The following is a 72,089-nucleotide window of genomic DNA, read 5'->3' as shown; positions in this document are numbered from 1 at the left end:
GACGTCCTCTACTTTGTTGTTGCAAGTTTTTATGTGGCTGCTACGGGCTGAGCAAGAACCGTTCTTACCTATGCATCAAAACCACAATGATAGTTCATCAAGTTAGTGTTGTTTTAACCTTCGCAAGGACCGAGCGTAGCCACACTCGGTTCAACTAAAGTTGGAGAAACTAACACCCGCCAGCCACCTGTGTGCAAAACACGTCGGTAGAACCAGTATCGCGTAAGCGTACGCGTAATGTTGGTCCGGGCCGCTTCATCCAACAATACCACCGAACCAAAGTATGACATGCTGGTAAGCAGTATGACTTGTCTCACCCACAACTCACTTGTGTTCTACTCGTGCATATAACATCTACGCAATAACCTGGCTTGGATGCCGCTGTTGGGGAACGTAGTAATTTCAAAAAAAATCCTACGCACACACAGGATCATGATGATGCATAGCAACAAGATGGGACGTATTGTCCACATACCCTCGTAGACCAAATGCGAAAGTGTTAGCACAACGCGGTTGATGTAGTCATACGTCTTCACGATCTGACCGAACGCACGGCACCTCCGAGTTCTGCACATGTTCAACTCAATGACGTCCTGCGAGCCCAGCAAAGCTTCACAAGAGAGTTTCGTCAGCACGACGGCGTGGTGATGGTGATGATGATGCTACCAACGCAGGGCTTCGCCTAAGCACCGCTATGATATGATCGAGGTGGATTATGGTGGAGGGGGCACCGCACACGGCTAAGAGATCAATGATCAATTGTTGTGTCTATGGGGTGCCCCCTGCCCCCGTATATAAAGGAGCAAGGGGGAGGAGGTGGCCGGCCAAGGAAGGCGCGCCAAGGGGGGAGTCCTACTCCCACTAGGAATAGGACTCCTCCTTTTCCTATTAGGAGTAGGAGAGGGGAAAGGAAAGGGAGAGCAGGAGAAGGAAAGAGGGGGCCGGCCCCCCTTGCCCTAAACCAATTTGATTTGGACCTTGGGGGCGCGCCCCACACTCCCCTTGCTGCCCTCTGTTTCCACTAAGGCCCATGTAGGCCCATTAAGCCCCCGAGGGGTTCCGGTAAACCCTCGGTACTCCGGTATATGTCCAAAACCCTCCGGAACCTTACGGATGTCCGAACATAGTTGTCCAATATATCAATCTTTACATCTCGACCATTTTGAGACTCCTCGTCATGTTCGTGATCATATCCGGGACTCCGAACTACCTTCGGTACATTAACACAAAAACTCATAATACTGATCGTCACCGAACTTTAAGCGTGCGGACCCTACGGGTTCGAGAACTATGTAGACATGACCGAGACACGTCTCCAGTCAATAACCAATAGCGGAACCTGGATGTTCATATTGGCTCCCAGATATTCTACGAAGATCTTTATCGGTCAAACCGCATAACAACATACGTTGTTCCCTTTGTCATCGGTATGTTACTTGTCGGAGATTCGATCGTCGGTATCTCAATACCTAGTTCAATCTCGTTAACGGCAAGTCTCTTTACTCGTTCCGTAATACATCATCCCGCAACTAACTCATTAGTTACAATTCTTGCAAGGCTTATAGTGATGTGCATTACCGAGTGGGCCCAGAGATACTTCTCCAACAATCGGAGTGACAAATCCTAATCTCAAAATACGCCAACTCAACAAGTACCTTCGGAGACACCTGTAGAGCACCTTTATAATCACCCAGTTACATTGTGACATTTGGTAGCACACAAAGTGTTCCTCCGGTAAACGGGAGTTGCATAATCTCATAGTCATAGGAACATGTATAAGTCATGAAGAAAGAAATAGCAACATACTAAACGATCAAGTGCTAAGCTAACGGAATGGGTCAAGTCAATCACATCATTCTCCTAATGATGTGATCCCGTTACTCAAATGACAACTCGTGTTTATGGCTAGGAAACATAACCATCTTTGATCAACGAGCTAGTCAAGTAGAGGCATACTAGTGACACTCTGTTTGTCTATGTATTCACACATGTATAATGTTTCCGGTTAATACAATTCTAGCATGAATAATAAACATTTATCATGTTATAAGGAAATAAATAATAACTTTATTATTGCTTCCAGGGATATTTCCTTCACATAAGCATCGCAACGGGTGAGAAGGTCTTATCGTAGTCAACTCCTTGAACTTGTCGAAAACCTTTCACAACAAGTCGAGCTTTGTAGAGAGTAACATTTCCGTTAGTGTCAGTCTTCTTCTTGAAGATCCATTTATTCTCTGTGGCTTCTCGATCCTCGGGAAAGTCAACCAAAGTCCACACTTTGTTCTCATACATGGATCCCATCTCAGATTTCATGGCCTCAAGCCATTTTGCGGAATCTGGGCGCATCATCGCTTCCTCATAGTTCGTAGGTTCGTCATGGTCAAGTAACATGACCTCTAGAACAGGATTACCGTACCACTCTGGTGCGGATCTTACTCTGGTTGACCTACCAGGTTCGGTAGTAACTTGACCAGAAGTTTCATGATCATGATCATTAGCTTCCTCACTAATGGTGTAGGAATCACTGGAACTGATTTCTGTGATGAACTACTTTCCAATAAGGGAGCAGGTACAGTTACCTCATCAAGTTATACTTTCCCCCCACTCACTTCTTTTGAGAGAAACTCATTCCCTAGAAAGGATCCATTCTTAGCATCGAAAATCTTGCCTTCGGATCTGTGATAGAAGGTGTACCCAATAGTCTCCTTCGGGTATCCTATGAAGACACATTTCTCCGATTTGGGTTTGATCTTATCAGGTTGAAACTTTCTCACATAAGCATCACAGCCACAAACTTTAAGAATCGACAACTTGGGTTTGTTGACAAACCACGGTTCATATGGTGTCGTCTCAACGGATTTCGATGGTGCCCTATTTAACGTGAATGCAGCCGTCTCTAAAGCATAACCCCAAAATGATAGCGGTAAATTGCTACCTCTTGAACTTGCGTTGGATCTCCCCGAAGAGGAAAGGATGATGCAGCAAAGTAGCATAAGTATTTCCCTCAGTTTTTTACAACCAAGGTATCAATCCAGTAGGAGGCCACGCTCAAGTCCCTCGTACCTGCACAAAACGATAGCTACTCGCAACCAACGCGATTAGGGGTTGTCAATCCCTTCAGGTCACTTACGAGAGTGAGATCTGATAGATATAATATGTTTGGTATAGAGATGCAAAGTGAAAAGTAAAAGGCAAAGTAAAAAAGCAAAGCAAGATTAAAGTGATGGAGATTGATATGATGAGAATAGACCCGGGGGCCATAGGTTTCACTAGTGGCTTCTCTCAAGAGCATAAGTATTCTACGGTGGGTGAACAAATTACTGTTGAGCAATTGACAGAATTGAGCATAGTTATGAGAATATCTAGGCATGATCATGTATATAGGCATCACGTCCGTGGCAAGTAGACCGAAACGATTCTGCATCTACTACTATTACTCCACTCATCGCCCGCTATCCAGCATGCATCTAGAGTATTAAGTTAAAAACAGAGTAACGCTTTAAGCAAGATGACATGATGTAGAGAGATAAATTCATGCAATATGAAATAAACCCCATCTTGTTATCCTCGATGGCAACGATGCAATATGTGCCTTGCTGCCCCTTCTGTCACTGGGAAAGGACACCGCAAGATCGAACCCAAAGCTAAGCACTTCTCCCATGGCAAGAAAAACCAATCTAGTAGGCCAAACCAAACTGATAATTTGAAGAGACTTGCAAAGATAACCAATCATACATAAAAGAATTCAGAGAAGATTCAAATATTATTCATAGATAGACTTGATTATAAACCCACAATCATCGGTCTCAACAAACACACCGCAAAAAAGAAGAAGATTACATCGAATAGATATCCACAAGAGAGGGGGAGAACTTTGTATTGAGATCCAAAAAGAGAGAAGAAGCCATCTAGCTAATAACTATGGACCCGAAGGTCTGAGGTAAACTACTCACACATCATCGGAGAGGCTATGATGATGTAGAAGCCCTCCGTGATGATGGCCCTCTCCGGCAGAGCTCCGGAACAGGCCCCAAGATGGGATCTCATGGATACAGAAAGTTGCGGCGGTGGAATTAGGTTTTTGCCTCCGTCTCTGTTCGTTTGGGGGTACGTAGGTATATATAGGAGGAAGAAGTACGTCGGTGGAGCTTCGATGGGCCCATGAGGGTGGGGGCGCGCCTGGGGGCATAGGGCGCGCCCCCCTACCTCATGCCCACCTCGAAGCTTCCTTGGCGTAGGGTCCAAGTCTCCTGGGTCATATTCGGGAAGAAAATCACGTTCCAGAAAGGTTTATTCCGTTTGGACTCCGTTTGATATTCCGTTTCTTTGAAACACTGAAATAGGCAAAAAACAGCAATTCTGGGCTGGGCCTCCGGTTAATAGGTTAGTCCCAGAAGTAATATAAAAGTGGAAAATAAAGCCCAATATAGTCCAAAATAGTAGATAATATAGCATGGAGCAATCAAAAATTATAGATACTGCCGGGGGACTGATCCACGGACACCTATGGGACCGGCGGGCCGAGTCCCTTTCGGTTCGGCGGGGGCGGAGGTCGTGCAAAGAGCAGATCGAGGCGAAACACACGAGCAGTTTACCCAGGTTCGGGCCGCACGGATGCGTAAAACCCTACTCCTGCTTTGTGGTTTGTATTGAGTTCTTGCTCGGGAGCGCGGAGTGCTACAGTACACACCAGCAGCTAACGAGACCGAGCGTGAGTGTTCTGTTTCCCCGAACCCCCCTCTACGTTGCACATGGGCCTCCTTTTATATGCTCAAGGGGTCACCGACAGGTGGCAGCATAGACAGGGGTAAAAATGGAAAGGTGCTGCGGTAGGTACAGCTACCTGCTACAGTGTATCATACCTAACCCTGACGGCAGGGGACAAGGGCCTTAAATGCCCGTCTGCGTCGCCTAAACAGTGCAAAAGGGACCGTCGGGAATGCCACCGCTCGCCACGATGGCAATCTTGTCAGCGCCGCTTGCCACCGCTCACCGCTGGCTGCACAGCCTCCCGCCACGCACGCCTGGAAGGGTCCCAGAGCGACACGTTGGTGGATGCGCTGGAGCGCGGGCACAGAGTGGTGGCTTGTCGCGCCTGGGAGCTTGTCGCTCACCGGGTCTTGCCATGACGCGAGGCGCGTCGCGGCAAGTTCCTTGAGATGCCTTGGTTGGCCTTCCCGGCAAGCTCCTCTTGCCGGGGTCTTGGGATGCCTTGGTTGGCCTTCCCGGCAAGCTCCTCTTGCCGGGGTCTTGTCTCCTTGGCTTGGATACTTTGTTCTTGAATGGCTCCAAAGGAACCACGGAGGACCTTGGCGGTCACCCGGCAAGCCTTGCCGCAGGATGCTGCGACTGCCCGTGCACAAGTTCGGGATACTAGGGTACCCCTACTCTAGTACACCGACAGGAGCCCTCGGGCCTGGGCCATACACGGTGCCGAGCGCTATTGGGCCAGGCCCAAAACAGGGCACGGGCACGCGCGGCCTAGGTTACGCCGTATCTCTCTCCGTATCCACCGCGCCCTCCCCGAACGGCACACGTTGAATGCGGCGTCGTGGGAGAGATCGTGGGTGGTTTCTTTATTCGGAAATGCGGAACGTCCGCCCCCTCCCTCTTTATAAGCAGGGGAAACAGGGGCAGTCCGCCCATTCGCCCGTTGCTGCTTCCAATCTCAGAAATCTCCGCCGCTCCCTCGTCTTCCCAAAGCCGAAAGAGAGCAGCGCTCCGCCCCCCATCGCCACCAGCATCACCAACGCCGTCGACCTCCTCCACTACTTCCGCCATGGCTCCAAAAGCCGACAAGGGGAAGGTTGTGAAGTCGACCGGGGCGCAGCGGCTTGCGGCGCTGCGAAAGGAGCGGGCGGTCTTCCCCCCCAAGCTTGCTGCGAGGGAGCTGAGGGAGAACTACTACCTCTTCTGGTCGGCGGAGACGCGAGCGCATCCGCGCACGAAGGTACTTCCCGCCGCCGCTTGGAAGAAGGCCCCAAATGGATACCCTTTCTTTGCCTTGTTCTTCTACTGCGGGCTCTGCCCGCCTTTCTCTGAATTCTTCTGCGACATCATGAATATCCATGGATTCCACCTCCTTGACTTCACCCCCAATGCCGTTCTGACCATGGCAGTTTACACACATCTCTACGAAAACTTTGTCGGACTCCATCCCAATGTAGCCCTCTTTCACCACTTCTTCATACCCCGAGTACAGAGAGGAGAGCCTCTATCCGGCAGAATCGCCTGGATCTCAAGGGCCGGCAAGAAGGAAACTTATCTGGAGGGAGAATTCCGCGGCAAGTGGGAGGAGTGGAGGGCAGACTGGTGCTGGATTGACGAGGAGAACCCACAGCCATTCACCACCCGGCGCCAAACCCCAGTAGCACGCGGCAGCGATTGGAGTGACGTGGCCCCAGAAGACGACAGGCTGAAGATTGCTGTCACCCGGATCCTGCGCCTCAGGCTTGCCGGGCTCACTGTAGGCGCCGTTGGCGCAGATTTTCTTCGCCGCCGCATTGCCCCCCTGCAGGAACGGGGGAGACCCACTTGGGAGTTCAAGAATGCGGCAGATATCATGAGGCTGCGGCCGGGCCTCAACTACAACTTTACTGTTCTGGAGCTCAACGCGATGCTCCAAGAACTGTTCAAGTATGACCCCCAACATCCCGAAGTGTTCAGGTTGCCGGGGGGTGTCGTTCCGTTGTGCAACAATTCCTCGCTCGACCGCATCCGTGCAATGATGCCGGAGTGCGACTCGCATGGAATTGTGCCAACTTGGCAGGAGCCTACAGACGACGTCGTGCAGCAGTTCTTCGATGACTTGGTAGAAGTGCTGATCCGCTCCGACGAGAAGGATAGCCTCACCCACGACACCACCGATGCGGAGATGGCACTCATCGCCACCAGGCTGGAAGAGGCGGCGGCAGCCGCAGCCGTGGGCGAATTTGGATTCACCGTGGAGGAGGCAGATGCAGCAGAGGCGGCAAGCCGTGCCGAGCGAAGGGAGCCTGCCGGCGAGAAAGAGCTTGCCGGGCAGAACATCGAGTCGAGCGAGCCCGCCAAGGATACGAGCGGCTCGCTGGAGATCAACTCGTCTTCCACTTCATCTTCAGACAGCTCGCCGCAAGCAGAGCCTCCATCCCCACCAAGAAGGCGTCTCCGCAAGGCCAGTGACGTAGCGGAGCAGCAAGCGGGTCAACAGTCGCCGCGCCGCGTGACACGCTCCACCACGGCAAACACCGTTGATGCGGGAGCGCCTCATGCTGCGATGGCAACTGGAGCGGGGTCTAGCCGGACCACCGCTTCAGTTCCTGCCGCTGCCCGCGCCGCGCCGGCAGCCGGAGCGGGGTCGTCTCAGACCGCCGCCACTGCTCCCGCCAAGCGGCCAAGGGAAGCTTCTCCTCTGCCTCCTCACGCCGGGCGCGTGCCGGACTTCGACTTCTCCGCGTTCAGCTCCGACGAGGAAGAAGAAGAAGAGTAAGCTTCTCTTGCTGTACTTGCAGTTCTTCAATTCTTGTTGTTTGTCTTGTATCTCATTTGCTTTGCTCTGAACTTGTTCCTTTTAAGGACTCTGGCCCAGAGAGCAGCAAAGAGAGCCAAGGTCCCGGTGATTGTCATCGAGGACGAACCTACTGCGACAGCGGGGGGTGCGCCCGATACAACCTTGCCGGACCCGACAACTTTTCTCCAGAGCAGTCCCCAGCGTAAGTATATGGTTTGCTTTCCGCTGTGAGGTGCGCATGGATACTCTGTTTTTGCTGATATCTAACTGTTGGTTTGTGTAGGAACAGAGCAGCCTCACCAGGAGCCAAGGGAGAATCCCCCGACAAGAGAGAGCTCTCCGGCAAGGGAGAGTTTTCCGGTAAGGGAGAAGTCTCTGGCAAGGGAGGGTTCTCCGGCAAGGGACAGCACCAGCGGCCCCCCGACGGCGGAGACCACGACTGCAGAACCCGGCACAGGTAATCCTTTCGCTGCAAGGCTTCCCTTGGGTTCTTCTTCTTTTGATCTTCTTGGGTTTTTGCTTGACTCTTCTCCCCTTTCCGGCTGTCAGACCCATCTGCTACAGAGCCGATGGAGACCGAGGTTGCCGCCGAAGAAGCAGCCGGTGCTGGCGATCCCGCCGACGCAGAGGCCGCCAAGGCTACCGCCGCAGCAACTGGCGAGGGGTCCGGCGATCGCACTGACGGCCCTGAGGCCGCAGGAGCGCCAGGCGCTACACCGACCACCGACCCGTCCGCCGCTGCCGCAGCGCCAAGCTCCGAAGAGCCCCAGCCAGGCGTATACTTGAAGGCAGGCGATGACGTCTTCATCAACCTCCCCTGGGCGTCAAGCTCCAGGGCGCCGGTTGAGGGAGAGATCTTCGACGGGGAAGTGCTTGCCTCCGCGGGGCTGACGCTGGTTGACGCGCCGAGCAGCTGCAGCAACAAGCCTGAGGAAGAGCGGCTGCTGCGGAAGTTGTTGTCGCTCTACCGCGCGCGGCAAGCCAAGCTGGAATCCCGCGAGGCGCTTGTCGCAAAGGCGGGAGCAGATATCGAGAAGCGCGCGGAGGAGCTCCGGGGTCTCCACCAGGAAGCTCTCCGGTCCCTGGCGGAGGAGCGAGAGCAACTTGTCGAAGCGCAGAAGGCCTTCCTCCTCGAGAAGGCTGAAGTCGAAGAGCAACAGCGGCTTGCCTCTGTGAAGCTATCCGCGGAGGAGGGCGAGCTGGCGCAGCGGAAGGTCAATCTTGACGCCCACGAGGAGGAGCTTGTCGTGCGCGAGGAAAAACTCGGCGGAGCCCTCAAGCAAGCAGAGGACGCTGCCGCCGCTGCCGTGGCCGCCAAGAAGGAGTTGGAGACAAAGGTGGCGCAGCTAGAGGCCGATCTCGCCGAGAAGGGCAAAGAGCTCAGTGCCGCCAAGGACTCCAACGTGAATCTTGAGTTGAAGCTGACCACTTTGACCAAGACTCTGGACGGCGCCAAGAAGCAGGAGGCGGCCTTGAAAGAAGAGATCAAGGCCGACAAGGCGCTGCTGGAGAGTGTTGCCGCCACCCAGAACGCTTTCAGGGAAAATGTGGAGCACTGGACGGAGAGCCTCGTGAGTGCTGCCGCAGATATTGACAAGGAGCTGGCGCAGCTGGGGATGGAGGACCTCGGGTATCCCTCCGACGAGAACCTCCAACCCAGCGCCAAGCTCGTCTTGTTCTTCAAGGGTGTGGCGACGGCCCTCCGGCGACTCCGGGAGAGGATCCCAAGGCAGCTGGCCGACGAGTCGCGCAAGATCTACGCGGGAGCTCTTCAGAAAGTGTTGGTGAAGGTGGCCTTCCGCAATCCGGGCCTCAACCTCACCAACGTCCTCAAGACCCTGCCGCCGGATGCTGATTTGGAGGCGCTCAAGGCCCTTGTCGCACCCATTGTGGACAAGGTGAGCGGGATCAAGAGGATCGAGGGCGATCGCATATATTAGGCCATCCGTTTCTTCTTTTCTTGTCACTGTTTGTCATGTTACGAAAACAATCTGTTAGAGCTGCGACAAGCTATCTTTGTAATATAACTCTATTCTGGGTAATGATTGCAATGTTACTCCCTTTACTTGATTCCTTCCTTTGTATGTTTTTGCCCTACGCTTTTAGGGAACTTGCCGGTGCAGGCACCCGAGCCGCGAGCGCTGAGTGCGGGACGTCAGCAGCCTGCTGGCGGTGCCGCTACCGACAAGAAACCTTGTTGCAACTAGTTGCAGCTCACTTAAGTTGTTGAGCGGACTCGAAACAAAGTAAGGGCGCAACTAGCTACGAGTTGGTTCCTCCGCGCACAGGTTTTCCATACAAAGTACGGTCGTTCAAGGGAGATAACTTAAAAAAAATTAAAAATCTAATTGCTCAAACTTTGGCAACTTAGCTTTTCTGTTGTTTGCTTCCCGGCAAGGCGAAACTTTCTTGAACGACGCCTGGTCCATACCATTATCTTCTCCTTTCCCCCCCGGCAAACTTGTGGGCGAGGGAACCTTCCTTTCCTTGAGAAAAAGGAAAGAAGAGAAAATAAAGATATGGAGCCTTACGGCTCGTTATTGCTTACCGGGGAGTAGGTGCTGCACAAAGTGTTAGATAACACATGCAAAAAATAGAAAGCATGAAATTGACAAGATGTGCGAAGCACATGAGCTTTACTTATGCACGGGGTCTGCGCCCGGCTTTGTACAAAGGATTACATGCAACAGCGGCAAGACTTGTACAAAAGGTGGTTGCTGGAACAGGTTCCGGCAACTGCGCCTTACGGGTAAAACTTACGAAGATGCTCAATGTTCCAGGAGTTGCTCACCGGAATGCCATCTTCGGTCTCAAGGCGGACAGCGCCAGGCCTAGTGACTCGTTTCACCCGGTAAGGGCCTTCCCACTTCGGCGTCAACTTGTTGGAATTCTTGGCGGACTGAACACGCCGAAGAACAAGGTCGCCTTCCTCGAGACTTCTGGCGTTAACTTTGCGGCTATGGTAGTGGCGCAAAGCTTGCTGGTAGCGAGCAGCTCGCACAGCAGCCTGAAGACGGTCTTCCTCAAGGAACAGCGCGTCATCTTGTCGCAGCTGCTCTTGCTCAAGCTCATCATAAGCGAGCACTCGAGGTGACCCGTATACAAGTTCCGTGGGGATAACTGCCTCTGCTCCATAGACTAGAGCGAAAGGTGTCTGGCCAGTGGCTCGATTTGGTGTCGTCCTGATCGACCAAAGAACCACCGGCAGCTCCTCGATCCAGTTTTTCCCGCACTTGTGCAGTCTGTCGAAAGTCCTGGTCTTGAGCCCGCGCAGCACTTCAGCATTTGCCCTCTCCGCTTGACCGTTGCTTCTTGGGTGAGCAACAGAAGCGAAGCAGACCTTGGCGCCAAGATCTTGGACGTACTGCATGAAGGTGCGGCTCGTGAATTGCGTACCGTTGTCGGTGATTATCCTGTTAGGGATCCCGAAGCGGCAAACAATTGACCTGAAGAACTTGACTGCTGACTGTGCTGTCACCTTCCTCACTGGTTCCACTTCCGGCCACTTTGTGAACTTGTCGATTGCAACGTACAAGTACTCAAAGCCCCCGACTGCTCGGGGAAAGGGGCCGAGGATGTCGAGCCCCCAGACCGAAAATGGCCATGATAAAGGGATTGTCTGGAGAGCTTGAGCTGGTTGGTGTATTTGCTTGGAATGGAACTGGCACGCTTCACATTTGGTTACTTGTGCAGTTGCATCCTGCAGGGCTGTCGGCCAAAAGAAACCTTGCCGGAACGCTTTGCCGACAAGTGCTCTTGCGCCAATGTGGTGACCACATATGCCTCCATGTATCTCTGCCAACAGCTTTTGTCCGTCTTCCCGGTGAATACACTTCAATTTCACACCGTTGAGTCTTCTTCTGTACAGTGTCTTGTCGACAAACTGGTACATACTTGACTGCCGGGCTACTCTTTCCGCTTCTTCTTGCTCCTCGGGAAGTTCTCCTGTCTGAAGGAAACGGACAATCTGGTGCGCCCATGCTGGAGCTTGTGGCTCGACAACAAGGACTAAAGGCAAATCTGCTGCTGCGGGAACATCCGCTTCTACGGCGAGAATCTGCGGCTCTGCCAGAGCTTGAAGTTCCCCGGCAAGCTTGCCGGAGCAAAACTTGTCGGGAGCTTCTGCTTCAACGGAACAAACCCTAGGGCTTGCCGGAGCATATTGCTCCTCAGCACTCTTGGTGTTGATCTCAGCTGCTGCGGGAACATCCGCTTCTACGGCGAGAACCTGCGGCTCTGCCGGAGCTTGACGTTCCCCGACAAGCTTGCCGGAGCAAAACTTATCGGGAGCCTCTGCTTCAACGGAACAAACCCTAGGGCTTGTCGGAGCATATTGCTCCTCAACGCCTTTGGCGTTGATCTTGGGGACCCTCTTGGCGGCGGCTTTAGGAAGCTCTGCCGGAAAATAGTCACCAGAAATCAACTTCCTCTTCTTGCTCTGTCCAGTTGATGGCATTACGGACGGTTGAGTCAGCTTGAGCACAAAGATCCCTGGTTCCGCAGGTAACTTAAGTGCGGCACACTTTGACAGGCCATCGGCAATGGCGTTCTGAGCTCTTGGAACATGCTCCATCTGTAGGCCGTCAAAGTGCTCTTCTAGCTTTCTCACTTCGTCGACGTAGGCTTCCATCAACGGACTCTGATAGTTCTTGTTCACTTGGCGGACGACAAGCTGTGAGTCACCCCTGACAATGAGCTTCTTGATCCCAAGGTCTGCCGCAATCCTGAGACCGGCAAGCAAGCCTTCATACTCTGCAGTATTGTTTGTTGCTTGCTCCTTGGGAAAGTGCATCTGGACTACGTACTTGAGGTGCTCTCCGGTGGGTGCGACAAGCAGCACGCCAGTGCCGGCGCCTTGCAGCGAAAAGGCACCATCAAAGTACATCAGCCACTCTTTGCTTGCTTCCTTGACGGGGATGCTCGTTTCTGGAATTTCTTCATCTGGTGTTGGCGTCCATTCTGCTATGAATTCTGCCAATGCTCTGCTTTGGATAGTTGAAGTACTCTCAAACTTGAGGCCAAAGCTTGACAGTTCCAGTGCCCACTCAACAATCCTGCCTGTCGCTTCTGGATTCTGTAGTATCCTCTTCAGCGGAAAGCGAGTGACAACTGTGACCTCATGTGCTCGGAAGTAATGGCGCAGCTTTCTCGAGGCTATGAGAAAGCCGAAAAGCAATTTCTGCATGCCAGAGTACCTTGACCTAGCCCCCTGCAGAAGGGAACTGACAAAGTAAACTGGGCGCTGCACCATTCTCTTCTGTATCTCCTCGCGCGCCTGCGCAGACCCATCCTTGTCGGGACCAGAGCTTGTCGGGGAAGCCCCCTGCTTGTCGCTGGATGTGCCTGCCGTGGTTGTTGGCTCGTGATCTGCCTCCCTCTCTGCTACTAATGCAGCACTAACCACTTGATTGGTTGCTGCTATATACAGCAGCAACTTCTCTTGCGGTTTAGGTGCGACAAGTATTGGAGGGGAGGACAGGTATCTCTTCAAGTCTTGCAGCGCAGCCTCCGCTTCCGGAGTCCATTTCATTGGACCTGCCTTTTTCAATAATTTGAAAAACGGCAGGGCGCGCTCAGCAGACCTAGAGATAAACCTGCTGAGAGCAGCCACGCAACCGGCAAGTCTTTGTACATCCTTGACGCGCTTTGGTGCTTCAATCTGCTCAATGGCCTTGATCTTGTCGGGATTGGCTTCAATTCCCCGCTGAGACACGAAGAACCCGAGAAGCTTTCCGGAAGGGACTCCAAACACACACTTCTCGGGGTTGAGCTTGAGGCTGATCTTGCGCAGATTTGCAAAGGTCTCGTCTAAATCTTGGACCAGAGTTGCCTTGTCCTTGCTCTTGACCACTATGTCATCCATATAGGCTTCCACATTTCTATGTATTTGTGGCTCAAGAGCGACATGGACTACTCTTGCAAATGTTGAACCAGCATTTTTTAATCCGAAAGGCATCCGTATGAAACAGTACGTGCCACATGGAGTAATAAATGCGGTCTTCTCCTCATCCTCTTCTGCCATGAAGATCTGATGGTATCCTGAGTATGCGTCAAGAAATGAAAGCAAATCACATCCGGCTGTGGAGTCAACAATCTGGTCAATGCGCGGCAAAGGAAATGGGTCTTTGGGACAAGCTTTGTTAACATCGGTAAAATCGATACAAAGTCTCCATTTCCCGTTCGCCTTGCGCACGACTACAGGATTGGCCAACCACGTAGGATGGAGCACTCCTCTGACAAGGCCTGCTGCTTCCAACTTCTTGATCTCTTCTGCAATGAACTCTTGGCGCTCCACTGCTTGCTTCCTGACCTTCTGCTTGACGGGCCGCGCATGAGGACAAACGGCAAGGTGGTGCTCAATTACCTTCCTGGGAACACCGGGGATGTCAGACGGTTGCCATGCAAACACGTCGACATTCGCCCGCAGGAAAGCAATGAGCGCGCTTTCCTATTTAGGGTCGAGAGTGGCACTGATGGTGAAGGTACCACCAGTGCCGTCTTCCTTGGCGGACACCTTCTTGGTCTCTGGCGGAGCTGCCATTGTCTTCTTACACTTGCCGGTGGAGCTCGATGGTGCGTCCTCGACGGCAGCGCAGCACTCCGAAGAGGTGCGCTTGCCGGAGTGGGCATCAGAACTCTTGCCGGACTTGGTCTTCTTCTTCCCCCCGGGAGCTTCAGCGGCAAGTGACTTGCGGTCCGTTGCGGCTGCGGCTTCCCGGTAGATCTTGTTGGCGCAGATAAGAGCATCCTTCTTGTCGCCGGGGACAGAGATGACGCTTATCGGACCTGGCATCTTCAGCATGTGAGAGGCTGCCATGAACTTGGCGAGTGCTGGATGGCCAAGTATCCCATTGTAAGGCAATGGAATATCGGCAACGTCAAAAGTGACCCTCTCAGTCCTGAAGTTTAGCTCGCTGCCAAATGTTACTGGCAACGTGACCTTCCCCTTCGGCTTGCTCCTTCCCGGGTTGATTCCTTGGAATGTGCCGGTCTCTTCGAGCTCGCTGTCAGGGATCTGGAGTTTCTGGAGTACAGCGGAGGAGATCAGGTTCAAGCCGGCCCCGCCATCAACTAACATCTTAGTGACCTTGAGGTTGCGGATAGTTGGTGAAACCAACATCGGCAAGCACCCGACCGCAGTTGTGCGGTCAGGGTGGTCCTCAATATCAAAGATGATAGGCGTGCTGGACCATTTCAGAAGCTTGCGTGACTCGACAGGTGGTTCTGCTGCATTGACTTCCCGCACCCACTGCTTGAGTTGGCGGTGCAAAGTATGCAGAGAAGCACCGCCGTCAATGCACAAGACTTTTGTGGCTTTCTGGAACTCCTGTTCGCTGGTCTCAACATCATCCATGTCTTCGTCATCGTCGTCGTCTTCATCCTTGTCGCGGCCGCGGGGAGGTTCTCCTTGCCGTTGCTTGGCCTTGCCGCGGCGTCCTCCCCGGCCGGCGCGCTTCTTGCCGGATTCTCCAGCGCTTCCTTGGGCCCTCTCCTTGTCGCATCGCTCGTACTCAGCCCTTTGTTGCTGGACAAGCTGCTCGACCTTCTTGCAGCTCTGGAGGTCATGGCCCTTAGTGCGGTGAATCTTGCAGTACTGCTTGTCGGTGTCGTCCTGCTTGTCGGCGACTGCCACAGCCTGGCAGTTGGTGCATGCGGCAATCTCCTTGTCGGAGCTACCAACTTTGGCTTTCTGGGCGCCACCTTCTTTGCCGGACTGCTCAACGACTAGCACATCTTTGCCTTTCTTCTTCCTGTTCCGCCGCCGGTTTTTCTTTGCCGGGGCAGCATCCTCACTGTCAGATCATCCTGCTCCTATATTCTCTCCGGGGAGTTTCCTCCCTTCTTCAGCACGTGCACACTTGTCGGCCAGGGCATACAGCTCACTGACGTCACTGATCTTGCACATCGCCATCTCCTCCCTCATCCTGCGGTTACGCATGTTCTGATGGAACGCGCTGATGACCGCGGCAGGGTGGACATCTGGGATGTTGTGCTGTACACGGCTGAATCTCTGAATATACTTGCGCAGGGGCTCTCCTTCCTTCTGGGCGAGCAGATGAAGGTCACTCTCTTGGCCATGAGGTTTGTGGCCGCCTGTAAAGGCACCGGCAAACTGATGGCATAGGTCTGCCCAGGAGGATATGGAGTTGTCCGGCAAGTGCATGAGCCAGGACCTGACGTTGGGTTTGAGCACCAGCGGGAAGTAGTTGGCAAGGATCTTGTCGTCCCGTCCCCCGGCAGCATGCACCGCGATGGTGTAGATGTTGAGGGACTCCGACGGATGCGACTTGCCGTCATACTTCTCTGGTACGTCTGGCTTGAAATTCTTCATGCTGGGCCACTGGACTTGCCGCAGCTCACGAGTGAACGCAGGGCAACCTACCGCGTACGGCAAGTCGCCTGGTTCCCCTGGCACATGCATGTCGACAGAGGGCCCAGCGCGCTGGTCTGATTGACGTCACGCTTCTCTTCGATGCTCGATGCGAGTACGAGCGTCTTCTTGCTGTCGTTCGTGAAGAACTTGGCGCTGATCTCGACGAGCTCGTGGATCTGATGACGCGGTGGAGTCGCTGTCGAGGTGGATCCGGCAAGTCGGCGATCTTGGCCTTCGGGGCGAAGAGTGCACAGTGGTTGCACCCCCACCGGTCTTGTCGCCACCGGCTCGTGCCTGGCTGACTTGCCGCGGCTGCGACGTGCTCGGCTGCCGCTGAGTGTCGCCGTTGGCGAAGCCGATGAGATTCTGAATGGTGGCCCTCCAATCGTCGATCTTGTCTGCCGTCGGAGGGTAGTCCAGGAGTAGTTGAGCTCGCGCCAAAGCTTCTGCCGCAGTGGCGGGTGGTGGTGGCGAACGGTGCGAGGAGCGGGATATGCTCGGACTTCTAACTATGTTAGAAGGAGCAGTATCCCGTCCAGGCGACCGTGCCTCGCTCGTGCCAGCATGTTGGTGTGCATGCTGGTCTGGAGCACTCTGAGACCCACCAGCTCGATCTTGGTCCAGCAAACGCATGGTACCGTGAGTACCATGACACTGCCGGTCCCGCGCCTCCTGAGGTGGGCGCGGTGCATGTACGGACGCCGAGGTCTTGGAGTGCGCCCGGTCGTTGTGGGAGCCGACTACGCCGCCGATGTGCAGCGCGGCCTTGTCCTTGGACCTGGCAGCACCGTGAGCTCCCTCGTCGACGCCCGTTCTTCCGCCGGCGTCCGCCCCATCAGCCGTTTGCTCCGGTGATAGCGGGGCGGACGGAGAAGCCGCCTCCGAAGCCTTCTTCTTCGGCGGCATGTCAATGAAGATGATGGATATCTAGCTCGTGTGAACGCCGGATCTGGTTCACACAACCTCGACGCCCCCTACCTGGCGCGCCAAAGATGCCGGGGGACTGATCCACGGACACCTATGGGACTGGCGGGCCGAGTCCCTTTCGGTTCGGCGGGGGCGGAGGTCGCGCAAAGAGCAGATCGAGGCGAAACACACGAGCAGTTTACCCAGGTTCGGGCCGCACAAATGCGTAAAACCCTACTCCTGCTTTGTGGTTTGTATTGAGTTCTTGCTCGGGAGCGCGGAGTGCTACAGTACACACCAGCAGCTAACGATACCGAGCGTGAGTGTTCTGTTTCCCCGAACCCCCCTCTACGTTGCGCATGGGCCTCTTTTATATGCTCAAGGGGTCACCGACAGGTGGCAGCGTAGACAGGGGTAAAAATGGAAAGGTGCTGCGGTAGGTACAGCTACTTGCTATAGTGTATCATACCTAACCCTGACGGCAGGGGACAAGGGCCTTAAATGCCCGTCTGCGTCGCCTAAACAGTGCAAAAGGGACCGTCAGGAACGCCACCGCTCGCCACGATGGCAATCTTGTCAGCGCCGCTTGCCACCGCTCACCGCTGGCTGCACAGCCTCCCGCCACGCATGCCTGGAAGGGTCCCAGAGCGACACGTTGGTGGATGCGCTGGAGCGCGGGCACAGAGTGGTGGCTTGTCGCGCCTGGGAGCTTGTCGCTCACCGGGTCTTGCCGTGACGCGAGGCGCGTCGCGGCAAGTTCCTTGAGATGCCTTGGTTGGCCTTCCCGGCAAGCTCCTCTTGCCGGGGTCTTGGGATGCCTTGGTTGGCCTTCCCGGCAAGCTCCCCTTGCTGGGGTCTTATCTCCTTGGCTTGGATACTTTGTTCTTGAATGGCTCCAAAGGAACCACGGAGGACCTTGGCGGTCACCCGGCAAGCCTTGCCGCGGGATGCTGCGACTGCCCGTGCACAAGTTCGGGATACTAGGGTACCCCTACTCTAGTACACCGACAGATACGTTGGAGACGTATCAGGCATCCGCAAGCTTAATTCCTGCTCGTCCTCGAGTAGGTAAATGATAAAAAGAGAATTTTTGATGCGGAGTGCTAGGCATAATTTCAATGCAAATCTTCTTAATTGTGGTATGAATATTCAGATTAGGAAGATTCAAGACAAAAGTTCATATTGACATAGAGAATAATAATACTTCAAGCAAACCAACAAAGCAATTATGTTTTCTTAAAGTAACATGGCCAAAGAAAGTTCATCCCTACAAAATCATATAGTTTAGTCATGCTCCATTTTCGTCACACAAGAATGCTCTCATCATGCACAACCCCGATGACAAGCCAAGCAATTGTTTCATACCTTAATAATTTCAAACTCATAAACTTTCACGCAATACATGAGCATGAGCCATGGATATAGCACTATGGGTGGAATAGAATATAATGATGGGGGTTATGTGGAGAAGACAAAAAGGAGAAAGTCTCACATCAACGAGGCTAATCAATGGGCTATGGAGATGCCCATCGATTGATGTTAATGCAAGGAGTAGGGATTGCCATGCAACAGATGCACTAGAGCTACAAATGTATGAAAGCTCAACAAAAGAAACTAAGTGGGTGTGCATACAACTTGCTTGCTCACGAAGACCTAGGGCACTTGAGGAGGCCCATTGTTGGAATATACAAGACAAGTTCTATAATGAAAATTCCCACTAGTATATGAAAGTGATAACTCAAGAGACTCTCTATATGAAGAACATGGTGCTACTTTGAAGCACAAGTGTGGAAAAAAGGATAGTAGCATTGCCCCTTTTTATTTATTTTCTCCCTTTTTTGGGCCTTCTTTTTTTTCTTTGGCCTTTCTCTCTTTTTTTTCTTTTTTTGGGACAATGCTCTATTGAATGATGATCATCACACTTCTATTTATTTACAACTCAATGATAACTCGATACTAGAACAAAGTATGACTCTATATGGATGCCTCCGGCGGTGTACCGGGATATGCAATGAATCAAGAGTGACAAGTATGAAAAAATTATGAACGGTGGCTTTGCCACAAATACTGTGTCAACTACATGATCATGCTAAGCAATATGACAATGATGAATGTGTCATGATAAACTGGATGGTGGAAAGTTGCATGGCAATATATCTCGAAATGGCTATGGAAATGCCATAATAGGTAGGTATGGTGGCTGTTTTGAGGAAGATATAAGGAGGTTTATGTGTGAAAGAGCGTATCATATCACGGGGTTTGGATGCACCGGCGAAGTTTGCACCAACTCTCGATGTGAGAAAGGGAAATGCACGGTACCATAGAGGCTAGCAATGATGGAAGGGTGAGAGTGCATATAATCCATGGACTCAACATTAGTCATAAAGAACTCATATACTTATTGCAAAAATCTACAAACCATCAAAAACCAAAGTATTACGCGCATGCTCCCAGGGGGATAGATTGGTAGGAAAAGACCATCGCTCGTCCCCGACCGCCACTCATAAGGAGGACAATCAAATAACACCTCATGTTTCAAATTTGTTGCATAACGTTTACCATACGTGCATGCTACGGGACTTGCAAACTTTAACTCAAGCACTTCTCAAATTCACAATTACTCTACTAGCATGACTTTGATATTACTACCTCCATATCTCAAAACAATTATCAAGCATCCAACTTTTCTTAGTATTCAACACACTCAAAAGAAAGTTTCACAAATCTTGAATACCAAGCATGTTACTATTAAGAAAATTACCATGCTATTAAGATTCTCAAAATAATTTAAGTGAGCCATGAGAGATCAATAGTTTCTTTAAAACAAATCCACCACTGTGCTCTAAAATATCTAAGTGAAGCACATAAAGCAAAATTATAGCGCTCAAAAGATATAAGTGAAGCACATAGAGCAAAACTACTTAGCTCAAAAAGATATAAGTGAAGCACATAGAGTATTCTATCAAATTCTAATTCATGTATGGCTCTCTCAAAAGGTGTGTACAGCAAGGATGATTGTGGCACACTAACAACCAAAGACACAAATAATACAAGATGCTCCAAGCAAAACACATATCATGTTGGTGAATAAAAATATAGCTCCAAGTAAATTACCGATGGAAGTGGACGAAAGAGGGGATGCCTTCCGGGGCATCCCCAAGCTTTGACTTTTTGGTGTCCTTGGATTATCTTTGGGGTGCCATGGGCATCCCCAAGCTTAGGCTCTTGCCACTCCTTGTTCCATAATCCATCACAAGAATTCACCCAAAACTTGAGAACTTCACAACACAAAACTCAATAGAAATCTCGTGAGCTCCGTTAGAGAAAGAAAACAAAAGAACACTTCAAGGTACTGTAATGAACTCATTATTTATTTATATTGGAGTTAAACCTACTGTATTCCAACTTCTCTATGGATTATAAACTATTTTACTAATCATAGATTCATCAAAATAAGCAAACAACACACGAAAAACAGAATCTGTCAAAAACAGAACAGTCTGTAGTAATCTGTAGCTAGCGCAAGATATGGAACCCCAAAAATTCTAAAATAAATTGCTGGACGTGATTAATTTATATATTAATCATATTCAAAAAGAATTAACTAAATATCACTTTCCAAATAAAAATGACATCAGTTCTCGTGAGCGCTAAAGTTTCTGTTTTTTACAGCAAGTTCAACAAGACTTGCCCCAAGTCTTCCCAACGGTTCTACTTGGCACAAACACTAATTAAACACAAAAAACACAACCAAAACAGAGGCTAAATAATTTCTTTATTGAATAACAGCAAGGAAAAATATTGGGTTGTCTCCCAACAAGCGCTTTTCTTTTAAAGCCTGATAGCTAGGTATTGATAATTTTAATGATGCTCACATGAAAGACAAGAATTGAAGCACAAAGAGAGCATCATAAAACATGTGACAAACACATCTAAGTCTAACATACTTCCTATGCATAGGCATCTTATAGGCAAACAAATTATCAAGGCAAGCAAAAACTAGCATATGCAAGGAAGCGGAACGAAACAATAGCAATCTCAACATAACGAGAGGTAATTTAGTAACATGAAAATTTCTACCACTATATTTTCCTCTCTCATAATAATTACATGTAGGATCATAAGAAAATTCAACAAAATAGCTATCACATAAAATATTTTCAACACGGTCCACATGCATGCAAAGTTGATACTCTTCCAAAATAGTGGGATTAACATTAACTAAAGTCATGACTTCTGCAAACCCACTTTTATCAATATTGCAAACATTATTATCAATCTCATATTCATCATGGGGCTTAAATAAATTTTCAAGATCAAAAGAAGAATCACCCCAATCATGATCGTTGCAACAAGTAGTAGACATAGCAAAACTAGCATCCCCAAGCTTAGGGTTTTGTATATTATGAGCACAATTGACATTCATAGAATTTATACTATCATCATTGCAATCATGCTTTTTATTAAAAGATCTATCGTGAATCGCTTCATAAAGCAATTGATCACACTTTTCAGATTCACGAATTTCAGGCAAAACCTCATAAAGATAATCTAGTGCACAAAACTCACTAGCAATTGATTCATCATAATTGGATCTCTTAAAAAGATTAGCAAGTGGATGAGGATCCATAGATCTTAGGTTCTCTGTTTAGTAATAAATAAACAACAATTCCAACCATATGAGCAAACAAGAAACGGGCAAAATGAGGCCAATAGAGAAAGAGAGGGGGGATAGAGAGAGAGAGAGGGCGAATAAAACGGCAAGGGTGAATTGGGGGGAGAGGAAAATGAGAGGCAAATGGCAACTAATGTAGTGCGAGAGATAGGGATTGTGATGGGTACTTGGTATGTTGACTTTTTGCGTAGACTCCCCGGCAACGGTGCCAGAAATTCTTCTTGCTACCTCTTGAGCTTGCGTTGGATTTCCCCGAAGAGGAAAGGATGATGCAGCAGAGTAGCGTAAGTATTTCCCTCAGTTTTTGAGAACCAAGGTATCAATCCAGTAGGAGGCCACGCTCAAGTCCCTCGTACCTGCACAAAACGATAGCTACTCGCAACCAACGCGATTAGGGGTTGTCAATCCCTTCACATTCACTTACGAGAGTGAGATCTGATAGATATAATATTTTTGGTATAGAGATGCAAAGTGAAAAGTAAAAGGCAAAGTAGAAAAGCAAAGCAAGATTAAAGTGATGGAGATTGATATGATGAGAATAGACCCAGGGTCCATAGGTTTCACTAGTGGCTTCTCTCAAGAGCATAAGTATTCTACGGTGGGTGAACAAATTACTGTTGAGCAATTGACAGAATTGAGCATAGTTATGAGAATATCTGGGCATGATCATGTATATAGGCATCACGTCCGTGACAAGTAGACCGAAATGATTCTGCATCTACTACTATTACTCCACTCATCGACCGCTATCCAGCATTCATCTAGAGTATTAAGTTAAAAACAGAGTAACGCTTTAAGCAAGATGACATGATGTAGAGAGATACTTGTTATCCTCAATGGCAACGATGCAATACGTGCCTTGCTGCCCCTTCTGTCACTGGGAAAGGACACCGCAAGATCGAACCCAAAGCTAAGCACTTCTCCCATGGCAAGAAAAACCAATCTAGTAGGCCAAACCAAACTGATAATTCGAAGAGACTTGCAAAGATAACCAATCATACATAAAAGAATTCAGAGAAGATTCAAATATTATTCATAGATAGACTTGATCATAAACCCACAATTCATCGGTCTCAACAAACACACCGCAAAAAAGAAGAAGATTAAATCGAATAGATCTCCACAAGAGAGGGGGAGAACTTTGTATTGAGATCCAAAAAGAGAGAAGAAGCCATCTAGCTAATAACTATGGACCCGAAGGTCTGAGGTAAACTACTCACACTTCATCGGAGAGGCTATGATGATGTAGAAGCCCTCCGTGATGACGGCCCTCTCCGGCGGAGCTCCGGAATAGGCCCCAAGATGGGATCTCATGGGTACAGAAAGTTGCGGCGGTGGAATTAGGTTTTTGGCTCTGTCTCTGTTCGTTTGGGGGTACGTAGGTATATATAGGAGGAAGAAGTACGTCGGTGGAGCTTCGATGGGCCCACGAGGGTGGGGGCGCGCCTGGGGGTATAGGGCGCGCCCCCTACCTCGTGCCCACCTCGAAGCTTCCTTGACGTAGGGTCCAAGTCTCCTGGGTCATATTCGGGAAGAAAATCACATTCCAGAAAGGTTTATTCCGTTTGGACTCCGTTTGATATTCCGTTTCTTTGAAACACTGAAATATGCAAAAAACAGCAATTCTGGGCTGGGCCTCCGGTTAATAGGTTAGTCCCAAAAATAATATAAAAGTGGAAAATAAAGCCCAATATAGTCCAAAACAGTAGATAATATAGCATGGAGCAATCAAAAATTATAGATACGTTGGAGACGTATCATAAATGATTGAAGAACTCTGTCAATGACACTATCAATCGGAAGATTAACTGCCAGCTGAGTCAAGTGATTGTGGTACCTAGACATTCTAAGTATGTGTTCATTGACAGAACTATTCTCCTCCATTTTGCAGCTGTAGAACTTATTGGAGACTTCATATCTCTCAATCCGGGCATTTGCTTGAAATATTAACTTCAACTCCTGGAACATCTCATATGCTCCATGACATTCAAACCATCGTTGAAGTCCCGGTTATAAGCCGTAAAGCTTGGCACACTGAACTATCGAGTAGTCATCAGCTTTGCTCTGCCAGGTGTTCATAACATCTGGAGTTGCTCCTGCGGCGGGTATGGCACCTAGCGGTGCTTCCAGGACGTAGTTCTTCTGTGCAGCAATGATGATAATCCTCAAGTTACGGACCCAGTCCATATAGTTGCTACCATCATCTAACTTAGCTTTCTCTAGGAACGCATTAAAATTCAACGGAACAACAGCACGGGCAATTTATCTACAACAACATAGACATGCAAAATACTATCGGGTACTAAGTTCATGATAAATTAAAGTTCAATTAATCATATTACTTAAGAACTCCCACTTAGATAGACATCCCTCTAATCATCTAAGTTATCACGTGATCCATATCAACTAAACCATGTCCGATCATCACGTGACATGGAGTAGTTTTCAATGGTGAACATCACCATGTTGATCATATCTACCATATGATTCACGCTCGATCTTTCGGTCTCAGTGTTACGATGCCATATCTGCATATGCTAGGCTCGTCAAGTTTAACCTGAGTATTCTGCTTGTGCAAAACTGGCTTGCACCTGTTGTATGTGAACGTAGAGCTTATCACACCCGATCATCACGTGGTGTCTCGGCACGACGAACTGTAGCAATAGTGCATACTCAGGGGGAACACTTATACCTTGAAATTTAGTGAAAGATCATCTTATAATGCTACCACTATACTAAGCAAAATAAGATGCATAAAGGATAAACATCACATGCAATCAATATAAGTGATACGATATGGCCATCATCATCTTGTGCCTTTGATCTCCATCTCCAAAGCACCGTCATGACCACCATCGTCACCGGCTTGACACCTTCATCTCCATCATAGCATCATTGTCTTCTCGCCAACTATTGCTTCTACGACTATCACTACCACTTAGTGATAAAGTAAAGTAATTAAATGGCGATTGCATTTCATACAATAAAGCGACAACCATATGGCTCCTACCAGTTTCTGATAACTGTGTTACAAAACATGATCATCTCATACAACAATTTATATAATCACGTCTTGACCATATCACATCACAACATGCCCTGCAAAAACAAGTTAGATGTCCTCTACTTTGTTGTTGCAAGTTCTATGTGGCTGCTACGGGCTTAGCAAGAACCGTTCTTACCTACGCATCAAAAACCACAACGCAGTATAGTGATTGCTTTTTGATCTTCAGAAAGAACCCTGTTCATTAAATCCAATTCAACTAAAGTTGGAGAAACTGACACCTGCCAGCCACCTGTGTGCAAAGCACGTCGGTAGAACCAGTCTCATGAACGCGGTCATGTAATGTCGGTCCGGGCCGCTTCATCCAACAATACCGCCGAATCAAGAAACAACTAGTGACGGCAAGAAATATGTATATACCCACGCCCACAACTCCTTTGTGTTATACTCGTGCATATAACATCTACGCATAAACCTGGCTCAGATGCCACTGTTGGGGAAAATGCCCGAACCTATCTGAAACCTTTCTGGTGTCCAAACATAGCCTTCCAATATATCAATCTTTATGTCTCGACCATTTCGAGACTCCTCGTCATGTCCGTGATCACATCCGGGACTCCGAACTATCTTCGGTACATCAAATCACATAACTCATAATGCATATCATCATCGAACGTTAAGCGTGCGGACCCTAAGGGTTCGAGAACTATGTAGACATGACCGAGACTCATCTTCGGTCAATAACCAATAGTGGAACCTGGATGATCATATTGGTTCCTACATATTCTACGAAGATCTTTATCGGTCAAACCGCATAACAACATACATTTGTTCCTTTTGTCATAGATATGTAACTTGCCCGAGATTCGATTGTCGGTATCATCATACCTAGTTCAATCTCATTACCGGCAAGTCTCTTTACTCATTTCGTAATGCAACGTCCCGCAACTAACTCATTAGTCACATTGCTTGCAAGGCTTATAGTGATGTGCATTACCAAGAGGGCCCAGAGATACCTCTCCGATACACGGAGTGACAAATCCTAATCTCGATCTATGCCAACTCAACAAACATCATCGGAGACACCTGTAGAGCATCTTTATAGTCACCTAGTTACGTTGTAACGTTTGATAGCACACTAAGTGTTCCTCTAGTATTCGGGAGTTGCATAATATCATAGGCATAGGAACATGTATAAGGTATGAAGAAAGCAATAGCAACAAACTAAACGATCATCATGCTAAGCTAACAGATGGGTCAAGTCAATCACATCATTCTCTAATGATGTGATCCCATTAATCAAATGAGAACTCATGTCTATGGTTAGGAAACTTAACCATCTTTGATTAATGAGCTAGTCAAGTAGAGGCATACTAGTGACACTCAGTTTGTCTATGTATATACACATGTACTAAGTTTCCGGTTAATAAATTCTAGCATCAATAATAAACATTTATCATAGTATAAGGAAATATAAATAACAACTTAAATATTGCCTCTAGGGCATATTTCCTTCAGCCTATATAATGATCATTGCCTGGATGTCGTCATGAGTATTTGAAGTTCTATCAATTGCCCAACAGTAATTTGTTCACCCACCATTTGCTATTTTTCTCAAGAGAAGCCACTAGTGAAACCTAGGGCCCCCGGGTCTCTTTCTCATATTATTTTCCTTTGCGATCTACTTTTATTTGCTTTTATTTTCAGATCTATTAATCCAAAAACCCAAAAATACTTTATTTGTGATCTATTTATTCAATCTATTACAACTTTCTCCCGTCACGCACCAATTTCTGGCACCGTTACCCGAAAGGGATTGACAACCCCTTTAACACGTCGGGTTGCGAGGATTTGTTATCTGTGTGCAGGGGCTATTTATCTTGTGTTGCTTGGTTCTCCTACTGGTTCGATAACCTTGGTTTCATATCTGAGGGAAATACATACCGCTGTTGTGCTGCATCATCCCTTCCTCTTTGGGGAAATACCGACGTAGCTTCAAGCGACATCAAAAGGAATTTCTGGCGCCATTGACGGGGAGGATCTTCAACATATACCAGGTTCCTAATCACAAATCTTGTCTCCTCGCAATTTACATTATTTGCCATTTGCCTCTCATTTTCCTCTCCCCCACTTCACAAAAATTTGCTGTTTTATTCGCCCCTCTTTTCCGTTTGCCGTTCTCTTGTCGGATCTGTTTTTGAGTGCAATCTTGTTGTGTGGTCATCATGACTCAAGAGAACACCAAGTTATATGATTTCTCAAATACCAACAACAATGATTTTATCAGCACTCAGCTTGCTCCTCCCGCCGCTAGTGCAGAGACTTGTGATATTGCTACTGCTTTGTTGAATCTTGTTATGAAAGATGAATTTTCCCGTACTCCTAATGCGGATGCCGCGTCCCATCTTAATACCTTCGCGGAATTATGCGATATGCAAAAGAAAAAGGATGTGTATAATTATGTGATCAATATGAAATTATTTCCATTTTCTTTGCGTGATTCTGCAAAAAATTGGTTCTCTTCTTTGCCTCGCAATAGTATCAATTCTTGGAATAAGGGCAAAGATGCTTTTATCACTAAGTATTTTCCGCCCGCAAAAAATATTTCCCTTAGAACCCACATCATGAATTTCAAGCAACTTGAACATGAGCATGTTGCACAATCTTGGGAAAGGATGAAAATGATGCTAAGGAATTTCCCAACTCATGGGTTAAATCTTTGGATGATCATACAAAAAATTTACGCGGGATTGAATTTTGTTTCTCGTAATCTTTTAGATTTCGCCGTGGGTGGTACTTTTATGGAAATTACTTTGGGTGAGGCCACCAAATTGCTTGATAATATTATGGCATATTATTCGCAATGGCATACCGAAAGAGCTCCTACTAGTAAAAAAGTTAATTCGGTTGAAGAAATGTCTTCTTTGAGTGAAAAAGTTGATGCCCTTGTGAAATTGGTTGCTATTAGAAGTGCTCCTATTGATCTTAATGATATGCCTTTGTCTACTTTGATTGAGAAAAATAGTGACGCCATAGATGTGAATTTTATCTCTTGAAATAATTTCATCAACAATGCTTATAGAGGTAATTTTAATACTAGGCCTTTTCCTAGTAATTCCCATAATAATTATGGTAATTCCTATGGAAATCAATCTTATAATAATAATAGTAACACCTCTGATCTTGAGAATAATATTAAATAATTTATCAATACGCAAAAAGTTTTCAACACTTCCATAGAAGAAAAGTTGAGTAAGATTGATGATTTGTCTAGAAGTGTTGATAGAATTGCTCATGATGTGGAAAATCTCAAGATGAAAATTTGTGTGCCTAAAGTTGATGAATCAATTAAAGCTATTTATGTTTCTATGGATGAAAGTAAGAAAAGAACCGCTATGCTTAGAGCAAAAAGAGAATTTTTAGAAAAAGCATTTCTAGTGATTTCTTTCATAAAAGTGATGAAGATCTTAAAATGATTGGTGTTTCTTATATTGATTCCTTGTTTAGTAAAGTTAATATTGGTGAAAAAGGGACTGGAGAAGAGTCAACTTTAGCTAGAAGGCGTCCCAATATTTCGAAGGGTGAAAATCTTGTTGAGAAAATTGATAAAATTGGGTTTGAAGAGGTCAAAACTTTAGCTAGTGATGTGCCCACAATTTTGGATTACAAAGACTTTAATTATGATAGTTGCTCTTTGATTGATTGTATTTCTTTGTTGCAATCCATGATAAATTCACTCCGTGCTTATGAACAAAATAAAGCTTTTACTAAACATATTGTTGATGCTATGATGCTTTTGAAGAAAAAATGGAATTAGAAGTTTCAATTCCTAGAAAATTGCATGATGAATGGGAACCTGCTATCAAAGTCAAGATTAAAAATTATGAGTGTTTTGCTTTGTGTGACTTGGGTGCTAGTGTTTCTACTATTCCGAAATCTTTATGTGATGTGCTTGGTCTTACCGATCTTAAAGAGTGTTCTTTGAATTTGCACTTGGCGGATTCCACAATTGAAAATCCTATGGGAAGAATTAATGGTGTTCTTATTCTTGCAAATAGGAATTATGTGCCCATAGATTTTATTGTTCTTGATATTGATTGCAATCCTTCTTGTCCAATTATTCTTGGTAGACCGTTTTTACGCACTATTGGTGCCGTGATTGATATGAAAGAAGGCAATCTTAAGTTCCAATTTCCTTTGAGGAAGGGTATGGAACACTTTCCTAGAACAAGAATTAGGCCACCATATGAATCAATCATGAGGGCATCTTATGGATCTCGAACCAAAGATGACAATACTTAGATCCTTGCTTTATGCCTAGCTAAGTGTGTAAAACTATAGCACTTGTTGGGAGACAACCCAAGGAATAAATTTATTTTGCTTTTTTCTTTCTGTTATTGAGTGTTAGCACAATTGAGTGTTAACCCAATGAATAGCAGCCGATGCCGAAGGCTGATCAGTCGACACAGGATCAGCAAAAGAAACAGAAGTCCGAATGGGATCTCCGGATTGCTGAACGACTGGTCCTGGTGCTGAAGTCGAGTGAGACACTTTACTGGCAGGCACCTTCTAGCTCGAAGTCCTGCCCCTTCTCCCCATGTTCTTCTGTGGCGCGTCTTCGTGGTCATCATCGTCTGGAAGTTCGATAACATTTGGTGGCGCTACAAAACACTCGGCCGTAAGAATTCAGTCGACTGACAGGACAATTGGCAAAGTAAGAGCATGGTTGTGGAGCTGTACCTACTCGAGAAGTGGCAGCATCTGCAGTTTCCTCGTCATCTTGATCTTGTCGATATCCATGGACGTCCCAGAAGTAGCAGCACTGAAAGTTCCAAAACTCACTCGGTCAAGCTAGCGGATGAGTCGACAATAACATAGAAGTCAAAGAGAAGAAACAAACACTTACGCAGAAGCAACAGGGCCATCCACCTTGATCTTGGGCAGGGCCTTCCGAGTCTTCGGTGGGACAACCTTGGGCTGCTTAGCGGCCTTCTCGGACGGTTCTGGAGATGAAGTCCGAGCGCGCTTTGGCACTTGCGTGCTTGGTGGATCTACTTTGCCATGCCCACCTGCAGGATCTTGGGATTGTTTGGATGGACGCTCTGAGCGGGGCGGCGAGTCGACCTCTTCGCTGCTGCACGAGTCGTCACTGTTGTCGTCACTGTCATCTCTGGATTGCCAGTCGACGCTTTCATCTGCGCTCTCCTCTCCCTCCTGGAGTTGTTCCCCGTTTGGCATCGAGTACATCTTGGTGTAAATCTGCAAGGCGCAAGTCATCAAGAGTCAATCAGATTCAAGGACAATTGCAGATCGGAAGGAAAAAGCACTTGGTATTTTGAGCCTGACCTCTTTCAACTCGCGGTTGGTGTCGAATGGCTGAACTCTCCTGGACCCCCTGGGGTTATCCTTGTTTCCGGTGATGCTTCGCAGCCACTAAGCCACCATCTCCTTGGCTACCTCCTCTGGGTGGACCCGAGCGGTGTCTTCAGGGCCTGAGTACATCCACATCGGGTGGTCTCAGGCTTGGAGAGGCTGGATGCGTCGACTGAGGAACGCCTCCAACATATCCATGCCAGTCACCCCCTCCCGGACTAAGTTAACAACCTAGTCGACTAAAAGATTCACCTCGCCTCTCTCCTCTGGGGTCACAGTCAATGAAGAAGGTTGGCGGAGTCACTCCATAGTGAAATGAGGAGACCAGTCGACTGGCCAGGAATCGGAACGTCCTTGTAGTAGAATCAGGTCGACTGCCATCCTTGAACTGTGGGGAGGGTAATGGAAGGAAAGGTGCTCCTACCCCTAGTTTGAATTCCTAGACCCCCGCACATATGGATCACATGCGTCTTCTCATCAGTTGGATGTGCTTTCTTCACCGACTGAGAGTGGCAAGTGAATATGTGATTGAACAAACCCCAGTGTGGTTGACAGCCCAAGAAATTTTCACACAACGAGATGAAAGCAGCAAGATACGTGATTGCATTTGGGGGGAAATGATGAATCTGAGCACCGAAAAAGTTCAGGAAACCCCTAAAGAACGGATGTGAAGGAAGAGAAAGACCTTGGTCGACATGAGTAGTGAGGAGGACACGCTCACCCTCGCGCGGCTGCGGCTCGCTTTCCCCCTCCAGCAATCTCCAAGACTAGTCAGCAATCAGGCCGTCCTCAGCAAGCCTCTCCAGGTCATCCCGCTCCATGGCGGAGCGGATCCAATCTCCTTGGATCCAGCCCGGCGGCAGACCGAACCGCGACGACGTCCCTCGAGCCATTTTCTTGCCCTTCGATGTCACCGTCACCTTCTTTGCGCGCTCCAAGGCTGCCGTCTTGTCCTTCACCATTGCGGCGGAGTGCGCACGGGCCGAACGGGGGCGTCGAGAGCGGGGGAGGGCACGGTGGAGAAGGAGAGGAAGGAGAGAGAGAATGAGGCACACTATGCATTGCATCGGCTTCGACACCTTTTATGGGCCTGCTTCCGAGTGGTTGACCCGTGGGCCCGAGCAATCCTGTCATATCCTGCAACAGTCATTCACCCGATACGTGGCGAAAAAGGTGGTGCGGGGATCGAGGTACCCCTGTCTACCCGCTCTGATTACCGCGGCATGCTCCGTCCCGCGTGCTTCTCCAAAATTTCGAATCCCGCGATATCCGAGAACCGCAGAGCAACCAATCGCACCGAAGATTTTGCACCAGAACAACACTTGAGGATTATCAACACAATTCACTCGATGACCTCTGAATTGATCAAGGTGACTGAAACAAGGTTGAAGCTTCAGCACGATTTTCAGACTCCATTGAAATGCCTCCAAAGCGTGCAATCGAGTCAGAACCAACTTCAACCCTTTTTCACTCGGACCTCAATCCATTCGGGGGCTAATGATGATATCATGTACCTAGGGTAGGGTCATAGGCCTGACCTAGACGCCCTACCCAAGGACATTACCCTAGAGTCAAAGACATTCAAAGTACAACCAAAGATACCGACTGAAATCACATTGGAGTGCAATCCACTCGACCAGATATACCACTCGGATATCCCAATTCCACTCGACCAAGATACAGCCATTCGACCATACGAAGGATCACTCGGAATATAGAAGATCTAAAGCCATCCAGGATCGCAACGGTCAGGCATCCACTCTGTAGTCTTAAAGGTCATTTATAGTCCTTTATAGCTAGCATTACTAGTAACGCCCCTGCCTTAATGTACATTGAACCCTGTGTAACTAAGGGCCGGAGGGGTCTGGCGCACTCTTTATAAGCCACCCCCTCCTCTGGCACAAGGGTTCGCACCCCCTGTAACTTTCACGCATAATCCAGTCGACCAAGCCTCCGGGCACCGAGACATAGGGCTATTACTTCTTCTGAGAAGGGCCTGAACTCGTAAATCTTGCATGCACAACCTTGCCATAGCTAGGACCTTGCCTCCTCCTACGTACCCCCTACTCTTACTGTCAGACTTACTCCCACGACACCTTCCTCCTCCACTGCCCCCACATACAAGTCGGAGATCCGAATAGGAGGAGGAGGAGGAGGAGCAACCGCAACTGCCCCTCCCCACGAAAGACGTTGTGCCGGATCAAAAGTACCAGGTGCACCTAGAGCTCCTCCTCGAGATGTCACTATGTGATCGCGGTCAAGCGCCTCCCTAGCCGCCTCTCCGCCATGTCAAGGAGAAGCCAGCCTCGCCACCGCGTTAATGAGAAGCCAGCCTCACTTCCGCGTCTACTAGGATCTCACCCCCCCCCCCCACGCCTGGTCAAGAAGGAGTCGTTGCACAATAGCTGGGCTAGTTCGATCGGTCGGTGTCACTGTCATCTCGCCTCTGGCGTGGCAAGGAGAGGACACTGACATCACCGCCACATCGGGGCCAGGTCACCATGAAGGGGCCTTCCTTGGCGCCTCGAATGCCCACGAGCGCCTCCTGCATTACTTAGGTTGTGGTCCTACTCACGCGTCGCCAGGACTAGGTCCTCACGCTAACAGAGGCCTGGGCCCTTGACCGGTTCAGGACCACCGTGAAGATGTCCGAGCAGCACGTGCGTCGCCTCAGCGACCAGCTCACTCAGAACGGATGCTCTTAAATCAGTACACAATTGTTTTTGCAGCTACTTAATGGTTATAAATGGTCATTTAATCAGTAAATATATTTTCTCTTCTGATGCGCAACGCGCATCACCGACCAGCATTCGCTGCATAACACGTCGCCCCAGACTGGGTCCTCGTGGACCCTCGCTCGCGGAGGCCTGGGACCTCTACCGATTCAGGACCACCGCGAAGACGTCCGTCATAGGGCGTCGCCTCAACGACCAGCTCACAAAGATCGGCGATGGAGATGCTCTTACACCACATCCACAGTTGATTTTGCAGCTAGACATTGGACATATATACACGGGCATTTATTTACAACAAGACTCTTATTGTGGGTGATATATTTTCTCTTGTTTCGCGTATGTAAAGTTTTAGTTTCGTATATGATTTGTTTCTTGCCTAAATATCATATCGAGGTGAAAATTAGGAGAAGATGGAATGGCTACACGACATGAGCGGAGTGGGGTCCGAAGACAGGTCGTTTGTTACGCCAGGCCCCACCTGTCTGTCTCCCTGTTAGCTGGCGAGTGAGACAGACGCGAGTAAATCAGCATCTCGGCGACATACGCACACACGCCAGGCCACGCGGTGTCTCCTCGCCGCCGCTCGCTATAAAACGAGCGCCTCTCCCGCAGCCCAGCCGACCCATCCGTGCTCTCGCTCGCCATCTTTCCCTCTCCTCCCTCATGGCGCCCACGCCCAACTTCCTCTTTGGCGCCGCCCCGGAGGACACGTCGGCCCATGCCGTCGTGCCGGACCTCTCCGACGCGCTGGCGCAGGCGCGGCTGCGCCGGCAGGCGGCGTCCGGACCGGGGAGGCGGCAGGCGGCCTCCCGCGGCGGCGGTAGCGGGGCGCTGCCCAGGAAGACCCCGCAGCGCGGCCTCGGTGTGGCGGAGCTCGAGCGCCTGCGCTGTGGCGGCGGGGCGCCGCCCAGGATAACCCCGCAGCGCGGCCTCAGCATGGCGGAGCTCGAGCGCCTGCGCTGCGGCAGCGTCGACCCGCTGCACGACCCCAACGCCGCCGCCACGGCCGCCATGCTGGAGGCCGCCGCCGCCAACCTGCAGGCGCAAGGCAACTCCGTCGTCGTGCAGCAGGTACTCCGCGGCCCGTCTAGTCCACTGCAAATATTCATTTTGTTGTGCCAATTAACCAATCTTGTCTTCTTTCCTGCGCGCCCGTGTTGATCTTCTCGATCTCTCCTACAAAGACGATGGTGGGCTTGGCAGATAGAGGAACACAGGCCCCTCCTGCCGCCAACGCCACCAACGCGTCATACTACTCAATCCACTATGTCGCCTCCGCCATCACCATGACCGCCGCTCGTAAGGTACGTGCATTGGTTAGAGGCGTTTGCAAAGCTCGGCATCATTCATCTAGAATTAATCGGCAGAACTAACTGGTGAGTGATGACTGTGTTGCAACAACGGATCTATATGCAGGAGACGGCCGGAGAAGGGTTCTCGGTGGCACCGGAGGGGAGGAAGGAGATGCGGGAGATCGAGTTCTTCCCGACGAGGATCAGCAGCCTCGGCGGCGGTCCCGACGAGTCCGAGCTGCGCAGGACGCCGCCCTTGTCCTCCTCGCCGCCCGGCGGCGTCGATGGCTCCCTGGACCTGTCCCTCAAGCTCTAGCTAGGGTTTCGACTTCCGATCAGTATCCGGTCGTAGATCCATGAACGAGTTGTTGGATTGTTTTTAATTAATTAATGCTTGTCATTTCTGGAGCTAATTACAGTTTGCCAAACATGCATGTATCGGATGAGAACGATTGAGATGAATGCCCCCCTGGCTAGTGCCGCTTTAAGTAGAGTAACTAATTTTCGTGATCTGTGAGATGATAGACGAGGATTCGTATCATGTCAAACGCCAGCCGATTAATGTTTCCAATGTTTATGCATGCATGCTACTGTATTCGCGTTTCTTTCCTTTTGTATTTTTGTAATTATCGTAGCAATGCCTGCTGCATATGACCTCACTCACCCACGCAAATCCTTGAAGGTGATTAACTTTGATGAGGAGGAGTGTGTGTGAATTTACAGCGAGATTAATTGCCTCGTCGATCCGGGACAGCAGCATCATTTTTGTCAGCATACAACTGTCCACTGCAATGTTTAAAATGATTAACTAATACTCCCTCTGTTTCAAAATAGATGACCCTATAGTTAGTACAAAGTTGAGTCATCTATTTTGGAACGGAGAAAATAAGTGCCAGCATACCACTGTCCACTGCTGCTCTGTCCACTCCAAGCAAGTGAACAGCACGGATACGTACAGTACAGCGCGGGATAAGTGAGGGTGTATATACACTGGACGCATACATACATACAATAAGGTTTTTTTTATTTCGGAAACAAAATAATTTCGGACCTCATTGAAATATGCGAAATTTCAAAAATTATTTTGGATTTTGAGATTTAAAATTCCACTTAATTTCAATGAAATCTAACACAATTTACATTTATGTTGAAATCAGTTTGAATCTGCCTCTAAATTTCGGGGTTAAAAATATTTCGAACCTTACTGAAATATGCGAAATTTCAGAAATTTCACTGAAATTTCGTTGAAATTTTTAACCCTTACATTCATTGACAGCACTCCATGCATGCGATCGATCAGCTGATGCAAGGGCACTTACGGTTGACAATGCTGGTGCTCTCAATCGTCAAGTTCTTCAGCACTAGTTACATGTACAGCAATGCATGTTTTCTCAAGGAGACGCAGAGCAAAAAACAAGACCAGATGCATTGCCAGGAGCAAGTGGTTGCATCCTTGCACGGAAGCCATGATCCGTTGCAGTTGCACCAAGTCATCGACAGAGACACCACTAGCTGCTCAGACTCCAGCAAACTCACCTGCAGAAAGGCCGACTCCAGTCCGAACTCTCAACATGTTTCTGAGATCATGAATGTCCCAACAAACGACCACGAGCAAGATACATTATCAAGCAAGGAGGCAAAGCATAAACGTCCATCACCTAAGCAGCAGCTTCATACATTCAGGATCCGACTATCGGAGTACTTCACCCAACAGCGAAAATATGCCTGGAAGCATGGCGACGAAGGTCCGTCCACTTCTTACAAGCAGAGTTATGCAAACGCAGAGACGGTGAAGCTATCGGAACTGTCAAGCCCGACGATGAGGAAAACGCCGGTGTACAAAACCCAGGGAGTGTTGGTCCACTTATCTCTTTGCTGCTGCTGGTCTCTTGGGAAATTTGGAAGGAACGAAACGCCCGGGTTTTTCGTACCACCGCGGTTCCGGTGGGAGTGTTGGTCGCCAAAATAAAGGAGGAATGTTCACTTTGGAGCCTGGCGGGCGCAAAACATTTGTGTAATATAATGACGCGAGAGTAGCGTCTTGTAATTTGGCCTTGGGCCACGAACTTTAAACTCCCCTCTTAATCAATGAAAATGGCAATTTTGCCTAGTTTTTTTTTTAAACCCCGGGGAGCTAAGCAGAAACATTCAAACAACAGCCACCATCTACAGGATTACATTCACTAGTGGCTGGCAGGCATACATTGCACGCATACATACATACATATACATACATACATACGAAACATGGAAATTGGTTGGTGATGATAAGATTGATGATCTGGTAAAGCGAGAAAACGGCCCAGTGAGAGACGCGAGCATGGACGCTCAAATTTACTCCTACAATACCGGTGCCGCGTGCTCTCTTCATCATTGGTTACATGTACAGCATTGCCGTTTTCTCATGGAGACGCAGAGCGAAAACTAGACCAGATGCATTGCCATGAGCAAGTGTTTGCACGGAGGCCGGAAGCCATGATCCGTTGCAGTTGCACCAAATCATCGACAGAGTCTACAGCAAACTCACCTGCAGAAACGGCAACTCCGACCTCCCAACATGCTTCTGAGACCATGACCGTCCAAACGAACCACTACGAGCAAAGAAACATACTCCCTCCGTTTCTAAATATAAGTCTTTTTAGAGATTTCAACTGGACTACCACATACGGATGTATATAGACATATTTTAAAGCCTAGATTCACTCATTTTGCTTCGTATGTAGTCATCTATTGAAATCTCTAGAAAGACCTATATTTAGGAACGGGGGAAGTACATGGCAAAGTATTCAGTGAGAACTGAAATTCAGTTTAAACCTCAAAACTTCATTCAGGGGCAGTTGGATCAACAGCGAACAGCACAGACCACAGGTGGGAGTGCCAACCAACAACTTAACTCAAGTTTTCACCCCGCCGGCCTGGGCAATGGCCCGATGCGACGACGACGAAGTTTGTCCTTCGAAACTACTCTATTCGTCTGCAGCGGAATGAGTTGTGCAATGTGGCAATGCTGCCGTTTCAAGTGCAGGCAATTTTGCCGGTTTCCAGTTGCATTGCACTGGTTAGCTGTCGTTCGTTTTCAGTTCCTTAGCTGCTGGGTGTAGTTCCTGATGTCCAAGTCTGCAATCTTTTTTATGTTTGTTTCCTTTGGTCATTGCAACTCTGTGCAGGGCCTTTCCGTATTCTCTCCTTCCAATATATTCACCTGCAACCCTTCTAATTTCTGATGTAATCCATGGATGTATGATAATGCTCAGTACTCAATCTGTATCTGATTCTGATTCTGTTGTGAATTAGTTGCAGAAATCTAACGAATACTCCATACCACCCATAAGATGATGGCTTAGAGAAACAAATAAGCATTACAGTATAATGCCACTCCCTCCGTTGCATAATCACTGTCGTGGTTTTGGTTTGAACCGAAACCACGACAATAATCATGGAACGGAGGGAGTAAATCAGTAATTCCGGAAGACATGATTTAGGCATACACTTGTCTCAATGCTTCCTCTCATCACACAAATATATTAATATGCATGTCACCATCTAAACAGCAAAAATATCTCACTACTTCATCATCCAAGCAGCAGCTTATGTAATTCAGGATCGGAGTACTTCATCCCAACAGCAAAAATATCTCAGGAACCAAGATTCGTCCACTTCTTACAAGCAGAGTTATGCAAAAGCCCAGACGACGAAGCTATCGGAACTGTCAAGCCTGGCGATGAGAAACACTCACGAAACCCAGGGGGGAACAAAGCAGAAACATTTAAACAACAACTCCAATCTGCAGAGACAAATTATTCTCAGGAAGTGCAACAGCAAGAGCAGGTCCACGATCTACACAGCTCAGATACAAACTCCAGTGCAGAGCAGGGTGGGAAGACCATTCAGTTACAGCTCTTTTTTTTTGCGAGAGGTTGGCATCAAGCAACACTTGCCCTCTCTCTCCTCGTGATCTGGCTGCTTGGTGCTCACTATTACCTCCTCAGTTTTCTGTCAACACGAGGAAAATCACGATCTTCTTATTCATGATATGAGCACATAAAACAACTTGCAAATAGATTGCTACAGGATAACATAGGCAATGCAACAAAATAGCATACAGGCTGTGGGTGGAAAGCAGGTATCACTCAAGCAATGTCGATGTTAAGCTGAGCATGTTATGATGGGATGCAGAATATGAAGGCCAACAGATGGTATGTTCAGAGCTGGTTTCGATTTCTGATGTTCAACCAAAAGATAATCATCAGAGAAGACAGTGCCTCAGGGTGTGTATGCCCACGACTAGTAGGTTTCAAGTCTGAGCATCTTACTAGGACTTGTGTGGAAAACAATACTGCTCAAGGCAACAAGTTCCGCTTTCTCAATGATGCCGCCTGGATATGTGCATGCATCTTATATTGCGCAAATATCGGTGTGGATGGAACTACAAGTTGAAATTGTTCAAGACATCACTCCCCCATGGGATGATAAGCTGTTTGACAAGATTCAGAGAACAATTCAAAATAAGTATGCAGTCTACCTACAGGTAACTGAAAGAACTTTTTTTGTGGATGAACAGGGTAGAACCACCACAGCTCCATTTTATAGAATGAAACCAAGGAAGGAGTCATACAGCGCTAACAGGTTCAAATCATTCGCAAACTCAGCGTTACATAGCTTCGAAAAAATGCAGGTTTGAGAGGTGAACAGCATGCGCATGCTTACGATTACCTCAACAGGGGTGTTGGCATCACTCCTCCAGTAGATGTGCACTGAGGCAGTAGTGGATCTGTGCCGGCTGGGCGGCAGGTTTCCTTGGCAGATTCGGCACCAGCCCCCTCTTCAACTCCGAAGTGGAGTTCTCAGGTTCTCCATTAACCGGGCTACGAAGCCGTCTAAGTCCAGCGCCTCTGCATCTTTGAACGGCACTTTCCACTCCCACACTGACGTGAGGTTGTGCCTCCACACCTGTTTCATATTCAACCAGATCTTCTGGTTAATTATCATATTCAACCAGAGCCCCCACATGATTCACGAAGTGATGATATTAAAGATTTTAAATCTCTTTCCACTAAGCCAACAGCTAGCAAGGGATTCAAAGTCAGTAACATTTCTATCAAACATATCAAGCACCTCTTTGATTCTTCCTCCACTCATGCTCGTGAAATCAGTTTCCATTGCCCAAAGAAAAACCATCATGATTTTCTTAGGGATATATAAATGATCAAGCATAACAGTGACTAGTAAGGTATTTTTCTCGAATCCACACCCCAATGAATCTCTGACTATAACGTCTGCAAATGGTGAGCAGGTAAAATTCACTAGATATACAATACAGAATACAGTTTACTTACTTGGGGCAATCCTCCAGTTTTATCGTATATAAGAACACAACTTTAGTGCATCTGAACATACAAAAGAGAATTCAAAGCCCCATCATGCAATAGTCAAAATATCTTTAATTCCGTTCATATATGAACTGCGTTCTGCGTATCAGTTTGGTATGCATAGACTAATAATAATATCAAATGCTTAGAACAGTGTACATGTCAAAATTTGACTCAGTCAGAGCAGAATGGCAGTACAATGTCCTATGTCCGTATGACTGATTTGCTAATTCACAGTTCTAGAGGCAACCAGTGCCCTGTTTTGGTATTTTTACTGGGCTATGGATTTCCAGATTGCACTACTGTATGCATTCCCAAGGTTAGTTATCACTTCATTAATTTTCTTGAACTATATTGCCCACTCAATAATCAAATAATGCATTAAGAGGACAGCACTCAGAAAGGGCCTAAATCTTAGTGCTGGTAACAGTCGAGTACATTATCACAACCAAAGTAAACACTTATTGACCGGACTAGTGCACTTAGTTAGTTATAGTGCAATGCAGTCATTTTACTAATACCAAATATTCCCTCTGTAAACTAATATAAGAGCGTTTAGATCACTACTTTAGTATTCTAAACGCTCTTATATTAGTTTACGGAGGGAGTACTTTTCATCCCGGTTGTCCTTGACATTGATACTGAAAACATTCAAATCCAGTGTCCAATTTTTTGTTTTCATAATAGTTGACCACCCTGAATCCGTGTTGGATCGGATCCCGTTATAGTAACACAGTACATTTCATTACCTACTCCACGACAAACTGTGCAACGGAAAGTATAAGCTGAAGCAAAGGAACTGACCTTTCTGCCACTCTGGCTTGTATGGCTTGCCCTTGTCGTTGAATGGTTTCCTCTTGTATTTGCTCTTCTCCTTCTCTACTTTCCTGTCCTCCTTCTTAGGACAATCAGCAATGAAATGATTGGGATCACCACATTGATAGCAATACCTCTTTGATTTCCTCATTTTGGACTTGTCAGAGAAATTGCTTCTTGCTTCATAGCCATTTTTTCCATGCAATGCTCCATATTTCTTCCCCAAGAGAGACATTTCTTGCATTCCTTGTTGAATTTACCCTCGGCTTGATCATGGTCGTTTTCATCATCGCTTGATTCCTCCACCTGGACTTGCTTGGCCTTCAAGGCAGCATTGACCTTTTTGCCTGAGCATGGCAAAGCATACCCACTCATGATTTTGGATTCTTTCTGCTCCATGTCGTAGAGGAGGAATGTTGCAAGCACATCCAGAGGGGTGAGTAGTTCAAAGTTAGGCTTCTCGCGGATGAGGAAAACCAAGTTTGCGTTCGTTGGAGCCATGGCACGAAGCATCCTCCTCACAACATAGGAATCAGTCATCTCTTCGCACCCAAGACCCTTCATCTCATTGACCAAATTGTTAAGCCTTGCATGCATGTCACTGGGGGACTCATGTTTTCCTAAGGTGAACCTGTCCATATCTATCGTCAAATAGCCGAGCTTTGACTCACGAACTGCTTTATTAAATTTTCGGAGAGCATTCCAAATCTCCTTAGCACTCTCATAGTAGCAAATCCTCATGAATTGATCATGACTTAAGGCATTACCTAAGGCCCATATAGCTACGGAATTGTACTGTCGATTTCTCTTTTCAAGAGCCGTTGGATTTGCTTCATCCACACAAGAGAAACCAGTCTCCACAATTCTCCACAGAAGAGGGTGAATGCTAAGCAAATGGAATTTCATCCTACGCTGCCATGATAGATAGTGTGTGCCGTCGAAGCAAGGGACTTCTCCGGAGCAACGTTCATCGTGGGCGGGCGCCCTCCGCATGACAGCGTCCACCTTTGGCTCGTACCCGCGGATGATTCTGGACTCTTCTTGCCACATGTCATACTCGACGAAACTACGGAGCACATCCAGAGGGGTGAGTTCTTCAAAGTTAGGCCCCTCGCGGATGATGGTCACAAAGATTGAGCTCCTTGGTGTCATGGCACGAAGCATCTTCCTGACAACATAAGAATCTGTCACCTCTTCGCATCCAAGGCTCTTCATCTTGGTGACCAAAGTCTGGAGCCTCCCAAACATGTCATGGGGGGATTCGTGCTTCCTCCATGCAAACAACCTCATCTTCTCCCTCAACTGTTTGACCTTTAACTCATGAACGATTGGGGTGTCTTCATGCATAACCTGGAGAGCGTCCCAGACCTTATTAGCACTCTCGTACTGCCAGATCCGGTAGAGCTGATCATCACTCAGGGCACAGTATATGGCGTTCATGGCTTGGGCGTTGTAGTGGATGTTCCTCAACTCGAGAGCCGTTGGGTTTGCTTCATCCACACAAGAGAATCCGGCTTCCACGATGCTCCACACAAGAGGGTGAAAGAGCCGCAAGCGGACCTTCATCCGAGCCTGCCATCTTTCAAAGTCTTTGCCGTCGAAGCGAGGCGCTCCTACCGCGGCGGACTCCCCCCGCATCAGGAGCGTCTCCAACATCGCGTACTCGCCGTCTCCCCCTGCACCGCAACACAAAATCGGTGGCCATGAGGCGGAATCGGCCGAATACTGGAACGGAATCGAGAGGAGGATAAAAACAGGGAAGTGGACGGAAAGGGGGAGGTAGGGAGGCGGACGGACCTGTGCCGAGGAGGTCCGGCTGCTGCATTGTGGCGCGTGGTCCCCGGATCCCGGCCTCCAGCGTCGCTTTGGTTCGCCTCGCGGCGGCGGCGGGGCGAGGGGGGAGAGGCGCGCCGGCCGCCGGCGGAGATGAGCACGGTGGAGGAGCAAAGCCGAGCGCTTTGGAATCAATTTTTTTTTCTGTGTGTAGGAGGGAGCAGGCAAGCCCACTCGAGTTGGGTGCTTCGAATTCCTAACGTCGGCCTGTGGACACAAAAAAGGGGGAGAAAGAAATGGGCCGTTGCTCAAACTAAGGAATGGAATAACAAACCCTCAGTTACTCAAAAAAAAAAGTTAATCAAGAAACCTCAAAAAAAACTCTCAAAATGGTTCTAAAAAACAAACGCTCAAAATGGGAAGAAAAACTAAAAAACTTTCAAAAATTCTAAAGTCATTTGTATTTTTCACAACATAACAGAATGTGCATGATTTTTACGTTGTACCGGTAATAACTCATAAGTACTCCCTCCGTCCAAAGTTGGTACTAAGTTGAGACACTTATTTTGAGACGGAGGGAGTAGCAAGCTTTGCTGCTCGTTTTAAATATTGTATCATAAATCATCATATGCAGTATGCGAGCCTCAAATGTTATGCTACCATGAAAAGAGTTGTCTTCTACATTTCTTTGTCATTAATATGTCAAAACTCACATGTATTTATTGTCTAAAATTTATGTAAATTACAAATACGAAGATATAATGATTAATTGAACATGTAAAATGTGTTAATAAAACAATTACTTCCTTCGTCCCATAATGTAAGACGCTTTTTGACAGTTATCAAATTACGTATATGAAAAAATATTAATCATGTTATTAAAAAATGTTAAACGTGTATAAAAAATGTTATTAGTGTATAAAAAATGTACAAGGTGTACGGAAAAATTAGACATCATAAAATATGTTTTGAAAATGTTAATCATATATTGAAAAAAATGTTAAACATGCATAATTTTCTTATATGTATATAAAAATGTATGAAAAAGGTTGGCATCAAAACATGAATTTTTAAAAAAATGTTAATCATATTTTGGAGAAACGCTAAACATGCATAAGAATTGTTTATGTATATAAAAATTGTACAATGTGTATAAAAGGATATACATCAAAACATGTATTTAAAGAATGTTAATCATGTCTTTTAAAAATGTTAAACTTTAAACGTATATTAAAAAATGTTCCTGATGAAGACAAGAAATGTGAAAAGGTGTATGGAAAAAAGTAGGCATCAAAAAATAAGTTTTGAAAAATGTTAATAATACATATTGGAACAATATGAACATATATAAAAATGTTTATATGTATATAAAAATTGTACAATGTGTATGAAAAAATAGACATCAAATGATCCAAACATGTACTCCCTCCGTCCCATAATGTAAGACGTTTTTTGACACTACATTAGTGTCAAAAAGCGTCTTACATTATGGGACGGAGGGAGTATTTTTTTAAAAACAATCATCTATTGAAAATGTTAAACATGTATAAAAAATGTTTATGTATATAAATATATGCAAAGTGTATGAAAAAGATAGACATCAGAACATGTAGCTGTTTGTTAAAAAGACTCCTGTAGATATATTAGTAAACATTCTCAAATGACACTGCATGCACATATCTCGAGATGACGTCTGATGGCAGATAGGAGTGGAGCTACAGTTCCATGGTTGTCCTAAATATTATTCCCCGGCAGTATCTGAACGGTTTTCCTTATCCCAGCTAAGTATGACGAATGGTTGGATCCACAGATGCCTCAAACAGAGGATGACTTGATGGTCTTGCCATTGTGCACAATTTGGGGATGTAGCATGTAAACCCACCGTTCTGTGCATTAGTTTGAGGATTAATTCCATCGTTCTTAATCATTTGCTTACCTTATTTTTAGTCTTCGGCTTATGATCGCCCAGTACGTCGCATACAAGGACGGCTGGCATCTGGTTCATTGCATCCCTTGGATTAGTTATGCAAAATTAGTGCTTGGAGTCAGGTTTACTTTATTTACACTTGGTGCTGTGGCAATTTCGCAGCCATTCTTTGTTCTTAGCTATTGTTGTGAACTGGTTGCTTAAAAAGTACCTGGAGTATTGATTGATCAACCTTTAGTTTAATCTTTCTGAAACCTCGACACTCCACACAAACGTTGTACCTGAAGCCTTTCGTTTATTTTCAATCATTTTTGCTCCGGACAAAAGCAGCTTCTTGGCGTCGTCTTGAAGTCGAATTGCCATCAGATGTCAACCTTAAGAGAGCCGAGCTAACCCGCTGACTTCCTTTCCCATGCTCTCTTCTATATAAAGTGTGATGGATCAGCCTTGAGAGGCATTCCTCCACACACAAACACACCCTTGAGCAGTTGAGCTCCCTTGATTAAGAGCCACAAACCAATAAGCCAAGCACCTGCATTACTTCTCCTTGTCTCCACAACCACAATGGCGAGCGCCGCCCTGCCTCTCCTCATCATGGTGCTGGCCACTGCCAGTGCCCTTGTTCCAGCCACGGCAGGCACCAGCGCCCTTGTTCCAGCCACGGCAGGCACCAGCGCAAGCCCCTGGCCCCCGGCAAGGAGGAGCCGTTTCCTGCTTGTTGCCGGCGCCGTCCACCCGCCCCTGCCAGCGTACGATTGCTCCAAGAAGTCGGCCGAAGCATGCCTTGCGACGGGCACGGCGTGCTGCAGCGGCCAGTGTGTGGACACTGTCGCCAGCGTCCAACACTGCGGCGGCTGCAGCAAAGCGTGCAAGCTTGGCCGGACGTGCTGCGGTGGACGCTGCGTGGATCTTCTCTCCGACAAGAAGAACTGTGGCACCTGCTCTAACAAGTGCATCAAGAAGTGCAGCTATGGATTCTGTGACTACGCGCAGTAATTAACCTATAGATTATAATTAATGACTGCCCGTCTAGTATGGCAGGAAATTGTTGTGACTGATATTGTGGCCGTTGAAGATACCAAAAACTTGGTGTTGTGGCAATGATTTCTGCTAGTGATGTTGTTGATTAAATAAAAAACTGTCATCTCAATTTTTCTACCCGTAAATCAGAACAAGATGGTGAGTCTGAACTGTTGAAATTTTGCTAGTAGACCTTTGGCCCAAAGCCCAACTAAAATTCTGAAATTCTCTTGGCCCATTCATGCACACATGTGAGTGGAGTGAGTGAGGCTAAAGTTTAGTCCCATCCCGAAAGTTGAGAGAGAGTTGCACCTTTTTATAAGGTGAGCTCTTCTACCACTTGTATGAGCATGAGAAGAGAAGACCTACACGCGCGCTTCTCCTCCTCGCGGAGAGGGGCGATCAGGTTTTTGGGGAGCGCACTCGCGCGACTGCTGGCAGCGACGACTTCTTCACCGATCTCGGCAACCTCGTCCTCGACGACATGGGTGATAATGTCAATGCCGGCGGTGTTGCTCCCGCTGCACCGTATGTGATTCTATCATTCCTGTTCGAGATCATGGTAGAATTCATGTTTCTAGTATGTGCCCTAGATGTGATCTGTTCATCTGCTATGCTAGTTCACATGATTAGTTTAATCTCTGTTGCTGTAGTCATGATTTATCTTCTGTTTATTCGGATTAAATCTCGTAGTAATTTGCTCATATTTCCAACATGAACTGTTCAAATTGTTGTAAAAAATAGACATGAGAATAGACATAAGATATGTGGAATGAGCTTTCACTTTATTATTCAGATCTTCAGATAGAATAGATGAAAACTTGTAATGATCGAGGTGAAACCGAGTGCTGCATAATTTCTAGCATCTAACATCGTAGCCTTTTTCAAATAATGCGTCTTTATTGGTTATCAATAGCCTTTTTCAAATAATGTGTCTTTATTGATCGAGGTAAACGTTAGTTCTGTAACTCTGAGTGAAGGGTAGGTTCACAATTATCAAATCTCTATTTTGCAATTTAATATTTGCAGTTGCAGAGGACTCATTTGGTATTTATGCTGCGAGATGATTCTACCCCATGACCATGCTCGCTAAATTGAATTGTGTGAAGGTGTACAAGAAAGGTGTATTTGTCTCCGTGTATATGTGGCTTCACCTTTTGTAAATGTCAACAGATAACAGTAGGTTTAACTGTGATTTGAGTCTCAACTAAATTCAAGTGTTTACTAACGATCTGATTTGGACCAGCACTCTGCATCACCGATCAAGTTATGGTTGTGTTTTAAAATTATTGTCTCAAATTATGATATTATATAACCTTTTTGGTCTGTCAGCTGTTAGGTGCCTTGAAATGCCAACATGGCAAACTTCTCATTTGTTTAAAGTTTGGATAGTTAAGGATAATATGGATAACATTTTTCCAGTGGGTTATTGAAACTGCTAAGACCCTCGATTTCTTATAATTGTGTTTAAGATAGAGGTAGGAGTTAGAGATAGAATAGGTTTAACATGTACGACTTGCCCTCTACTCTAAGTCTCTCTCCCTCACAATGTATTCTATATATACCCCATATGAGGGTCGGATCAATACAACAGAAACAACACAATATTTAGTCATTCTACAGTTTTCTACATGGTATCAGAGCCAAGAGGTTTGAGTTCAAGTCCCGGCTGGCGCAATTAAATTGCAGCCCACTTTTGGTCCACGTTTAGGCCTGAGGGAGCCACACGTGAGGAAGAGTGTTGGCGTATAATGTGTTGCCTAGTCTCTTTCATCAGATCGGTCTGATGGATGAACTGGTTAGGTGCATAGACTTACAACCAAGAGGTTCAGGGTTTAAAACCCAGTAAACGCAATAAAAACGTGAGAGGGGGTGTTGGAGTAGATCAATGTCTATAGGTTTTAATTTTCGAATTTCTTAGATCCATTCACTAGATTGATCATATTAGCCACCAAATAAATCTCTGAATACCCCAATCCCGACGAGAAAAAGTAAGATCGGTGCAGCAATCTTTATCCCAGACGGTGGCCAAATCACTCGACCCGACGTGCATCCTTGACCCCTATGCTCCAACAGGCGATGGTACGGTGGACGGACTTCTGCATCGGTCGCGCGCCCGCCTCTACATCAACCAACTCCGTCGGCCTGAACACGCACCGAACACCAGGGCTGGAGCACGGGAGGGACTACCCGGCGAGCCACATGCAACAAAATTGCCTCCAAGGACAGGTGTGCTTGTTCAGCAATTATTATTGGCTACTTCCTTACGTGAACATGCATCGGGCCAGGGCAAGATGGGATGTGGGATACATCCACGATCCTAGATCGATTCCACCCGGTGAACACGATGGCCTCCATCGTCAAAGCTGCGGCCTCGCCACGGGACTCCACGCTGTAGCGCCAACCGCCAATCAGCCGTCGTCGTCGTACGTCGCGCACCAGCGCAGACTTCGAGTCGCTCACGTACGAGCCGAACCGGCCAAACAAGGCCAGCGATTTCACCGAGCAATCGCATCGAGCGATCTCCACCGGTTCCGCGCCGCCACATCGAGCGCTGCACCTGTAGGCTGCAGCTACCTACATCGACTTCCATCGCCCGTGCGCATGTAGATCTCGGACGAGACGCTCGCCGCCGGAGCCAGCAGCGCTTCCAGGAGCTCCATCACAAACAACGCGGTGGCGGCGCTCACGGCCTCGCACGTCACGGTGTCGCATCTTCAGCTCCAACGCGACGCATCTGCAGCCTCATGAGTCCATGCAGGCACAGAAGCTTGAAGAACACGCGGCAACATACTCTGACTCCCTCCCGTCACATCCATACATCGATGGCTTGGCCTTCAGTTACGGATGCATACGAGTGCATGGCCTGGCCATTCGCTAGAGATCCAGCTGCATCGCCATATCTGCGACCCCCTCTACCGAGCCGAACATCTCGTTGTACGACTACGCCAGGCTACGAGCCAACATACTTCTTCGACACGATACGGCATCGACACCCCGTCGCCACAAAGGACGGCTCCAAGCGACGAATCATCATCAACACGCTGCTGCAGTGTCAACGCCGACACTTCATCGTTAAGGTCTTCATCAACATGGTCTTCACCAACATCATCGTCGACACACCGCTGCCGCCTCGTCCACAAGATGGACACCTAGCATCCTCTGACAGACTTTTCTGCAAGACGCGACCTCGACAACAGCAATGACCGCGTCAAGGCGATGGCATCGACAGCGTCATCCACGACGTCACGACTGCATCGACACTGTGTCACTACAGTGACGACCCTACACGGCCACACGGTTATGGCAAAACCGATGTGTGCTCGATGGGTTTCCTTTGGTCTTGGCAAAACCGATGGACTCATCGCCAACGGCACCCTCTGACATCCTCAAGGTGCATCGTCCATGTCAGTAGCTCCGTTATAGCGCATTTTTTTGCGCCTCCGGCTTTATGCGGCTTCATCATCCACGACGACTACACCATCGACCACGGCTACATCATCATGATTGGCTACCTCAACATCGACATTAATGGCTATGTCTACAGCAACTCATTAGCGACAACTCCAGTCAACAGCGTCTGCGTCATCACTAGCGTCCACGCGACTCCCGCTGTGACTGCGAGAGGGAATATGAGAGAGACAAGGAAGACACCAGAAGGGACGCAATTACCGCCCTAGGTGTCGATCCATCAGAGACGTAGTTGATGATGGCGCAGTGGAGAAGACGACGAAAGCGCAAGACTACAAATTCAGTCACAATTGTCCGCTTCACTCCCGCTACGACTGAGGAGGAATGTTAGAATATAATTGTGTTTAAGATAGAGGTAGGAGTTAGAGATAGGATAGGTTTAACATGTACGACTTGCCCTCTACTCTAAGTCTTTCTTCCTCACAATGTATTCTATATATACCCCATATGAAGGTCGGATCAATACAACAGAAACAACACAATATTCAGTCATCCTACAATTTTCTACACTTAGGAGTTCAATTAGTACATAATCAGCCACTTCAGATGCCCCATGTTCTTTTTTTTCATCTGATGGAACTTCTGTTCAGTTTGTTGTTTGAAGGGTAACTCCAGCTATCATCTAGTTACTGTCATTGAGCACCTTGGTCTCGACTTGAACGGCAGGTGGCAAGCAGCAGAGCAGTGGCTCTTTTCCTTCTGGCAATGTGCTGACAATCCCCACGTCCAAGAAATATCTGTAGATCTGAACTAAAACCACGACGAATAATTTCAAACGAAGAGAGTAGAAATTCTTATGGGTGTGAGGCGTACATTTTTTTTCTATGAAAGGATGGATGCCTGAGGCATGTCTGGCATTCTACAGACAAACTGAACACAAGGGCAGTGACGAAGGAAACTGAAAGGTGATATTAGCAAGGATGGCCAAGTGTTGCTTGGCCGAGTCGTTGCAGGATTTTGCAGCATGTAGGATACTCGACCGAAGAAATCACTCATAACCATTAGGTGTACACTATCGTTGTCATGTGGGGCCAGCCCTATACACGCAAGGGACCTGCGCGGGCCGGCCCTATACCTGCTTAAAGATATGTCCAAGTTTAATTATAGTCTTTTTAGATTAGGAGTCTGGGTATTAGTTGCAAAAGGTTTAGTCCCGAAGAAGGTTACCCTGCCAACACCCAATTGTAATAGAAGTCTTAGTTTGGTCTTATAATTAAGTTATATATAGCCAGCCCTTGGATCAATAAACGCAAGCAGAGAATATCCTACAACCTCTCCTCCCTTGCTCCTGCGCCATGGCGCCCCTCCTCACCCCTTCTCCAACCATAGGCAAGCGAGGGCCTTGCCCTCGTCCTCCTACCAACCACGACTACAACCTGTGCGGCAATCAGCCGGGCCGTGACAACTTGGTATCAGCTTTCTCGTCGATCCCAACAGCCATGTCTCCGCCGTCGGCGCCCCTACCGCAAACACCCTAGCAGACCTCGCGACCAAACAACACGAGGATCATGAGTCCGTGGTCGCCACTTTGAACAGCCTCTCGGAGGAGAACCACACTGCTCGGACAGAGCGCGCCGAGGACCGCGCCACCCTCCAGCCCGTCGCCGCGACACTCAAAACCCTCTAGGACCAGCTGGCGGACACGTCACAGCAGCAGCACGCGCAGAACCTGGCCCTCCTTCGGCTGGAAGGCAAGGGCACGCCTCAATTGGGTGGTACCGGGCTCCTACGGCCCCCGGATGCGCCATCCCACACCGGGGGCCCGGCCGATCCAGGGGATAGGGCTCCACGCCTCTACAAGATTGATTTTCCCCTCTTTGACCGGGCCAGCGATCCACGGCCGTGGCTGACACTTTGCAATCTTTTATTCCTCAGGCAGCGAACGCCGGAGTCGGATAAGGCTTGGCTAGCCTCATACCACCTCACTGATGTCACTGCATTATGGTATGGCCACCTTGAGACTAAGATGGGCCAGCGGCCGTCCTGGACCGAGTTTCAAAAACTGATCGCCAACCACTTCAGACCGCCGACCCGCGCCAACCCCTTTGGCGAGCTGATCTCCACTCGCCGCTCCGGCACCGTGGCAGAATACTCCAAGCACTTTCTAGAGAATCTCTCTCGGGTGCGCCTCATTGCTGACGACGATGGGCGGGATATCTTCACCAACAACTTGGGCGAGCCTATGAAAACTCATGTCGAGATGCTGAAACCGGTGACTTTGGATGCAGCTATGGACTTAGCAATCTCCATTGAGCACCTCAACACTGTCACCAACACCGCGACCACTCCGGGCCGGCCCAGCCGTCAACTCCGCCCCATGGCTGCACCTACTCCGGCCTTGCCGGACTCCTCCAACCCCACGCCCGCGCTCGTCTTTAAAAGACTCACGCCCGCCGAGATGGATGAACGGCGCGCTAAGGGTCTCTGCTTCAATTGTGACAAGAAGTTTGCGCGGGGCCATCGCTGCAAACGACTGTTCTACATTCAATCCGCCGACGCCGAAGAGGAGCAGTTTGAGGATTTCCAGGAAGCACAAATCTCACTCTTGGCTATTACCGGAATTCCCACCAGCGACACAATGCAGGTCACTCTTCGCATCGGGGACCGTGACTTGGTCGCCTTGCTTGATTCAGGCAGCACTCATAACTTCATCCACGAAGAGCTGGCCACCATCGTCGGGTTGCCTTTCTCCTCCAATCATCGTTTGGGAGTCACGGTCGCTAATGGCGATAAGGTGACCTGTCGGGGACTCCTTCAGCAGGCTGCGATCACCATTGACAAGGAGCGTTTCGTTGTGGATCTGCATGCCATTCAATTGGGCGGTTTCGACATCGTCCTCTGTACACGATTCCTCAAAACTCTTGGGCCAATTCTCTGGGATTTCATTACACAGTGGATGTCGTTTTGGCACTCGGATCACCGTGTGGAGTGGTCGGGCCTCGGATCCCTCGGACATCCTGCCCACCTACATGTGTGCGAAGGCAAGGAACTTCTAGATAGCCTGGTGGCCACTTTCACCGATGTTTTCGCCGACCCACATGGCCTACCGCCGCAGCGCCCACATGACCATCATATTCATCTTATTCCCGGGACACCGCCGGTTGCTGTCCGTCCCTACCGCTACCCAACTATTCAAAAAGATGAACTGGAGCGCCAATGTTCAGAGATACTGGATCGCGGTCTGACCTGTCCTAGTTCTTCTACATTTTCATCCCCGTTCTACTCGTCAGAAAGGTCGACAGGACTTGGCGTTTCTGTATCGACTACCGTGGTCTCAACCTTGTCACCATCAAGGACAAGTTTCCAATTCCCGTTGTCGATGAACTTCTGGATGAACTCAAGGGCGCCCGCTTTTTCACCAAACTGGATCTCTGGTCGGGTTACCACCAGGTTTGGATGGCCCCTGAGGATATCCATAAGACGGCATTCCGCACACATGAGGGCCTCTTTGAGTTTGTAGTGATGGCCTTTGGTTTGACAAATGCCCCAGCGATGTTCCAAGCACTCATGAACGACGTCCTCCGTCCCTACCTTCGTCGGTTTGTGCTTGTGTTCTTCGATGATATCTTGATCTACAACTCGTCCTGGTCGGATCACCTACGTCATGTCAAGCTCGTTTTGGAGGCTATGCGCACACATCAACAGTTTCTCAAGCGCTCCAAGTGTTCCTTTGGGGAGGAAACCATGGCTTATCTGGGACACGTCATCTCCGCTATAGGAGTTGCCATGGACATCGACAAGTTTCTTGTCGTGGTAGACTGGTCGGTTCCGCGCACCGTCCGCGTTGTGCGTGGTTTCTTAGGACTGGTAGGGCACTAGCGCAAGTTCATCCGGTATTTTGGCACCATTGCAGCTCCCCTCACGACACTCATCAAGAAAGACAGATTTCTTTGGACGCCTGCAGCGACTATTGCCTTTGAAGCCCTCAAGAAAGCTCTTACCACAACCCCTGTGCTTCAGCTGCCGGATTTTGTTGTTTCATTCATCTGTGGAGTGTGATGCATCTGGATCTGGTTTCGGGGCAGTCATGCATCAAGGTGGCGGCCCCATTGCCTATTTCAGCAAAACCATCGCTCCGCGTCATGCTTCTCTTGTCGCTTATGAACGGGAGCTCATTGGTCTGGTGCACGCCGTGCGCCACTGGCGGCCCTATCTTTGGGGACGTGCGTTCATTGTCAAAACTGACCACTACAGCCTGAAGTTTTTGCTGGACCAACGCCTCGCTACCATTCCACAAACATCATTGGGTGGGCAAACTATTGGGGTTTGACTTCACGGTGGAATATAAACCGGGTCGCCAAAACATCGTCACCGATGCTCTTTCTCGCCGTGATGCTCCTGTCGGCCAGGCACTCGCCATATCCGGGCCTTCTTTTGATCTATTTGAAGCTCTCCGTCAGGCTACACACACGGACCCGGCGCTTGTCACTTTCCGGGAACAACTAGAATCTGGTGAGTTAGGACAGCCTTGGGCTCTCGTTGATGGTGTTGTTACCTTCCAACAGCGGGCTTATGTGCCACCGGCATCGTCGCTGCTCGGGGAGGTCCTGGCTGCAGCCCATGATGCGGGCCATGAAGGTATCCAGAAGTCACTTCATCGTCTTTGTCGGGATTTCCATCTGCCGCAAGCAAGGGCCGCACTTCAGCAGTATATTCGTGCTTGTCAGGTTTGTTAACGCAACAAGACGGAGCAGCTTCATCTAGCCGGCTTATTGCAGCCCCTGACAGTGCCCTCTCGTGTCTGGGAAGACATCTCCATGGATTTCATTGAGGCACTTCCGAAGGTGGGCGGCAAAAGTGTGATACTGACCGTTGTGGACCGTTTCTCCAAGTATGCGCATTTCATCCCCTTGGCGCATTCGTACACTGCGGAGTCTGTTGCTAAAGCCTTCTTCTCCAACATTGTCCGACTTCATGGGTTTCCCACATCCTCGGACAGGGATGTGGTTTTCACTTCGGGCTTTTGGAAGGCTCTGTTTGCCGCCACGGGGAAACGCTTGCACATGAGTTTGGCCTTCCATCCGCAGTCTGATGGGCAATCTGAGGCCGTCAATCGCGTCATCACCATGTAGCTTCGTTGCATAACTGGGGATCGCCCACGGCAGTGGCTCCAATGGTTGCCTTGGGTGGAGTACTGCTATAACACTTCGTACCACTCAGCGTTGAAGGGCACGCCTTTCAGGGTGGTTTATGGACGGGACCCTCCCTCATTCTGGGACTATACGCCGGGCGAGATTCGCAATCAAGCGGTGGAATGGTAGATCGTCGACCGTGATCAGTTCTTACACGATATCCGTGAGTGTCTCCTTCAGGCAGCACAACAATACAAGCATTACTATGATGATAAGCATCGGGCCCTTTCTTTTGATGTTGGAGAGTGGGTTTGGCTCCGTCTTCAGCACCGGCCGGCGGCATTCCTTGGAGTAGGCCCAAAAGGGGAATTAGCTCCCAAATATTATGGGCCTTTCAAAGTCCTTGCAAAAATCGATACAGTTGCTTACCGTTTGGAGCTGCCCCCACGCGCCCGCATTCACAATGTTTTCCATGTCGGGGTCTTGAAGAAGTACCATGGTCCACCGCCGGAAGTTCCGCCGATGCTTCCACCTCTGTTTCAGGGTCGAGTACATCCAACCCATGTCCAAGCATTGCGTGCTCGTATTGCCCGCGGTATCCAGCAGGTGCTCATTCACTGGGAGGGCCAGCCGGCGTCTGCTGCTTCATGGGAGGATGTTACAACCTTCCGCGAACGTTATCCAAGCTTCCAGCTCGAGGACGAGCTATTTCAGAATGGAGGGGGAGATGTCATGTGGGGCCAGCCCTATAGGCGCAAGGGACCTGCGCGGGCCGGCCCTGCACCTGTCTAAAGATATGTCCTAGTTTAATTATAGTCTTTTTATATTAGGAGTTTGGGTATTAATTGGAAAGGTTTAGTCCCAAAGAAGGTTACCCTGCCAACACCCAATTGTAATAGGAGTCTTAGTCTGGTCTTGTAATTAGGCTATATATAGCCAGCCCTTGGATCAATAAACGCAAGCAAAGAATATCCTACAACCTCTCCTCCCTTGCTCCTGCGCCACGGCGCCCCTCCTCACCCCCTTCTCCAACCATAGGCAAGCGAGGGCCTCACCCTCATCCTCCTACCAACCACGACTACAACCTGCGCGGCAATCAGCCGGGCCATGACAATCGTAGTATGTTTTCTTTTTTTGTCGTGCAGAAAAAAATGCACTACAGTTAGACCCTAGATTATCGCATGTTTTTATTTATTTAGGGATAGACAATTGTATGGTTTATTTTGTTAGAACGAGACTAAATGTGTAGACCATTGGAAAGCACCTGTGTATTGTTGTGATGGGGAGCGTTCGCCAAATAAGATACACCTTCAGTTTCAGATAACAGTTGATACTTTCAACCTCTGTTTCTTTTCTTCTTCTTTTTTCCTTTTTGATGCCTGCTATCAATATTATAACATCATTCACCAGAGGGAGTCCATTCTTACCATATGATATATTTTATCTTTATTTTATGTAGTTCACATGAAGTCATATCTTGTTATGAATTTGCACAGATTCACATTATGGCATCATGGCTTACAATTTCTCAATTTTTACAAACTAAAAAAAGTGAAAATACAGGAGAGATAATATGGGTTGCATAGATAACTAGATGCTAAAAAGGATTTCCACGCTTGTGCCATCTTGTTTGGTCCCTGCCTTTACTTAGACTAGATGTTTCTTATGGACTAAAATAGATTGGTGGTCGACTTATTCACTTTGGTCACTGAACTCCGTTACTCCAAAGTATGTGAAATGTGAACACTAGGTTTATCTTTCGAAAAGACCACCTCCCCAATAATTTATAAACTTTGCTTGGTTATATAAATAAGCATAGTAGTATAATGGAAATAAGTGATCTAAGTTGTGTATTCAAGACATCTAAAACCATAGTTCAAGTAAAAGTAATACAGAGAGCGTATACAAGAAACTAAGCAAAGCCCTTAATTATCACATCTCGAAGTCGTCAAAATCAGGCATGTGAAAATGAAGAACATCAACTATCCCCGTGAGCTGCTCCAGCTGATTGCCAGAGACATGCATGGATGAAAAGGCGCGCACCTTGCCACTAATCTTCTTCACCGATTTGACCAAATTTGTTGGGTCACGTGGTACGCCACTCTAGTGTCAAATAAAAAATTTCCTACCACGCAACCAAGATCAAACTGTTGAGGATAGATCATGGGATCAGATCTACCACTAGAAGCGCGGTCACCACAGCGAAAGTAGAGTTGGTGATGCATGTAGCCGATAGCAGAGTCGTTTCCTCCTCGTGCAGCTGATCTCCCACGAACGGTTCCTCGCGAATCCCTTGAACAACTCCTTGCAGTTCCCTTGAGCGGTTCGTCCAAGCTATGTAAATGTGATGCCTCCGAGGTATCCACACGTACACGAAGCAGCATCGGACGGGGGACTGCTAGGTTTGGTCGCGCGGGATGGGTGCGTGGGGAATGGCGGTGTCGGCTGTGTAGGGAGGAAAAAGATCACCCCTAAGAGGTGCGTCCACTCCCCTTTATATATAGACCTCCGAGGTGGGCTCAACACTTAAAGGCCTACTAGGGGTCCATACCCATTTCCCACTTGGATCAATATGAATTGGCACCACTAAGCTTTAATAGTTGACTGCTTAACTCTGACATTTGACCATTGGCCATGAAATATTGGTCATTAATTGTTGACTTTAAAAAACCGATGAGTTTCTTTAACAAACATGGATTTATAAAAAAAGTTTGTGAATTTAATTTTTTTTATGATTTTTAAAAAATAACGAAGTTGAAAAAATACTCACACATTTGAAAAGTTCATGAATTTGAAAAGGTATTCATGGATTTAAAAAATTAAGGAAGTTGAAAAAAGTTCATGGATTTGAAAAGAAATCATGAATTTGAAAAGATGTTTGTAGATTTGAAAATGTTTACTTATTTTTCAGAAAGTTCATGGATTTGAAAGAAAACACAAAGTGGAAAAAAAGAAATCATGGGTATGAAAATTATTAATGAATTTGGAAAAAGTTTGCGGCTTGAAATTGTTCAAAGTAAGTTCATGATTTCTAAAAAAAAGTTCATGAAAAATGAAAACAAATCATGAAACAAAGAAAAATAAAAAAATAAAAAAATGAAACAGAAAAAGAAATGAAAAAAGAACTAAAACCTAACTGGAAAAACCACTGGAACCCACCCCAGGAAACCGGTAGAGAAGTTTCACAAAACCAGTGAAAAAAGGATCTACGTGGGCCGCCCCATATAGGAACTACACGTATGTGGGATGTGAGCACGTTGTATGGTTAACGGGGAGCTCCTTCTTCTAAAAAAACGGGGAGTTCCTATACGCCGCTTATTGCGGCAAGTAGTTGCAGTTTCGCACATGAAACGGCTCACCTGGCCGGCCCATTCTGGGATGAAAATATCGCAAAAATAAGAAGCGCTGGGGAATCCAACCCACGGCCTGCTACATAGGCTTGCTATACGCTAGCCACTGCGATAGGCGACCAATTGCGAAAGATATGCAGCGCAAATGTAAAAGAAACTACCAACAGCAGCAAAAATTCCAAAAAAACATGTTGGCAAAGGATCAAACACAAGACCACACGACCGGTAACCACGTCCATAACCATTGTACTAAGTAAGGTTACATGTCTAACAGAGGCAGCCAGGTACATATGATCTTTATATGCGGCAGATTAAAACTTTTGAAGAAAATTCAACTGTGATTTTCAAAAAGGAAAAACTTTTTGAAACGCAAACATTATTTGGGAAAATAAAATTGAATATGAGAACATTTTTCAAAATTATGAACTACTTCTTGTAAACGCAAAACATTTTTGAAAAACAATAACAAAATTGAAAAAGTAAATATTTTTAAAAATTACAAACTATTTTTTACAGAACTCAAGAATTTTTTGAATTTTCCAATTAATTAGGAAAACATGGATATTTTTCAAATTTATGAACAAAATTTGAAAATTCTAGCATTTTTTTGAATACGTGAAATTTTTTGAAAACAGCAATATTTTCTGAAATACGCAGACATTTATTAATTATTGAACAAAAACTAAACATTCGGACATTTTTTGAATTTTTAAAAGAAATTTTGAAACATGAATATTTTTTTAATATGCAAATTTTTAAAAGGAAAATACTTTTTGAGTTCGTGAACATAATTTGTAAACAGGAATATTTTTCTAAATTCCCAAACATATTCCAATTTGGAAATGTGAACTTTTTTCGAAATAATTTCTTTTGGTTCTTGCACAAAAAATTCCAAACGTGATTTTTCAGACTTTTGTGTAAACATGGGCACTTTCTAAATTTGTGAACAAAAATTTAAAGTAAAGAACATATTCTGAATTCTTAGAACAAATTTCGAAATGGAGAACAATTCTAGAAATCACAAACAATTTTTTTGAATTTGCAAACAAAAAATGAAAACATGAACAATTTTGAATTTTTGAACTTAAACTAAAGTACCAACATTTTCTGCATTTGCGAATAAATTTTCAAAACAGGAACACTTTTTTAAATGACGTATATATTTTTAATTCTAGAACACAATTTTAAAATCCAAATAAATTTGTAAACACGAACAATTTTTGAATGCGTGAACAAGAATATGAAAACAAGAACCTTTTGAAGTTCCAAACAATTTTTGAAAAATGTGAACATTTTTTGAATTTACAAAGAATTTTTGGAAAACGACCATTTTTTGAAATTTCAATCATTTTTCAAAAGAAATAACATTTTTCGAAATTTAAGAACAACTTCCAAGCATGAACTTAGTTTAAAAAAGATAAAATAACCTTAACATAAAAAAGGAAAAAGAAACAGAAAATAAAGAAAAAGAAACATAAACATAAATAAAAAAACAAAAAAAGAAACAAAAAACCGGAAAAAGAACCAGCAAACCGGATCAGGGAACCTTAACCTTCTAGAAGGTTCCCAAAACCAGTTGGCAAGTTTTTTTTTTGAGGGGTCACCACACTTTATTTATACTTCAATGATGTTTGGTACAAATAAAACAGTAGGGAAAGTGGATAACCAAAGGTGTCGTCCAGTGGCAAGAGAGGCTGAAGCCTTAGCCAAAGCATGAGCTTCAAAATTGCATGCTCTAGCTTCATGCACCACTTCAGACTCATTGACTTGCCTCATTCTCAGTTTTATATCCCTGATAATAGTCGACTTGCTGTGAGGCACTCGCCCTAGTAACAGACCCGCAATTGAGAAAGGTGAAAGTTGCAACCGGCTGGCAAGTTGTTGTGGTTGTACGTGCACGGTCTACCTAACTGGGCGGACCATTGCGTCGCTGCTCAGTCAATCGCCTGTGCGAAGCGCCGGCAGTTTGACGCAAAGCGTGGCAAATATGTTATTACCGGTTAACGTGCTAACTTGCGCATCAAGCGCTAGATAGGAATTGGCTAGAGAATTGCTTAGAATTGATTATAATTGCGCATCAAGCGTGAAGTTTGGGGGTGTACCCCCTCCATTTTTATTTACTCTGCATATTATCATTGATCTAAGTCAAACTTATAAAGTTTGACCAACTTTATCGAAAACAATCTAAACTTTCGCAATAACAAATATATATGACATGAAAATATATTGAATGATGATTCTAATGGTATTGATTTGGTATTGTGGATGTTATAATATTTTGCAACAACATGGTCAAAGTTTACAAGTTTGACTCGAGAGAAAGCTAATATGCGAAGTAAATAAATATGGAGGGAGTAACTTATAGCAACTTTATATAAAAAATTTAAAATTGTCAATCACTTTATATAAAATTTTCACTTTTATATCTATTATAAAAATCACTTTATATAAAAAATTAAAAATTGTTAATCACGCATTTGAGAAATGATAAACATGTGTTGAAAAAAACTAATGTATACGAAAATTATACAATTTATATAGAAACATACACATCAAAAGAAATATATGAAACAATGTTAGTCATGTAGTTAAAAATGTTAAACATGTCTTTAAAAATGTCCCTGATGTGTGAAAAAATGTACTATCTGTTTGGAAAAAGTAGATTAAAAATATGTGTTTTCAGTAATGTTAATCATGTATTTGTAATATGTTAAACCTGGATTTGAAAATGTTCATAATGTATGAAAAAATATAATGAAAAATAGTGGACATAAAAAATATAAATTTTATATAAATATTAATCGTGGACGTGGAAATTTTTAAATATAAATATAAAATATTCCTGCTGTACACAAAAAATGTAGAATGTATATGATTTTTTTAACTCAAAATATATGTTTTGGAAAAAACTAATCATGTATTATAAGAAATATTCAACTTGTACAAAGAAAAGTCTCAGATGTACACAAATAATAATTCATGTATTTGAAAAAATATTAAACATGTATTAAAAAATGTTCTATTCTATTCAAAAAGGGAAAGAATAAACCAATAAAAAACAACAATGAAAAAGAAAGAAAACCAGTGCAAAATAATGAAAATAATCAAAAAGGTAAAGAAAGAACGAAAGTGGAGAAAATGGGTGAAAACCAAGAAAGAAACAAAGAAAACAGAAGAAATATAGGAAAGAAAAGAAAAAACTTAGTGAAAATGGAAAAACCAGAAGGAAACCAATAATAACGAAAGAAAGAATAGTTAAACCAAGACAGAATACAAAAAACAGTGGAAAACAAAGAAAACATAGAACCAAAGAAAGCCGAAAAAATGAAAAACAAGAGAAAAAATAGAAGAAAACCAGATGGAGACTAGCGAACAATACATGATCGAGCGACGAGAAGTATGCAACAAAACTAAAAAGAAAAGACAAGTTGCACAAAAATCTGTCAAATCAGACCAATAAGTATGCAACAAAAGGGACTATTTATGCAACTCACAAAATTCCAATTCTTTTATCATAGATACTAGACATATGTGGTTCTGTTGTGGTTCTCACAAAGTTTTACAAAAACAACAAACGATTGAAAACAGAACAACACATAATCACTTTTACTATGTCAAGTTTCACTATCGATTATATCACTCTCGAAGATAGTGGGATCAACACTAATGCCTAAAGTTTGACCTCCTCCAACCCACTTTTAATAATTGTGTAGTCCACATGATCAATTGTGTCACCCTCCAAAATAGCGGGATCAATAATATCTAAAGTTGGCCTCTTGAAATCCACTTTCTACAATATTTTCATACATACTCTAAAAAATATAGGTGAAGTGCAAAGAGCATTATATAAATTTAATAACCAAGGACTATAAAGAATCATCCCAAACCAGCATAGTGTTTTCTTATTTAGCACTACGTTGTTGCAACACATCAGTTTCAACAAAAGACTTAACACAATCATACTCAAAATTTATACCTGATTCTTTACCTTTGTCAACCTTCCAATCTTGAGCATTGCGTTGAATTCTTTCAATAAGGTCCCATTTATAATCAATATGTTTACTTGTAAAAAAATCAATAGAAGAGTGCGGCGTTTATGCTCCCGAGCTCATCTGCACCCCCTCTGACGAAAAAAATCAAAACAAATATTAAAAAATTCAAAACATTCCAGTTTTTTTGTGTGGTAGATAAGTTTACGCGTGAGGTGCACTCCAAGTTTCAACTCATTTGGACATTTGAGCAACTCTCAGCAAAAAAGACAAATTCAGGGTATGTAAAAAAGTTTATTATTCACACACTGTTTTGATCCGATTTTTTTTTGCTGAGAGCTGCTCAGATGTCCAAATAAGTTGAAATTTAGAGCCAACCTCACGCATAAAATTGTCTATCGCACACAAATAATTTGGATTTTTTTGAATTTTTAGTATTTGTTTTGATTTTTTTTCTGACCAGGTGCAGATGAGCCTGGGCACCGAATTGGGTTTTCGAAGTATCAATCATTTCTTTATTGCGAAGAGAAAGTGTTGCATGAAATTTTTTAGCAATACTATCTTTAGAGAGCTAATGATTGGGGCATTTGAAAATTAATGACTTAGAGCATCTCTAGCAGACCCTCTATTCTGTGAAACTGTAAACATAATTTGCAGTTCGCGCGGGGGCGTCTATACGGGCTCAAAATCACCGCGGCAGATCAGAAACTATATCCAAAATCGCAGAATTTTAAAAAAACATATTTCATGTGAGAAATTTAAACAAAAGCCCGCCAGATCATAGATCATTCTTCTTCACATAAGGGCAGATCGTTCGTACACAGCATAAATATATTACATAAAATCTCGCCGGAGCTACACCCGACCTACGCTACCGTAGCCCTAGACAAAATTGATCTCACCGGAGCTCGTGCGGTAGCTGACCGGCGGCGGCGCTCAATCGGAGTCGGAGGAGTCGAGGTCAATGAAGAACTTTGCCTGCTCCGCCTTCATGAAGCGCAAGTCCGCCTCCTTGGACGTGTGCTCTTGTGACGCCGCAACGCCCGTCCGGACGAAGATGTGCTCGTACTCGAGCTCGCGGCGGCGGCGCTCTTTGGCCTCCTCCTGCTCCCTGGTCGACTGCTCCAGGACGACACGCTCGAGGAGCTCCTCCTGCCCCGGGGGGAGGTAGTCCTCGGGCCCGATCACGCCTCGACACGGCGGCATGTTGGCCTCGAGCTTGACGGCGCGTGGCCCGAGCTCCTTTGGCTCTCTCTTCACCGTAGTGATGCACGAGCTCGAGGCGTCCTCGGACGAGCTCCCCACGACAGAGGAGCCGGAGGAGGCGTGGCCGAACCCGTATACTCACCGGAATTATATGGGTTCGACCCTTTTATGGGTTCTGCTAGAGATGTTGTTAAGCCTCCCCAAGTCTAAGCAATATTTTGTTTCTCACGAGACCAAAATATATAGATATAATTTCAATCACAATGAACCAAGTGCGTAGGATAAATTTTTAAATGAAAAGTAGATTTTAGCTGCTTCCAGTCCCATGAGTACGGATTATCGAATAGCCTAAACCATGCCAACGCATTTCCCTCCAAAGATAAAGGGAATAACTTCTTAACTCTTCCCCTTGGCAAACCTGAAAGCTTAAATAGAACACATAATTCTTTTATTACGATCAAGTACATACCAGGATGAACAGTTCTAACACCAGCATAATGGTTATCTCTTACTTGCTCGAGGATGCCAAGAGGTATTTCATAATAAATATTTCCAGTAGGTGAAGGTTCTCTCCTAACCAATTGTGCAGTTGGGAGGGCCCCTCCAAACAAATTTCCAACAGTACATGTTTCCATAATGAAGCAATAGAACAAACAAAAATAAAAAACAACAAGTATGATAAATGTTTTTCTTACCAAATTTCACTTACCAAGAGGGCTACACTCCCCAACGACGACACCATAATAGATTCTTGATGACCCACAAGTATAGGGAACTACCATAGCCTTTTTGATAAGTAAGGGCGTCAAACCCAACGAGGAGCAGAAGTAATTGACAAATAATTTTCAGCAAGGTTTCATTGTAGAAGTTGTATCCATAATTTTATAGCAAGATAAATTATAAAGAGGTAAATAGTAACAAAAGTAGTATAGTGCTACAAGTAGTCTGCTAAGGACAATCCAGTTGTGTTTATTATAGTGACTAAAACGCTCTTGAGGACATACATGAATTTCATCAAGTTGCTTTCACCAAGTTTCATTAGGTTACTCTTCATTGATTTGATAAGTGTCGTGTGGGTGGACCAATGGTAAGGTACTATCTTTACTAGAACAAATAAGTACTTACCATTATACCCTTCATGCAAGCATCCACAAATACAAGATAAATAATTAAGATAATCTAACCATTAAACCTTGCGATCCAAAACAGACCCCCCCCCTGCAAAACAATTCATCATCTACAAACTAATTCCATATTGTCTTCCCCAAGGCCCAAAGATGATGAAGTGTCATGTAGTTGATAACCCACAAGTATAGGGGATCGCAACAGTTTTCGAGGATAGAGTATTCAACCCAAATTTATTGATTCGACACAAGGGGAGCCAAAGAATATCAAGTATTAGCAGCTGAGTTGTCAATTCAACCATACTTGGAAACTTAATATTTGCAGCAAGGTATTTAGTAGCAAAGTAATATGATAGTAGTTGTAACGGTAGCAAAAGTAATATTTTTGGTTTTATAGTGATTGTAACAGTAGCAATGGAAAAGTAAATAAGCGAAGAACAATATATGAAAAGCTCGTAGGCAATGGATCAGTGATGGATAATTATGTCGGATGCGATCAATCATGCAACAGTTATAACATAGGATGACACAGAACTAGCTCCAGTTCATCAATGTAATGTAGGCATGTATTCCAAATATAGTCATACATGCTTATGGAAAAGAACTTGCATGCCATCTTTTGTCCTACCCTCTCGTGGCAGCGGGGTCCTATTGGAAACTAAGGGATATTAAGGCCTCCTTTTAATAGAATATTAGACCAAAGCATTAACACATAGTGAATACATGAACTCCTGAAACTACGGTCATCACCGGTAAGTATCCTGATTATTGTCACTTCGGGGTTAACATATCATAACACATAATAGGTGACTATAAACTTGCAAGATAGGATCAATAACTCACATATATTCATGAAAACATAATTGGTTCAGATCTGAAATCATGCCACCCGGGCCCTAGTGACAAGCATTAAGCATAGCAAAATCATAGCAACATCAATCTCAGAACATAGTGGATACTAGGGATCAAACCCTATCAAAACTAACTCGATTACATGATAAATCTCATCCAACCCATCACCGTCCAGCAAGCCTACAATGAAATTACTCACGCACGACAGTGAGCATCATGAAATTGCTGATGGAGGAAGGTTGATGATGATGATGGCGACGGATTCCCCTCTCCAGAGCCCCGAACGGACTCTAGATCAGCCCTCCCGAGAGAGTTTAGGGCTTGGCGGCGGCTCCGTATCGTAAAACACGATGAATCCTTCTCCTTGATTTTTTTCTCCCCGAAAGTGAATATATGGAGTCAAGATGGATGTCGATGGAGCATCAGGGGGCCCATGAGGCAGGGGGCGCGCCCAGGGGGTAGGCGCACCCCCACCCTCGTGGACAGGGTGTGGGCCCCCTGACGTGGATTCTTCTTCCAGTATTTTTTATATATTCCAAAAATAATCTCCATTGACTTTCAGGTCATTCCGAGAACTTTTATTTCTGCACAAAAATAACACCATGGCAATTCTGCTAAAAACAGCGTATGTCCGGGTTAGTTCCATTCAAATCATGCAAGTTAGAGTCCAAAACAAGGGCAAAAGTGTTTGGAAAAGTAGATACAACGGAGACGTATCAGTAGTCAATGTTCACATTGCACCAGTAGAGAAAGAACAACACAACATAACATCAAAATATTAAATAATATTCAACTTCACATGATTATTAGCAACAAGACTTCACCCATGTCCTCAAGAAATAAAGGATCTACTCACAAGACATCATATGGATCATGATCAGTGGGTATAAATAATTGATAAACAATTTGAACATAACAATCTTCCACCAGTAAATCTCCTAAGCATCAACTACAAGGTGTAATCAACACATAAAAGTACTCCCATCAATCAATTTGAGGTTTGATAGAAAGATTGAGAAGATGGATGAACTAGGGTTGGAGATGAAACGGTGCTGGTCAAGATGTTGATGAAGATGATGATCCCAATCATGAACAGAGTGTTGGTGATGACGATGACTTCGATTTCCTCTTCCCAGAGGGAAGTTTTCCTGGCAGAATCGCTCCGCCAGAAAGTGAAAGTGCTCTGCCTCGCAGACGGCAGCGGAAAGTCCTAAGATTTTTCTATGAATTTTCCTAGGCCGAGATAGAATTTATGGCCAATGGGCGTTGGGAGGGGAGTTGCTAGGGCCCACCCGTGTGGCCATGTCGCGTGTGGCCCTGGTGGCCCCCTTGGCCCATCTCGGTGTCCGCTCTTCATATTTTCTAGAAATAATGTAAAATCCTTGGATTTTTTAGAGCTAAGAAAATTTCCATTTTCTTCTATTGTAAATTAGGTCCAAATTTCCACCTATTCAGCAATTCCCCTCTCTATGTTTACCTCTCATTTTATGATAAAAAATATATTAAATTGCATCATAATGTGAAATACATCATAGAAATAGGATAAATTATAATAGGACATAGTGATGCAAAATGGACGTATCAATCCCGCACAAAAATAACAAGGAAAAATGCAAAAAAAACTCCAAGGAAAGATTTTGATCCTAAAGACTAGCCTAAAATAAGATTTTGAGTCTCACGTGCTACTACATTGATGTTTTTTTTACAAAGTGGTCAAAGTTCCCTAAAAAAGGACATATCGAGCACCTGAAATTTGCCGGAACAGAAATTAATAAACACTCTGGCAAAACATAGGCCACTCGGAGGTGTTCCCTGCAAATATAGGCCACTTGGGCAAGCACATGTCCTATTTGAGAAACACTAGATATACATGTTTATATCCGTCGGTGTCAAAACCGGCGGATCTCGGGTAGGGGGTCCCGAACTGCGCGTCTAGGCCGGATGGTAACAGGAGGCAGGGGACACGATGTTTTACCCAGGTTCGGGCCCTCTTGATGGAGGTAAAACCCTACGTCCTGCTTGATTAATATTGATGATATGGGTAGTACAAGAGTAGATCTACCACGAGATCGAGGAGGCTAAACCCTAGAAGCTAGCCTATGGTATGATTGTATGTTATGGTTGTTGTTCTACGGACTAAAACCCTTCGGTTTATATAGACACCGGAGAGGGTTAGGGTTACACAAGGTCGGTTACAAAGGAGGAGATATCGATATCCGTATTGCCTAGCTTGTCTTCCACGCCAAGTAGTGTCCCATCCGGACATGAGACAAAGTCTTCAATCTTGTATCTTCATAGTCCAACAGTCCGGCCAATGGAGATAGTCCAGCTGTCCGGAGACCCTCCAATCCAGGACTCCCTCAGTAGCCCCTGAACTAGGCTTCAATGACGATGAGTCCGGCGCGCAGTATTGTCTTCGGCATTGCAAGGCGGGTTCCTTCTCCGAATACATCACAGAAGAATTTGAATACGAGGATAGTGTCCGACCGTGCAAAATAAGTTCCACATACCGCCGTAGAGAGAATAATATTTTCGCAAATCCAACTTGCTGACTTGTTTTGGCAACATGACGTTATGTCATGGCCCGGTGATTATTCGAACCGTTTCCTTCAACCAGCCCTGCACATAACGCGGGGCAGTTTTTCGACACATCTTGTCAAAGCAGAGATCGTGTCCCCTTATTTCGGGATTCTCATCAATACGGGCGTGGGTAACCCAACCGCGCCATCAATTACGACGCTTGGGGGATAAGCGAGTTTTATCAGGCAAGTGGGGACGCTTAGTTTCGTCCACCCATATAAAGGGATAGGGATTCATCTTTCTATCCACGCCTTCTTCCTCCTTCGCTCATCCGTTTTCGCACACTCGAGCTCTAGCACCCAAGTCCGCACTTCCCACCTCAACCTTCTCCAATCATGTCCGGAGCGGGAGGCAGGTGGATGGTCTCCTCCATCACGGAGGGAGACATCAAGAAGCTGCGTGGAGCCGGATACTTAGCCGCGAACATCGCGCATCGGCTGCCCGCTGCGGGGCAGATCGTCCCTACCCCGGAACCTCACGAGAGGGTAGTTTTCCTTCACCACTTCCTCCGCGGACTAGGGTTTCCCCTCCATCCATTCATCTGTGGTCTCATGTTCTACTACGGGCTGGACTTTCATAATCTGGCCCCGAACTTCATCCTCAACATTTCAGCATTCATCGTCGTGTGTGGGGCTTTCCTACGCATCCGACCCCACTTCGGCCTGTGGTTAAAGACCTTCAATATCAAGCCGAAGGTGGTACGAGGCCAACAAGCAGAATGCGGCGGAGCCATGGTGGGCAAGATGCCCAACGTCATATGGCTCGAAGGCTCCTTCGTGGAGACAATAAAGGGATGGCAATCGGCGTGGTTCTACATCACCGATCCGCGCGACGCCAAATGGGTGGCAGCCCCCGAGTTTCGATCCGGATTCCCTACACGGCTCACTTCTTGGAAAGAGAAGGCTTGTCATGGGGTTCGTTGGTGGAGCTGGATGGACTCCAGAAATGTATCCGGAGTATGGCGAGCAAGAAGCTCAAGCTTGTCAACATAGTCCAAGTTATGCTCATCCGCCGGATCCTCCCGTGTCAACAACGGGATTTTACCTTGTGGGAGTTTGACCCGGCCCAACATGAGACTCTGAGCGAGCTCTTTGATACGACACACAAGGACGTCTGGAAGGTGCTTTTCAAGGGCGCCAAGGTCCCTCCTTCTCTCGCCGAGGACCGCGGACTAAGCGCAAAGCGCCAAGCCAGTGCGGTAAGCTGCCTTACCTTTCATAGGATACTTATTTTTTTATAGATTGACTCTATGCGGGATCTAAACTCCCGTACCTTTGACAGGACTAGCAGAAGATGGCCGGACAGATCGACTGTCTGGCTCCTTTGCCCGAAGGCCCCGCAGACGCTCTTCTGGCGAAGATGTTGACTCCGGCCCCTTATACGGTGCCGGAGAAGACCAAGAAGGCCAAGGGAACCCGAAAGAGTTCCCGACGCCAGGCGTCGTCGGACTCACCGTCCGATGACTCTGCGGCGCACTTTTCCACCAAAGATGATGAGGAAGAAGAAGATGCTCCCCCACCGACTGGGGGAGACAGGAAAAGGAAGGCCGTCCCAACTGGGGGGGCGAAGGGTCCAAGAAGGGAAGGACTCTCCTTTCGGACAGTTCCACCACTGCCGACGAAGGCGAAGGCGAGTGGTTGCCCAGGGTCAAGCCCCCGAGGAGATCGTAAGTATTCGGATACCAGAGTAACTCATAGGATTCCTTTGTAGCACTGCTTTCCCTAATGCCGAACACAATTATGCAGGCCGCCACAAGCCAGTATCGATGTATCGTTGGACGGCTCCCTGGGCTTGTCGGACATGGATAGCGATCCAGTCCCGACCGCCACCTCCCCTCATCCTGCCGACGATGCCGAGGTGTTGTCTCAAGAGGCACCGGATCGAGGGGAGACAGTTCCGGAGGTGCCTCAAGGCGACCTTCCGAACTCCGGGAGCCGAGGGGACGGGGCCCCTGAGAGCTCCGAGTTCGGCAATCAGCCGAACACCGCACTGGAACCTCCAGCAATTCCAAGCTCGGGCAGGCGGCCTCCTCCTAAGAGGGGCAAGACGCCTGTGCCGGTGACCTCTGTCCATCCAGAGGCGCCGGACAATCTGCTGGAAGCGCTTCGCAGCGCTTCCATCGATGAGGAGCACCGCACCATCATGAGTGCGGTGATCCAGAAGGTTCAGTCCGCCAAGAGCGGATTGACTGAAGCCTGTGCCAGCCTTCTAACAGGCTTTGAGGTAAGTGTTTTAAAATGTAGTAGAAATATTACCGCATAGACAGTAGCCCCTAATGCTTTGTTCGGTGTTCACAAAGAAAAGCCGAACAGAGGATCAAATAATATCGCAGGAGTCTAATATAAGTATGTCAATATGCATATGCAGGCTTCGCTGCTGGCGTCCGCCGCACTGACTGCGGAGGTCGCCGTACTGAAGCAGGACCTCGAGGGGTCCAGGAAAGAGCTCGGCCTTGCCAAGAGGCAGCTCAAGGAGAACAAGGGTAAGTAATACCCTGTCTATAGATATGTATATATAAAAGAGGACGCGATTGCAAAATGACAGGATCATCGTATGTTTGCCAGGGGCCACGACCGAGGTGGCGACCCTGAAGCAAGCGCTAACCAAGGCCGAAGATAAAGTGGCCAAGGAGCGCACCGAGCGAGAGAAGCACGAGGCTCGGGTGGGCGAGGTGCAGCAAGAGCTCCAGGCTCTCGTGGCGAAGCACGAGGCGTTGGAGCTTGACTCAAAGACGCGGGAGTTTGAGCTTGCCGCGGCCCTCGAGAGTGTAAAAAGTGCCAAGGCCAAAGCCCAAAAGGCCCTCCAAGAGATCGACGCGATGAAGAAAATAGCAGCGGGTAAGGCTTTCTATATGCAAAGCAAGCATGTAAAGGTAAATTACCGATTACTTACCCGGATCCGGAGCTCTTGAGGAGCATTCGCAGATTTTCCCCGCAGTGTGTCCGATGCCGCACAATTTTACCAGGCCGAGGACGAAAGCTCGACGGAGAAGCTGTTCTGGTCTCAGTATGCTGAGGCCGGACATCCGGTGCCAATGAGCGAGTAGCTGAAGCAGATGGTCGAGCTACATAAGGCGGCCGATCAGGCCATGAAGAGCTTTATAGTCCGGCTGTGGCCTGGCGACGCCCTTCCGAACAGCTTCTTCGGCCTGGTGAGGCGGCTTGTGGATGCCTGCCCGTGGCTGGAGGTCGTCAAGCGATCTGTCTGCATTGAAGGTGCACGCCGGGCTTTCGCCTGTGTGAAATTGCAGTGGGTCAAGCTAGACGCCGTGAAGCTGATCAAGGAGGGGCCGCCGGAGGGCAAGGAGCACCACCACCCCGAGATGTACTACGAGGGTGTTCTGTCGGGTGCCCGTCTCATCGCAGACGAGTGTTCAAAAGATGTAATATTTGAATGAGACTTGCTCGTTTTATCCTGTATTTATGAAAACTTGTTTCATATGCGCTATGCAATGCTTGTTTGAATTTAAAATATTACCTTCTGTTTGGCTGTTTATCCAATCTGAGAGATGGCTAGTCCTCGGCTTCTGCCCCCATGCCACGAGTGCTGGGGTGTTCGGGATAAACCTGAGCACTCTTGTTCCCATGTTTGGGTCCTTCGAGGGAGGTGCTCAGCACAGCGAACAAGGCAACCGGACTAATAATGCTTTATCACTCTCACTTAGCCATAGGATTCTATAATTTTAAATTTCGGTGAAGCCCCTGGTATTCGGAAGGCCGAATTTGGGGCGCGATACATGCCTTTAAGCTGGACAGGGCCGGCCCCTCGCTCTAAGCGGCATAAGTCTTTAGGGACTCGAAAACCTCGCCGAACAGCGACCAGTCTCTCGCCTTATCATGACAGTCAGTTTTAGCTTTCTCTGCTGAGGTGCTGAACCCAGCAGAACTGGGGCACAATCGCAGTAGTTCTCCTAGCGCTACCTTAGCCGATAGAGCGGAACGTAAGGTACCAAAACATAGGAGCCGGGCAAACCCAACATTTGACCAAAGACATGATTTGGAGCTGATGCATATAATGCTATAAGTTCGGGGTGCCGCACTTGTGAAAGTGTTCGGACTTTTCACACCGTTATTGTGGGGTACGTAAGCCCCTGGTGTATTGGCCGTACCAGAGTGCAAGGCGTCATTAATGAACACACACACACACATATATATATATATATATGACAAGAATGCAATAATAATCGTAATGTCATGCATGTTTATTAAAAAATTGCGTTAAAGCAGAGTGATACAGATAGTGCGATAAGCAAAGAGTAGGACTATATCCCTTCCAAGGGCAAGCTGAGGAATGATATTAAATTGAATATTTCACTCGTTACTGTAATCAACCTGGGAATTCCGTGGTATAACGTAGCTGTCTACCTCCTTGGTTGCTGCATCATGTGTTCGGCAATAGTGCTGCCGGACAGTGTTTCCAGAGATTAAGGTCCCCAAAGAAAAAGAAAAATAACCAAACGGGAAGCCCCTAGTGCGGTTTAGGCCGCGTCTTGGGGCGTGCCGCAGTTGTGCCCCCTCCCCACCTGTGCCCATGGTATTTTTAATGCGTAATTATGTACGCGCGACACGAGTTTCGCCGCTGGACTGGGATTGGGGTGGCCGCCGTATTGCTACGCGAGCTCAGATCGCGCCAGGCGGTCTATTTGCCGATTGCCCCGAGCGCGCTTGAAGGTGTCCGGGCTGTGAAGCGCCAAACTGGTTGATTGCCTTGAGAGGCTGCTTTGCGTTTCTGCTGTGAGGGCTGCGGTGTGCTCCTCTGTTCGGAGAGAGCGCTCTGTGTTTCCATTGACTGTAATAACTCCGCAAGGTCCTGGCATCTTGAGCTTGAGGTATGCATAATGCGGTACCGCATTGAATCTAGCAAATGCGGTTCGCCCGAGCAGCGCGTGATAACCACTCCAGAACGGGACTATATCGAGGATTAACTCTTCGCTTCGGAAGTTATCCGGGGATCCGAAGACCACTTCCAGTGTAATCGAGCCTGTGTGCAATGGGCCTCTACACCTGGAATGACGCCCTTAAAGGTCGTTTTTGTGGGTTTGATCCTTGAGGGGTCTATACCCATTTTGCACACTGTGTCCTGATAAAGCAGGTTCAGGCTGCTGCCGCCATCCATAAGGACTCGAGTGAGGTGAAATCTTTCAATGATTGGGTATAGGACCAGCGCGGCGAATCCGCCATGACGGATACTAGTGGGGTGGTCCCTGCGATCAAAGGTGATCGGACAGGAGGACCAAGGGTTGAACTTTGGGGCGACTGGCTCCAACGCATATACGTCCCTGAGCGCACGCTTCCGCTCCCTCTTGGGGATGTGGGTTGCGTATATCATGTTCACCGTCCGCACTTGCGGGGGAAACCTCTTCTGTCCTCCAGTGTGTGGCTGCCGGGGCTCCTCCTCGTCATCGCTATGCGGCCCTTGTCCTTGTTTTCGGCAATTAACTTGCCGGCCTGCTTGAACACCCAACAATCCCTGTTGGAGTGATTGGCTGGCTTGTCTGGGGTGCCGTGTATTTGACACGAGCGATCGAGTATACGGTCCAAGCTGGACGGACCCAGCGTACTTTGTTTGAATGGCTTTTTCCGCTGACCGGGTTTAGAGCCTTTGAATCCGGCATTGACTGCCCTATCCTTAGTATTTTCGCTGTTAATGCGGCGCTTATGTTTGTTGCGACGTGACCTGCTATTGCCGT

General features: G+C 46.9%; 3 protein-coding genes and 1 pseudogene across 3 annotated transcripts; 3 read left to right on the top strand and 1 right to left on the bottom strand.

The window, feature by feature from the left end:
* The first annotated feature begins 33,193 nt into the window (after positions 1-33,193).
* On the top strand, positions 33,194-34,564 carry LOC147992040 (uncharacterized). The gene is made up of 3 exons (XM_087539559.1): positions 33,194-33,630; positions 33,744-33,863; positions 33,976-34,564. Exons 1-3 carry the CDS (start codon positions 33,223-33,225, stop codon positions 34,165-34,167), a joined length of 720 nt encoding a protein of 239 aa, XP_087395685.1. The 5' UTR covers positions 33,194-33,222; the 3' UTR covers positions 34,168-34,564.
* A 5,470-nt stretch (positions 34,565-40,034) lies between these two features.
* On the bottom strand, positions 40,035-42,025 carry LOC147992039 (uncharacterized). The gene is made up of 2 exons (XM_087527428.1): positions 41,834-42,025; positions 40,035-41,712 (listed from the first exon to the last, which is right to left on the bottom strand). Exons 1-2 carry the CDS (start codon positions 41,859-41,861, stop codon positions 40,184-40,186), a joined length of 1,557 nt encoding a protein of 518 aa, XP_087383554.1. The 5' UTR covers positions 41,862-42,025; the 3' UTR covers positions 40,035-40,183.
* A 2,184-nt stretch (positions 42,026-44,209) lies between these two features.
* Positions 44,210-44,903, top strand: LOC147992038 (uncharacterized). Its single transcript, XM_087539556.1, has one exon. It carries the CDS (start codon positions 44,301-44,303, stop codon positions 44,730-44,732), a length of 432 nt encoding a protein of 143 aa, XP_087395682.1. The 5' UTR covers positions 44,210-44,300; the 3' UTR covers positions 44,733-44,903.
* Positions 44,904-46,835: 1,932 nt separating this feature from the next.
* On the top strand, positions 46,836-54,091 carry LOC147992037 (uncharacterized; annotated as a pseudogene).
* Positions 54,092-72,089: the final 17,998 nt, after the last annotated feature.

The sequence above is a fragment of the Triticum urartu genome, chromosome 1A (assembly GCF_056163025.1).
Source record: "Triticum urartu cultivar PI428250 chromosome 1A, HENAU_Tu73, whole genome shotgun sequence".
Taxonomy (NCBI): domain Eukaryota; kingdom Viridiplantae; phylum Streptophyta; class Magnoliopsida; order Poales; family Poaceae; genus Triticum; species Triticum urartu.
Note: the sequence above shows the minus strand (reverse complement) of the source record. Positions and strands in the feature narration are given on the sequence as shown.

Bases quoted from the DNA above. Each gene is read 5' to 3' on its own strand.
- LOC147992040 (XM_087539559.1), top strand. From the start codon at position 33,223: ATGGCGCCCACGCCCAACTTCCTCTTTGGCGCCGCCCCGGAGGACACG. The intron at 33,631-33,743 runs GTACTCCGCGGC...TCTCCTACAAAG, and splicing joins ACTCCGTCGTCGTGCAGCAG to ACGATGGTGGGCTTGGCAGA. The intron at 33,864-33,975 runs GTACGTGCATTG...ATCTATATGCAG, and splicing joins CCATGACCGCCGCTCGTAAG to GAGACGGCCGGAGAAGGGTT.
- LOC147992039 (XM_087527428.1), bottom strand. From the start codon at position 41,861: ATGCAGCAGCCGGACCTCCTCGGCACAG. The intron at 41,713-41,833 runs GTCCGTCCGCCT...GTTGCGGTGCAG, and splicing joins GCCGGACCTCCTCGGCACAG to GGGGAGACGGCGAGTACGCG.
- LOC147992038 (XM_087539556.1), top strand. From the start codon at position 44,301: ATGGCGAGCGCCGCCCTGCCTCTCCTCATCATGGTGCTGGCCACTGCC.